At 45.2% G+C, this 72,089-nt stretch overlaps 2 long non-coding RNA genes across 2 annotated transcripts; both read left to right on the forward strand.

Annotated features, from left to right (window-relative positions):
• Positions 1 to 9,083: 9,083 nt before the first annotated feature.
• LOC130282386 (uncharacterized) lies at positions 9,084 to 18,025 on the forward strand. Its single transcript, XR_008846371.1, has 3 exons — positions 9,084 to 9,362; positions 10,955 to 11,044; positions 17,290 to 18,025. It is a non-coding gene; the product is annotated as an uncharacterized LOC130282386 (long non-coding RNA).
• Positions 18,026 to 33,799: 15,774 nt separating this feature from the next.
• On the forward strand, positions 33,800 to 39,126 carry LOC130282385 (uncharacterized). Its single transcript, XR_008846370.1, has 3 exons — positions 33,800 to 33,831; positions 33,936 to 34,136; positions 38,817 to 39,126. It is a non-coding gene; the product is annotated as an uncharacterized LOC130282385 (long non-coding RNA).
• Positions 39,127 to 72,089: the final 32,963 nt, after the last annotated feature.

The raw sequence follows: 72,089 nt of genomic DNA on the forward strand, positions 1-72,089 counted from the left end.
GTGTGGGAGGGAGGAAAATGGAATTATGGGACTTGTAGACAAAAGAAGAAAACTCAAACAGCAAATACCAGTTCACAAAAAGCTAGCCACAATGTTATGGTAATCTCACAACATAGCCATTTAGCCCCAAGACAAGCGCAGATCCTTCCTAAGCATGTCCATTACTGTCCGCCACCTTATGGTGGATAACCCCATTAAGCCCATTAGGCTGAATTTGTGCGAAGGGGTATATTACACCCCTGCACCTACTAGTGGGGTGTACGTGATGTTTTGTGGATGTGAGGGTGGCCCAGAAGGCGAATTTCTCGCCACTCGGACGTACCTGGGGTTTCGCTCGCTCGTCTGATTAGAGCACCCATGGAATTTCGTTGCAGGATGAAAATTGGTGCGGTAGCTAGCATATAGCTGCGGCCGGAATGTAGTGAAGGACGCAGGCGTGAGTGCTCCGATCGGCAGCATATGATCTCTCTAGTTAGGAGAAGTGGTTGCTGCACCAGGGTGATCCACTGGCAGCTTACCTGGTTTTCATTGCTGGGTTTACCCTGCCCTGTTCCCTTGCCTCTCTTGGTGGTATCACGTGGCCACAGTCACGTCACATGTTTCTGGGTGCCGGCACTTACGTTTGCCTTGCGGCACATAGTGTATGGTCCGGCGGCTCTGTACGTTCAAAGGACGAGGGGGGGGGGGGGGGGGTGGGATGTTGGAAAATTTGTCCGGCATGTTACTGCCTGTCCCAGTCTGGGAGAGTACAGCAAAGTGGACATAGCACAAAACGGATGTCTTCTTTGGCATTGCTTGTCTGTAGTAACTAAGAGGGAGACTTCTTAAGGTGTTGTTCCTTATGGCAACTGCTTTGTTTAGCCAAAACCATTACAGATTTTGAATTGTGCTGGTTCCATTTTACCTGGCCACTTACCAGGTGGAATACTCTCAGTACTTGCTTGCATATGAGGATACAGTACATATTATTCCCAAACCTTTCATACTTTAGAGTGTCACCTCCGACATGCATATGTCGCTACTTTGTATGTCACATCAGTCTCATGTAGGGAGCTCTGACATACACTATATAACTACATAGTTGCACCTTTCATAAGCTTTACTCAGTTGTGTCAATCACACGCCATGTTATGACAGTGCCATGCATGCGCTTCATCTTAGCTGTATGTGCACGCTAGTATATCTCATGAAAAAAAAAACACGCATTCATAGTATTTTCACAGTACAGACGCTAGTTGCATTCATACTTTGAATGTGCTCATAGTTTTAATGTACATATGCTGGTAGCTTCATACTGTACTTACACCAGTAGTTATTCTGTACATGCGCCGGTACCAGTCATACTGTACATACACTTGCACCATTTATACTGTACATACATCAGTAGTTGTCATACTGAATATACGCTTTACCATTTATACTGTACATACATCAGTAGTTATACTGTATATACTCTTGTAATATTTATACTGTACATGCATCAGTTATACGGTTTTATGCACATGACATCCATGCTATCATACGCTCATGGCATTACACTGTTCATACGCTCATGGCATTTACACTATTCATACAGTGTGGTTGTTATATTATGCATACACTAATGGCAGTTATTCTGTTCATACGCTCATAGTAGTCATGTTGTTTCGTACGGTCATGGTATCTATACTGTTCTTGCACTCATGGTAGTTATATGATTCATACACTCACTGCTTTAATTCTGAACATAATTGTGGCATGTATACTATTTATATGCTCAGGGCGTGTATACTGTTGAAACGCTTATAGTATTTATACTGTTCACATGCTCATGCCTTTTTTACAGTTCATATGCTCATGACTTATATTGACCATACGTTCGTGGCACATACAACTTAACATGCTCATGGCTTTTATAGCATATACACGCTTATGACCTTTATTCTTGTCCTACACTCATGGCATTCATACGGTTCATACGCCCATCATATTCATATGCCCATGGCATTCATACTGTTGAGATGCTCACTACATTCATACTGTTCTTATGTTAATGGCATTCACTAGGGTTACACACAAATGGCATGCACACTGTCCATATGCTCATTCTATTTACACTGTTCTCACGTTAATGGGCTTTTATACTATTTCATACACTTAGGCATTTTTATGGGTCATACGCTCATGGCATTTATACTGCTCATACCCTCTTAGTGTCTATACTGTTCATACTTTCTTGGCTTATTACTGTTTTCATATGCTCTTAGCAGTTCATACTGTTCATACGCTCATGGTATTTATTCTGTTCATACGTTCATGGTATTACATGGCTTATAAGCTAATCGCCTTTATACTGTTTATACGCTAAGGCTATTATACTATTCACATGCTCCCAATTGTTCATATGTCCATAGTATTTATGCTGCACATTTATGCTACTCGTGGTGTTTGTGCGGCACATGCGCTCATGGCGTTGTGTGCATGAGCACATGACGTTTGTGTTGGGCATGTGCTTGTGTCATTCATTTTCATGTGCCCATGGCGTTTGTACTGCGCAGGTGCTCGAGGCATTCGTTTTTCAGATGCCAGGGGCGGACAAATCACATGTGCAGCATGTTCAGCTGCACAGGGGCCCGCCACTACACATGGGCCCTCAGGCACTGGCCAAGGGCCCCCTTGAGAGAGAGGTACAGTTGTCCCGATCCCCACTCAGACAAGCGCTATTTTATTTTATTTTTGGAGGAACCTGATTCATGGCTCCGCCCCCAGCACAGGAAGAGGACGGATGCCGAGAGCTGACAGGCCTCCCAGGAGCACAGCGGCTGTGAGGGTAAGTTATGTCCCCTGTCCTGCCTCTCTTCTCACTGGCAGTATACCTGGGGCTGGGGGGTAGCAGCCCAGTGGGGTAACTTTCCCTGCTCCGGTGTCCACAGGTCACCTGCAGGTCACATTACAACAACAATTTTTGGGAAACTGCGCCATTTATGCCGCGATTTTTCAAAAAAAATTCTTGTAATGTGACCTGTAGGTGACCTGTGGACCCCGGAAGAGGGAAAGTGACCCCACTGGGGCCACAACATGTGGACACACTGCTTGTATATTTATCATTAATCCATTAAGGCAGTGTTTCCCAACCAGGGAGCCTCCAGCTGTTGCAAAACTACAACTTCCGGACAGCTAAAGACTGTCCGGGCATGCTGGGAGTTGTAGTTTTGCAACAGCTGGAGGCACACTGGTTGGTAAACACTGAGATAGATAGATTAACTGGGCATAGATCAGTGTTTTCCTACCATGGTGCCTCCAGCTGTTGCAAAACTACAGTCCAGGCATGCTGGGAGTTGTAGTTTTGCAACAGCTGGAGACACCCTGGTTGGAAAACACTATCTATCTACCTATCCATCCCACAGGGTGCCTCCAGCTGTTGCAAAACTACAACTCCCAGCATACCTCAACAGCCAAAGGCCCAGGAGTTGTAGTTTTTTTTTTTTAATTTTGCAACATCTGGAGGCACCCTGGTTGGTAAAAAGATATCCATGTCCTATCTATCTATCTACTGTATCTATCTTATATCTATCTATCTATCTCTATCTATCATCTATTTATCCATCTAATATCTTTCTATCTATCTCATATCCATCTCATATCTATCTGTCTATCTATCTAATATCTATCTATTTCATATCTTTCTATCTCATATCTATCTATCTCATATCTATCTCCTATCTATCTATCTCATATCTATCTATCTATCTATCTTATATCTATCTATCTCATATCTATCTATCTTATATCTATCTATCTCATATCTATCTATCTTATATCTATCTATCTCATATCTATCTATCTATCCCATATCTATCTATCTCATATCTATCTATCTATCTATCTATCTATCTCATATCTATCTATCTATCTATCTCATATCTATCTATCTATCTCATATCTATCTATCTCATATCTATCTATCTATCTCATCGTTCTTTGCACAGGGGCCCTATGCTGTCTGTGTCCGCCCCTGTCAGACGCCCATAGCATTGGTGCTTTCAGACGCTCGTGGTGTTGGTGCGGTACAAAGGTTCATGACCTTTGTGCTATACGTGAGCTCGTGGCATGGTGCGCTGCATACGCTCATATATTTACTGCACATAGAGATTGCATCTATGCTATTCATGCTTTCATATCATTTATACTGTACATGCTCATAGCATTTATGGTTCACATTCTGCAGACACTTTCAGCATTTATACTGCTCGTATTGTTTTATATGGTATATTCGGTCATATCATTTACGGTACTTCACACATATATCAGCACATATGCCCATGACTTTATACAGTACATACGCTATAGCATTCATACTGTTATCATCCGGTACACAGCTGCATTGCATTTATTCCAGGCATGCATTCAATTTATACTATACTGTGAGTTTTGATAGCATGTGTTTATTTCACACTGTGTAGTCAGACACAGCATTTATATGGTACATAGGTTCTTAGCTTACATATCACTCATACGTCCATGACTATTTACTGTGCATAGACAGTTAACACACCAACGTCGATACTAGTATACTTTTGACAGTTTCATAACATCGATACATTAAATAGCATCCTTACACTATAGTCATCACCTCACGCATGTGTCAGACACTTTGAAATCATGTATGTTTACAGTTGTGTTATCGTGTCTGTTAGTTTCAGCAGAAGTTCCGGCTATTTATTACGATTACAGTGGAGTCTTTAATTTGCTAGCAATACCAATTGTATCATGCACGCTACCAAGTCAGTCTCATTGATTGATAGGATTGGGGCAGCACACTACGCAAACATTAGTTTACCTTGCAGGTTACAGTTCATATCATGTGCATACGCTACTATGCTGTTATACCAGCATTCGTTCCTGCAGCTGATAGGTCACTCAAGTTACTTTAGTAGTTGTACCACATTTAGTCACTAAGTCAGTATTACGGTCACATATTAGCACTTGTATCTTGGCATCTTATATTTAGCCTCAACCTTTTAATCCTTTTGTCCAAGGGTACGCATTATGTTATCGTTGCAGACACATTTTCAGCAAAATAACATCATGACACATAAGTGGTTACTTTCCCAACATATCTGCCACATTTGCAGGGGGCTGCACTGCGCAGGTGTTGTTACTAACACATCTTCAAAGCAACACCATCATGACCCATAGGCGGTTGTATACCCTTCATACTTGCCATGTCTGCAGGGGGATGCACTGTGTAGTTGTTTGTTACAGGCACGTTTTCAAAGCAACAACATCATGACACTTAGGTGGTTGTATACTCTTTATACCTGCCATGTCTGCAGGGGGATACACTGCATATTTGTTGTTACTGACACGTCTTCAGAGCAACAACATCATGACTCATAGGTGGATGTATACCCGTTATACCTGCCACATCTGCAGGGGGATACACTGTGTTGTTGCCACTGACACGTCTTCAGAGCAATAAAATCACAACACATAGGTGGTTGTATACCCGTTATACCTGCCACATCTGCAGGGGATGCACTGTGCAGTTTGTTGTTACTGATACGTCTTCAGAGCAACAACATCATGACACATAAGTGGTTGTATACACGTTATACCTGCCTCGTCTTCAGGGGCACACACTGCATAGTTATTGTTACTGACATGCTTCAGAGCAATTACTTCATGACACACAGGTGGTTGCAAAAAGAATGATGGTTACGCAAAGACCTGGCACATTTATAGGCACGATGGTACGCAAGACCTGTCTAGTCTACAGGCACTATGGTTCATGTAAAGAACTGTCATGTCTACAGGTATGATGGTTACAGTTTTGAGTGGGAAGCTTGGCAGTTTAAGGTATGGATTAGCGTTCAGGTAAGGTGCTTATTTGACTGTAGTTTGATTTGCAGCCGATATGGCGCCACAAGATTATTATCACCATGAACTGCCATGTAGTTCTTGTTGTATTTTCCTAACAGTTTATTTTTGCTGCTTAATAGCTGGGACCTGGATAGTTTCATATTATGCCTGACAGGTATCTATTATTTTCTCTCTTGCCATGATGTCATAGGCAAGTATGTTAAATAGGCATACATATGCTAGTATGTCAGCTGGATCATGTTTCAGTGCCAGCTCGTTTATTACAGAGTAGGCATGACTACCACAGCTCTCCGGTACTGGGCATCGATTACTAGGCCAGCTAGTTCGCAGATTCTTTATTTCTATCTCAACTTAGAGTCTAAATTGGGTTTTGTGTTAGGGTTGTGGTATTGGTTCACGATTATACGTTCTGTTATTTTCCTACCAGGTTCATTTTTTGCCCATTAAAGGCATGCCCTACGTTGCAGTTATGGGCACAAATCTGACCGCTTTTTTAAGTTTAATGTCTTCCATACAGGTAAGTATGTATCGTTGTAATCACGAGCACGAGTATGAAGCCACGAGCACAAGTATTAAGCCTATTAGGCAGTGTTTGTGCGAGTGGCATAAGTATTTCCACCCCCTGCACTTCTAGGTGGGCGTAAGGAGATGAAAGACATATAACACAAAAGCAAGTACAATGAACATGAAACAGTAAATGACAGACTGGTGAGGGTTTTTTGGGGGGGCGCTTTTGCCTCCAAAAATGCCAAGTGGTAGCATCTAGGGAGATAAGCAGTGATGCATGTACCTCCACAGTAACTCCACAAGTAATAAAAAAAAAAATTAAGTGTTTTTTGTTATAAAATAAAATTTGCTACATAAAACACTCCCCCACAGACCCTGTTAACTATTTTATAAAATAAAAATACTGGTTATTGTTGTAGCCCACTGAATCTTTTTAACATGACTTTTAGGCATGTTAAAAAAGCACACAGGACTACATAGGACCACGTTGGCGTAAGAATTGGGGGGGGGGGTGCACATTCCTGCTTACTATATATACAGTATACATTCATCTATATAGATATATTTTCTTGGACCACTTTATGGGGCTGCATAGTCTAAAATCCCATTGCAAATTGCAAATCCCAACTCCCATCTTGCTTGGAGAGCCTCAGGCCCTATGGGAGTTGTAGTTTTGTAACAGCTGGAGAGCCACAGATTGGGGTACAGTTTTACCCATCACTACTGCATAACTTCCAAGTGACTACAGCTCTGGTGGGACAGTCAAAGGAAAACACAATAATATCAGTGACCTGAGTGATGTCTTCTCTGTTGTCTTTCCTTTTCTTCTTCATCTGGTCCAGTTGCCATGTCTTCCTGCTACATCTTCTCTGCAGAGTTTGATGCCAGACATCATTGGTTCCTCACTATGTCAGTAGATCATCAGCCTCTGTATGAAGAGAGTAATCATTATAATGCTGCCACACACTGCTCCCCCTGAAAATAACCCTGACAGGCACTGTTTTGTCTTTTTTGCAGAGTCCCACCCCTTAGTCCCCCAGACCCCTAAGGGTTAGTCCAAACTGCAAACATTCCACTGGGGGAATGTCCCCTTGCAGGCACCACCAAATAGGACCACGCAGACATGCACCACCTCTTAGAATGCAGATGTCCATTCAACCGGCAGAATTCACTGCCGTGATTCCGCAGTATGAACAGACTAGCAGAATCCCATTGAAAGCAATGGGACAATGGGTCTCTGCTGCAAGTGAAATTCTACAGCGTAATTTCACAAGTGGAATCTCTGCAGTATGGACAAGCACTAATTCCCCCAGACATCTTAGTCCTGCTTCTTCAGACCCCTAAGTCCTCCTCCAGACCCCTCTGCCAAGTCAAACCCACAAGTCCTCCTTTAGACCCCTCTTCTCCAAATTCCTCTGCCTCCACAGACCCCTTCTCCTTCACTTTTCTGACCCCCACCCACCCCCTCTCTCTGAGCCCCTTTCATTCTCCACACTCCTCAGCCCCCAATACTCCACACTCCTCAGCCCCCGATCCTCAACACTCCTTGGACCCCCCTGTCATCCTCCACAATCCTCAGCCCCCCATCCTTCACACTTCTCAGCCTCCTGTCATACTCGGTGCCTTCGCCCTCTTTCTTCCACCACACTCCTCAGTCCCCCATCCTCCACACTCTTCAGCCACCCATCCTCCACACTCCTCAGCCAACATCCTCCACACTCCTCAGCCTCCCCTGTCATCCACCACACTCCTCAGCCCCCCATTTCCACACTCCTCAGCCCCCATCCTTCACACTCCTCAGCCTCCCCCATCATTAGCCACACTCCTCAGCCCCCCATCCCCCTCACTCCTCAGCCCCAATCCTCCACACTCCTCAGCCTCCCCCCTGTCATTCTCCACATATACGCTGTAGGGGTGTGAACACACCCTAAGGGTAAAAACACACGGGCTGTTGGTGGCCTGCAGCTGGAATTCGGCAGCCAAGCAGCGCACAAGTCTGCCAGCAAACTTGTGTCCTGCCGTCATTCAGCCACCATCATGAGTGTTTGCACCCTTAAAGCATACCTGTTAGATCCTACAAAAAAAAGAATTAGTATGTTACTCAGTACCTAATCTTGATCATGTACATCTAACTTGTTTGCCTCTTTCACCAATATTTATTATAAAAAAAATACCTCTTTTCATTAGCTTACAGTGTTAGAAATCCTCCCAGGGGAAGGAGGTGTCCCTCCCTTGTGGTGGTGGGAGGGGATTGTTCTTGTCCATGACTCTTGGACAAACCTGGCGCTGCTGCAGGACTGGTTAGTGTCTTAGTAGGTATGGGGATACCCTAGTGGTGGGATTTTCAGGGGTAGCTTTCTTTATTACATATTCAAAAATTTTAACAACCATATTACAAAAGGTCTTTAATTTTCATCAGTAACAACATATAAAACGTTTTTGTATCTGACAGTGCCCACTCAACAAAAAAACCTATTTATTGTATTTACTTTTAATAGTAGAATAAACACTGCATGGTAGGGTTTGTATTGTAGAAACATTATTTGTACACATTCACAGCTAAACCCAAGCCATACTGTTGATTGTAGTACCCCAACAACTTGACAGCAGCATGTTGCATAATCTCACTATAGCCAGTATTATTCGAATTGTAATATCTCTGCTGACTTTCTTCCTTCATAAATACTTGAAGTTATTCACTAAGCAGCAGACGGCCTTGGCATTGGCATGGTGTTAGCACAGATATTGTTATTTGCTGTACTCTGTTATTTTCCAGTCCAGCTGGCTGATTATCTTCCTCTCCCACTTACACTGCAGCAGTGGTTCCTGGTTCATGTTTTTTACATGAGTCTTCGAACCTCTTGAAAAACAATGAGATTTGCAATATTAGAGATTGAGCTATGTTAATGCTGCATTTTCAGGCGTGGGCACGCACCTATAAATCAACAATTACAAGCCTTTTACCAAATCTCCCAACAGCAAAAAAGGACTGGGTGAGTAAGACTAAAGAATAAGACAGGGATCTGAGTCCTCGGAGCATTAACAGCTCCCTTCTCCTATTTTCAAGTATTGATTTTCTTCAGCCCATTAACCAAACTGAAATGCATCATGTTTTCCCCAATGTCAAAACCTGTACACTAGGGAGCCTCTGCTTCTGCATTCCCCATCCAAAGATTCTCAGAGAGATAGTGTCTGCTATCTGCTGAAATATGTATGTTAATTCTGCAATTACCCTGATGTTCTCTTGTTACTTTTTGTACGCTGGTATAATCAGACAAGAAAAAGTTTTCAGTCATGGAATAAATGGGATCTGCTCTGTGAAGAATTAATTTTACGCATCTATCTCTATTGCATCGGGAACAGAGATACCTATAGGGATTAGGAGCAATTGTTTCTTATGTTTCTTTTAAACAATCAAATAGATCTTTTGGACCTGCCTGCACAGAAAAACAGGTTACTGTGTATTCTCTAATGGCTATATAGCTATCAATTGTGTGAAACAAAAACACAGAGACTTGAAAAAGGAAAATATCATTTTATAAAATCAAGTAAAAGTAAACAAAGACAAAATTAATTTACATTGAGTGAATAGACATGGATGCCCCTATATACTTAAGGATGCCTCAGTATATCATTCACAGGACACAATTGCATCCCAATCAGGGCCAGCCAAGGAATTGTGCTGCCTGGGTCCAAGAATGAAATGATGCCCCCCTATACAATAAAATTACATCATCCAAAATGCCTATTATTTTATATTATGAAGTGGACTGATGACACACAATGGCCCCTAGAACAATTTATTTATTTGTGGTCATGGCTACAGAGAAAAACTTAACTTGCTGTACCTAAGCTAAAATATGCATATATGACTTAGGTGTACCTTGGCTGCCGTAGCCCCAAACCATGACAATTCCACCACCATTCTTGACTGACAGGCTGACACCACCCCCCCTTCAACCTCAACAGCAATGCTGACAGCACTCATATGTCTATTTCCCAAAGACAACTTTTAGATATGACACTGAGCACTTATTTCTTTAACCATGGCCTGTTATGAGTGGAACCTGTCCTTTGAAACTGCTGTACGGCCTTGCCCTCCATGTTGAAGCTCAGTTTCAGGGTCTTGGCGATATTCTTATAGCTTAGGCCAACAACTTCTTTTTTTAAGATCCTCAGAGAGTTCTTTGCCATGAGGTGCCATGTTAAACTTCCAGTGACCAGTATTAGAGAATGTGAGAGCGATAACACCAAATTTAAGGCACCGTCTCCCCATTCACACTTATGTGTCCCATGACACAGGGGAGGGAAAATGGCTAATTTGGACATTTCCACTTGGGGTGTACTCAGTTTTGTTGCCAAGGATTATACATTAATGGTTGTGTGTTGAGTTATTGTAAGGGGGCACAACATTAAACACTGTTATACAGGCTGTGTACTCACTACTTTACATTGTAGCAGAGTGCCATTTCTTTAGTGTTGCAGGTTTATATGGAAAGAAAAAAACAGACAGTGGTGGCGTTAGCCTTGTGCCGTTACCAAGGGCAACACAATAACAGTTTCCACTTTTTTTGCACATAAACAGGAGTAGGTGCGTGGCAGCCAGGACTCGGTTCCGTATTTGCATGGAGTTTGCAGAGAAGACTTGGTTCCATTGAAAGGCTCGAACGGAGAGGTAAAAACGGGTTTTCTTAAGGGCGCACACCCCTACGGGAGGTTAAAACCGTGACCATCAATAGTAAAATAATAAAACGGCTTTAATGACATAGATGACGCATTTCGAGAGTGCAGCTCTCTTTATCAAGTCATGTAACAATATACAGGTATCCATGCTTTATATATGCTTGATACAATTTGAAGAAAAAACAGGGAGTTGCATGATGTTGTGATGCAATATCCTGTTCACATTGATTGAGAAGCAGGTGATCAGATAGAGTTCTGGGTTCATTTCATAAAATTATTTATATGAGAATTATCGCTGGAAATATTGATTGTGCAGCATATTAAAACCTGGAGCATAGATATAATTTATATTTGACATAAAACACTTTTGTGTTTTTTTTTTTATTTTTTTTTTAAAGAAGTAGCTATAGGTATGAGCTAAATGGAGAACAAGAAGTGCTGGGGGTGCAGTAAGTAAAGTGCTTGACTTATGCTACTACATACCTGAAGGTTGGGAGTTTGAGTCTGACCAGGGCCTTTCTAAGTGTTTGTTTTTTATTTTTCTTGTCATTTTTACTATGCTGGAATAAAGGGACCCTTTAAAAAAAAAAAAACTCAGATATGGTTTCAATTTGCGTATTCCATTATTTGATTACCGTATATACTCGAGTATAGGCCGAGTTTTTCAGCACGATTTTTCGTGCTGAAAACACCCCCCTCGGCTTATACTCGAGTGAACTCCCCCACCCGCAGTGGTCTTCAACCTGCGGACCTCCAGAGGTTTCAAAACTACAACTCCCAGCAAGCCCGGGCAGCCATCGGCTGTCCGGGCTTGCTGGGAGTTGTAGTTTTGAAACCTCCGGAGGTCCGCAGGTTGAAGACCACTGCGGCCTTCAACATCATCCAGCCCCCTCCCACCCCCTTTAGTTCTGAGTACTCACCTCCGCTCGGCGCTGGTCCGGTCCTGCAGGACTGTCCGGTGAGGAGGTGGTCCGGTGGGATACTGGTTCCGGGCTGCTATCTTCACCGGGGAGGCCTCTTCTAAGCGCTTCGGGCCCGGCCTCAGAATAGTCACGTTGCCGTGACAACGACGCAGGGGTGCGTTCATTGCCAACGTAATTCTGCGTCATTGTCAAGGCAACGGCTCTATTCCGGGCCGGAAGAGCGGAGAAGAGGCGCCCCCGGTGAAGATAGCAGCCCGGACCACCTCCCCACCGGACCACCTCCCCACCGGACCACCTCCTCTCCGGACAGCCCTGCAGGACCGGACCAGCGCCGAGCGGAGGTGAGTACTCAGAACTAAAGGGGGTGAGAGGGGGGCTGGATGATGTTGAAGGCCGCAGTGGTCTTCAACCTGCGGACCTCCGGAGGTTTCAAAACTACAACTCCCAGCAAGCCCGAACAGCCGATGGCTGCCCGGGCTTGCTGGGAGTTGTAGTTTTGAAACCTCTGGAGGTCCGCAGGTTGAAGACCACTGAGGGCGAATGATGAGAAGAGGATGATGAAGGGGGGGGTGTGGGGATGATGAAGGGGGGGGGGTGTGGGATGATAAGGGGATGATGAAGGGGGGATGTGTGGGATGATAAGGGGATGATGAAGGGGGGATGTGCGGGATGATAAGGGGATGATGAAGGAGGGATGTGTGGGATGATGACAAGGGGATGATGAAGGGGGGATGTGTGGGATGATAAGGGGATGATGAAGGGGGGATGTGTGGGATGATAAGGGGATGATGAAGGGGGGATGTGTGGGATGATGACAAGGGGATGATGATGAGGATGTTAATGACGGGTCTGGATGATGACAGGGGGGGGATGAGGTATTTCCCACCCTAGGCTTATACTCGAGTCAATAACTTTTCCTGGGATTTTGGGTTGAAATTAGGGGGTCTCGGCTTATACTCGGGTCGGCTTATACTCGAGTATATACGGTAATATTGGATTAAATTAGACTTGTGTTGGTTGATACGTTTATGGAATAATTGATACAATGTGAACCATTAATGTTTTGGTCACTAGGTGTGCTATTGTAAAGCACATTTGTCCATCTAGCTAAGGGTAATCTGGAAATTGGAATCAAGAGAAGGGTTGTGGTAAGGTGGAATAAATTGATTTGGTTTTCTTTTACTTTTTTTTAATTTTATTTCAGATTCCAGGGGGATTGTGTATCCCTTACTGGGGATTAATAGGAATAACAGGTCTCAGTGGGATGCAAATGTTGGTCGGTTATGTGTGTATGAGAGATATAGATAAGGGAAAGGGGAGGGGCCTAAATAGGGCAGAATTGTTGGAAAGGGGGAGGGGGAAGGGGGATAGGGGAGGGGACTTGGAGGGAACATGATTGGAACAGGCGGACCTCTTGAGGAGGTTCATTCAGGGGATATTGGACATGTTATGGTATATTATCATAGATTGGTAGATTAAGGATTTTGGATACATACTGTTGAATCATCTAATAACTTTAAGCATTTCGTTGAGACCTCTGGGTTGTAGCAAGCATAATTTACATATTCAATACATCTCTTTGTTATTTAGAGTTTGTATCCTGTTTGGTAGGTCTTCTGGAATTTGCTCTATAGGGTAGATGTGAATGAGCATGGGTGAATTAGGCTGTTCAGCTTGACAATGTCTGGAGAGGCAATGCAGTTGGTACCCCTTGCGGATTTTAGCTCAATGTTGATTTATTCTCAAATGGAGTGGTTGGGTGGTTCGACCCATGTATTGTTTGGGGCATACACATTCTATAACATAGACTACAAACATAGTTACAGTTGAGATGTGACTTTATGGTGAACGTCTCTCCTGCTTGATTGCTTTTAAATGTGTTGGTTTTTTTTTTTTTGTCAATACACGCACAGCATAAACATCTGGATTTGCCACATTTGTACACTCCATTTTTCAGTGGATGAGACTTTAGTACACTCGAATTGTTCTTCTTTTTATTCTTAGTGTGTCTTTTTAATTGACTTGGGGACAGAATATTTTTCAGAGTGGGTGCCCTTCGGAAGATAACGCCTGGATTATTTTTCAAATGGGGGTATAGTATCGGGTCTTCTTGAAGGATGTGCTATTGTTTTCTGAGAATTTGTTTTATGCTGCTGTGGACTGTATTATAGGTAGTAATGAAGTTTGGGGTGGATGTGTATTGTGTTATTTCTCCTTTGGTTTCCGAGTCTATAGATGTGTATGGTAGGCTATCCACTTGGATGAGGTCTTTGGTCTTCTTATATGCCTCCTTTAATAGGCATGCTGGGTACCCTTTGTCAATAAACCTTTTCTGTAGAGTTTTTGTCTGCTGTTTAAAAATGTGATCCCAGGTGAAGTTTTTCTGGACCCGATTATACTGACCAAAAGATACATTGGTCCGCCACTTCTTTAAGTGGCCACTAGAAAAAGACAAGTAGCTAATCGAATCAACAATTTTAAAATAGGTAGATGTAATAATTTCATCTTGCTCATGAGTAATTTCAAGATCCAGGAATTCGATCCGATCTTTAGACCAGTTGGCTGTAAGGGATAGTCCCCAATTGTTGTCATTGATGTTCTTGACAAATTCCTCAATCAGTGCTGTTGGTCCATCCCATAGAATAAAGAGGTCGTCTATATACCTCACATGTGCGGAAAAAAAATCTTGGGACTGGATAAATTTGTCCTTGAATTCTCCCATTACTATATTCGCATACGATGGGGCCACTCGCCCCATTGCGGTTCCTGATATTTGATGGTATGTCTGCCCATTGTACTGAAGGAAGTTATTTTCCAAGATGAGTGACAGGCAGACTAGTAAAATTATTTTTGTGTACTCGCAATATTAGGGACTTTTTCTAGGGTGTTTTGAATACAGTCTAGGCCTATTGCATGTTTTAGATTAGTATATAAGGCTGCAACGTCCAATGTTAGCAGGATGAAATTAGATTCCCATGGGATGGGTCTCAGTATTCTAATTAATTCATCTGAATTCTTCAGGTAGCTTTCCAGGTCCTGTACATAATCCTGTAGGAGCAAGTCTAATCCCCGCGTGCAGTGGGGTTCTTATGCAGTTTTGGAAGGTAATAGTAATATGGAGTGGATGGGTTAGTTGTGGTTAGGAATTTCTTTTCCTTCTTGGTTAATATGTTGTCTTGTAAAGCTTGATCCAAAAGATTTTGTAATTTGGTGTGTAATTTTTCAAAAGGGTCCCCCTTTATTGTTCTATAATAGTTGGTATCCCCCAGGATGTTGGTTGCTTCATTGTTATAATCCTGGAAATCTTGCAAGACTATCCCGCCGCCTTTGTCGGCTGGATGGATAACCAATTCCGAATTATTCCTCAGTGTTTTCAATGCCCTTCTTTCTTTTTGGGTAAGTCATCTTTGTTGTCATCACAATTTGGACTTCCCTTCAATTGGTCCAGATCTTTTGCCACCGGGTCATGGAAGGTCTTGATGAAGTGACCCTGGCTGGCTGGAGGATAAAATTTGGAGGGGCATTTTATGTTGGGATGTTTTCCTATTATAGATGGTATATCTTCTCTTGGTTCTACTCCTTGGTTCTACTCCAACCCTTTTCTTGGTTCTAATTTCCAGATTACCCTTAGCTAGATGGACAAATGTGCTTTACAATAGCACACCTAGTGACCAAAACATAGATGGTTCACATTGTATCAATTATTCCATCAGCCAACACGAATCTAATTTATTCCAATTTTAATCAAATAATGGAATAAGCAAATTTAAACCATATCTGAGTTTTAGAAAAAAGGGTCCCTTTATTCCACCATAGTAAAAACGACAATAAAAATGAAAACCAAACACTTAGTAAGGCCCTGGTCAGACTCAAACTCCCAACCTTCAGGTATGTAGTGGCATAAAGTCAAGCACTTTACTTACTGCACCACCAGCACTTCAATTCAGTGCTGGAACATATACTTATAGCTATTTCTGGTAGTAGTTTTTAAAAATAAAGTGTTTTATGTCATATATAAATTATAGCTATGCCCCAGGTTTTAATGTGTTGCACAATAATTATTTCCAGCGATAATTCTAATATATATATAATTTTAAGAAATGTACCCAGAACTCTATCTGATCCCCTGCTTCTCAATCAATGTGAACAGGATATTGTCTCACTACATCAGGTAACTCCCTGTTGTTGTTTTTTTCAAACTGTAGCAAGCATATATAAAGCATGGATACCTGTATACTGCTACATGACTCGAAACGTGTCGTCTATATGTCATTAAAGCGTACCCGTCAGATCCAACAAATTTTTTTTTAAATATATCACTCAGTACCTAATCCTAACCATGTACATCAAATTTTTATGTGTCTAGCACATTTTATTTTATTACACTTTTAATTTAGCTCACTAGTCTGAATTCCTCTCAAAGGGAGGGGGCGTGGCCTCACTGTGCAGGTCTCCGCCCCCTCCCTCAGTATGCTGTCTGCTCACATCTCCCTTAGCATTAGCAAAACTACAACTCCCAGCTTGTCCTCACTGACAGTAGCGGGACACAAGCTTACAGTGGGAGTATTTTTCCTCCAGCTGTGAGCCCTGCGCTAACAGCTGTCAATCAAGGAAGTGGGTCCATGACGCATGGACACAGCAGGATTAATATGTGTCCAATATGTGTCCTGGCTTTTCCAGTATGAAATACTGAAAATTTTCTAATGAAAGCAATTACAAAACCTTATGTTATTTACAACATATCAAAAGTTTTTGTATCTGACAGTACCCATTTAAAGCCGTTTTATTATTTTACTATTGATGTCCGCGGTTTTAACCTACCATAGCGGTGTGCCCTTAGGAAAGCCCGCTTTTATCTCTCAGTTAATTTCTTTAATGTTGTCACTTGAAAATATATAAAATGCATACAAAAATGTTAGGGGTGTACTCAATATGTGATATACTATATATATATCATAACTTTGCATGACCAATAATAACAGTATACAAGGAGGAATATTATTACCATCATACTGTTACTGACCAAATCCTGTATACTGAGACTAATATTACTGGTATATACCAGCTGTACACAGGATCTGTATACCACATAATATATTATATACAGGACCATATAGAGGTAGATACCAGCTGTACACGTAATCTGTATCCCACATAAGTGATTATTTCCAGACCATATAGTGGTATATACCAGCTGTACACCAGATTTATACACTATATAAGTGATTACAGTTATATATAGTGACTCAAATGTGATGTCTTTACTGATGGCATTTGTCCTCTTTCCTTTCCTCTTTCTGTCCATCCAACACAGACCACCATGATGACTGCTTCCAGCCAAAACTCATCTCTTCAGCATTTGCAGGATAATCATCTTAGACTTCGCATATTGCCAGTACCATCCCCACCTCTACCATCCCCATCTCCCTACCTTTAGGCCTCTAAACTATAATAATGCCCCTCTTGGTGTCCTGCACAGTAAAAGTGGGTAGGTTAGTAGGTCCCTCATTAAGTAGGTATATTCCCCTACAGTAGGCAGGTAGTACTTCCATTAGGGTAATTATGTCCCAGAGTATATAGTAGTTGTCTTATTAGGTTGTTCCTCCATAGGCAGGTATGTCATCGGGTAGGTAGCCCCCCTCAACAGGTAAATACATCCTCAGGTAAGTAGGTAAGTAGGTTGGTAGATCAATTCCTCCAACTGTAGATAAATATGTTGGTAGGTATGCTGCTAGCTAGGTAGATAGCCAGATAGATAGGTAGGTAGCCAGGTAGGTAGATAGCCAATAAGGTAATTAGTTAGGTAGGTAGCCAGGTACTAGGTAACAAGGTAGGTATCCCAGTGGTAGGTAGACAGGTAGCCAGGTAGGTAATAAGTTAGCTAGGTAGCCAAGATGGTAGGTAGTCCAGTGGGTAGGTAGATAGGTAGCCAGGTGAGTAGGTAGGTAGCCAGGTAGGTAGGTAGCTAGTCAGGTAGCCCAGTGGGTAAGTGGCTAGGTAGCCAAATAAAAAGTTGGTCTGCCTGGATGCAATATGTGCTTTCTGATACCTAGTGTCTACATATGACAGTTACCTTTGGGAATATATATATATATATATATATATATATATATATATATTGTGATGAGGTGGCAAGGAAAGGGTGTATTTCCTTGGCTAACCCTGGAGAATCTCACCTGCTTCTTAATGAGGCAGCAGGGAAGGGAGGTATGTATATAAGATGGAGAGTCAGTCTAATCTGTGCTCTTCCTAGTAGACAGCAAGTGGGCTGTACGGGAGAGACAGAGCCTGTTGAGGAGTACACAGCCCGAGCTATGAGTGGCTCAAAGAGTGATATGAATTGTGAGTAGAAGGTTGCAGGGGACACATGTTTAACCGGCTGAGGGAAGCTCAGCGATGGTTAGTCAGGACAAGCTGATCTGTTTAGTCAGTGACCAGACGGTCTGGGATTTTGTTTGTTCCTGCTTTTTGTTTATTTTTTTCCCTGCAACCTGTCTAATAAAACTGGCAAGGTGCCAGATTTGCATTCTAAACGTTTGTTTGCTGGTTTATTGAGAAGAAACGCATCCTGTGGCGTAGTCCAGGACGATCCCTGAGTGAATCCCCGAGGACGGTTCCTTACAATATATATGTATATATATATATATATATATATATATTCTGCCATTCTTCTTAGTAGATGCCCTCAAACTCTGCCAGTGTTGATGGGTGTCACGATTCGGCTGGCAGGAGGTGGATCCTCTGTGCCAGAGAGGGATTGGCGTGGACCGTGCTAGTGGACCGGTTCTAAGTTACTACTGGTTTTCACCAGAGCCCGCCGCAAAGCGGGATGGTCTTGCAGCGGCGGTAGTAACCAGGTCGTATCCACTAGCAACGGCTCAACCTCTCTGACTGCTGAAGATAGGCGCGGTACAAGGGAGTAGACAAGAGCAAGGTCGGACGTAGCAGAAGGTCGGGGCAGGCAGCAAGGATCGTAGTCAGGGGCAACGGCAGGAGGTCTGGAACACAGGCTAGGAACACACAAGGGAACGCTTTCACTGGCACGATGGCAACAAGATCCGGCGAGGGAGTGCAGGGGAAGTGAGGTATACATAGGGAGTGCACAGGTGAACACACTAATTAGACCAACTGCGCCAATCAGCGGCGCAGTGGCCCTTTAAATCGCAGAGACCCGGCGCGCGCGCGCCCCAGGGAGCGGGGCCGCGCGCGCCGGGACAGGACCGACGGAGAGCGAGTCAGGTACGGGAGCCGGGGTGCGCATCGCGAGCGGGCGCCACCCGCATCGCGAATCGCATCCCGGCTGGGGGCGGTATCGCAGCGCACCCGGTCAGTAGATCTGACCGGGGCGCTGCAGTAGCGAGGATGTTGCGAGCGCTCCGGGGAGGAGCGGGGACCCGGAGCGCTCGGCGTAACAGTACCCCCCCCCTTGGGTCTCCCCCTCTTCTTGGAGCCTGAGAACCTGAGGACCAGACTTTTGTCTAGGATGTTGTCCTCAGGTTCCCAGGATCTCTCTTCAGGTCCACAGCCCTCCCAATCAACCAAAAAGAATTTTTTTCCTCTGACCATCTTGGAGGCCAGTATCTCCTTCACTGAGAAGATGTCAGAAGAACCGGAAGCAGGAGTGGGAGAAACAAGTTTGGGAGAGAAACGGTTGATGATGAGTGGTTTAAGGAGAGAGACATGAAAGGCATTGGGAATACGAAGAGAAGGAGGAAGAAGAAGTTTGTAAGAGACAGGATTAATTTGGCACAAGACTTTGAAAGGACCAAGATAGCGTGGTCCCAGTTTGTAACTGGGGACACGAAAGCGGACATATTTAGCGGAGAGCCATACCTTGTCTCCGGGAGCAAAAATGGGGGGAGCTCTTCTTTTCTTATCGGCAAACTTTTTCATGCGAGATGAAGCCTGTAAAAGAGAATTTTGGGTCTCTTTCCATATGGTGGAAAGATCACGAGTCACTTCATCTACAGCGGGCAAACCAGAGGACAAGGGAATAGGGAGGGGGGGAAGAGGGTGACGGCCGTACACCACGAAAAATGGGGATTTAGCAGAAGATTCAGAGACTCTAAAGTTGTACGAGAATTCGGCCCAAGGTAGAAGATCTGCCCAGTCATCCTGGCGGGAGGAAACAAAATGCCGTAAATAGTCACCCAGGACCTGGTTAATTCTTTCTACTTGCCCATTGGATTGAGGATGATAAGCAGAAGAGAAGTTTAATTTAATCTTGAGTTGTTTACAGAGAGCCCTCCAGAATTTAGACACGAATTGGACGCCTCTATCCGAGACGATCTGCGTGGGCAAACCGTGAAGACGAAAAATGTGTACAAAAAATTGTTTTGCCAACTGAGGCGCTGAAGGAAGACCAGGAAGAGGAATAAAATGTGCCATCTTGGAAAATCGATCAACGACCACCCAAACAACAGTGTTACCACGGGATGGGGGTAAGTCTGTAATAAAGTCCATACCAATCAGAGACCAAGGCTGTTCGGGGACAGGCAGAGGATGAAGGAGACCAGCAGGCTTCTGGCGAGGAGTCTTATCCCGGGCACAGACAGTACAGGCCCGCACAAAATCAACAACATCCGTCTCCAGAGTCGGCCACCAATAGAAACGAGAGATGAGTTGCAAGGACTTTTTGATGCCCGCATGGCCTGCGAGGTGGGAGGAGTGACCCCATTTGAGAATCCCGAGACGTTGGCGTGGAGAAACGAAGGTCTTCCCTGGAGGAGTTTGCCTGATGGAGACTGGAGAAGTGGAGATCAGACAGTCAGGAGGAATGATGTGTTGCGGAGAGACCTCTACTTCCGAGGCATCCGAGGAACGAGAGAGAGCATCGGCCCTAATGTTCTTGTCGGCAGGGCGAAAATGAATTTCAAAGTTAAAACGGGCAAAAAACAACGACCACCTGGCCTGGCGAGGATTCAGCCGTTGGGCAGACTGGAGATAGGAGAGATTCTTGTGATCGGTGTAAATGATAACTGGAAATTTTGATCCCTCCAGCAGATGCCTCCATTCCTCAAGTGCCAATTTAATGGCCAGTAGTTCTCGATCCCCGATGGAGTAGTTCCTCTCCGCCGGAGAGAAGGTCCTAGAAAAAAAACCACAAGTAACAGCATGCCCGGAAGAATTTTTTTGTAGAAGGACCGCTCCAGCTCCCACTGAGGAGGCATCAACCTCCAATAGGAAGGGTTTAGATGGGTCAGGTCTGGAGAGCACGGGAGCAGAAGAAAAGGCAGACTTGAGATGTTTAAATGCGTCTTCCGCTTGAGGAGGCCAAGACTTAGGATTGGCATTCTTCTTGGTTAAAGCCACGATAGGAGCCACAATAGTGGAAAAATGTGGAATAAATTGTCTGTAATAATTGGCGAACCCCAAAAAACGTTGGATAGCACGGAGTCCGGAGGGGCGTGGCCAATCTAAGACGGCAGAGAGTTTATCTGGGTCCATTTGTAGTCCCTGGCCAGAGACCAAGTATCCTAGGAAAGGAAGAGATTGACATTCAAACAGACATTTCTCCATTTTGGCATAAAGTTGATTGTCTCGAAGTCTCTGAAGAACCATGCGGACATGCTGGCGATGTTCTTCTAAGTTGGCAGAAAAAATCTGAATATCGTCCAGATACACAACAACACAGGAATATAAGAGATCACGAAAAATTTCATTAACAAAGTCTTGGAAGACGGCAGGGGCGTTGCACAGGCCAAAGGGCATGACCAGATACTCAAAGTGTCCATCTCTGGTGTTAAATGCAGTTTTCCATTCGTCCCCCTCCCTGATGCGGATGAGATTATAAGCACCTCTTAAGTCCAGTTTGGTAAAGATGTGGGCACCTTGAAGGCGATCAAAGAGTTCTGAGATAAGAGGTAGGGGGTAGCGGTTCTTTACCGTGATTTTATTAAGTCCGCGGTAATCAATGCAAGGACGTAGGGAGCCATCTTTTTTGGACACAAAGAAAAATCCAGCTCCGGCAGGAGAGGAGGATTTGCGGATAAACCCCTTTTTTAAATTTTCCTGGATGTATTCAGACATAGCAAGAGTCTCTGGGGCGGACAGAGGATAAATTCTGCCCCGGGGTGGAGTAGTGCCCGGGAGGAGGTCAATAGGACAGTCAAAAGGCCTGTGAGGGGGTAAAGTCTCAGCTTGCTTTTTGCAAAATACGTCAGCATAGTCCATATAAGCCTTAGGGAGACCGGTTACAGGAGGAACCACAGGGTCACGGCAGGGAGTACTGGGAACCGGTTTAAGACAGTCCTTGAAACAAGAAGTACCCCAGCTCTTGATCTCTCCTGTTGACCAATCAAGGGTTGGGGAATGGCGTTGAAGACACGGTAGTCCAAGGAGAATTTTGGAAGTGCAATTGGAGAGGACCAAAAACTCAATTTTTTCGTGATGAGGTCCGATGCACATTAGGAGGGGTTCCGTGCGGTAACGCACGGCACAGTCCAATCTTTCATTGTTAACACAATTGATGTAGAGGGGTCTGGCGAGACTGGTCACAGGGATGTTGAACCTGTTGATGAGAGAGGCCAAAATAAAATTTCCTGCAGATCCGGAATCCAAGAAGGCCTTAGTAGAGAAGGAGAAGGTAGAGGCAGATATCCGCACAGGCACAGTAAGGCGTGGAGAAGCAGAGTTGACATCAAGAACTGTGTCACCTTTGTGCGGAGTCAGCGTACGTCTTTCCAGGCGGGGAGGACGGATAGGACAATCCTTCAGGAAGTGTTCGGTACCGGCACAGTACAGGCAAAGATTCTCCATGCGGCGTCGTGTCCTCTCTTGAGGTGTCAAGCGAGACCGGTCAACTTGCATAGCCTCCACGGCGGGAGGCACAGGAACGGATTGCAGAGGACCAGAGGAGAGAGGAGCCGGGGAGAAAAAACGCCTCGTGCGAACAAAGTCCATATCCTGGCGGAGCTCCTGACGCCTTTCGGAAAAACGCATGTCAATGCGAGTGGCAAGATGAATGAGTTCATGTAGGTTAGCAGGAATTTCTCGTGCGGCCAGAACATCTTTAATGTTGCTGGATAGGCCTTTTTTAAAGGTCACGCAGAGGGTCTCATTATTCCAGGATAATTCGGAAGCAAGAGTACGGAATTGGATGGCGTACTCGCCAACGGAAGAATTACCCTGGACCAGGTTCAGCAGGGCAGTCTCAGCAGAAGAGGCTCGGGCAGGTTCCTCAAAGACACTTCGAATTTCCGAGAAGAAGGAGTGTACAGAGGCAGTGACGGGGTCATTGCGGTCCCAGAGCGGTGTGGCCCATGACAGAGCTTTCCCAGACAGAAGGCTGACTACGAAAGCCACCTTAGACCTTTCAGTAGGAAACTGGTCCGACATCATCTCCAAGTGCAGGGAACATTGTGAAAGAAAGCCACGGCAAAACTTAGAGTCCCCATCAAATTTATCCGGCAAGGAAAGTCGTAGGCCGGAAGCGGCCACTCGCTGCGGAGGAGGTGCAGGAGCTGGCGGAGGAGATGATTGCTGAAGCTGTGGTAGTAGCTGCTGTAGCATCACGGTCAGTTGAGACAGCTGGTGGCCTTGTTGCGCTATCTGTTGCGACTGCTGGGCGACCACCGTGGTGAGGTCGGCGACAACTGGCAGTGGAACTTCAGCGGGATCCATGGCCGGATCTACTGTCACGATTCGGATGGCAGGAGGTGGATCCTCTGTGCCAGAGAGGGATTGGCGTGGACCGTGCTAGTGGACCGGTTCTAAGTTACTACTGGTTTTCACCAGAGCCCGCCGCAAAGCGGGATGGTCTTGCAGCGGCGGTAGTAACCAGGTCGTATCCACTAGCAACGGCTCAACCTCTCTGACTGCTGAAGATAGGCGCGGTACAAGGGAGTAGACAAGAGCAAGGTCGGACGTAGCAGAAGGTCGGGGCAGGCAGCAAGGATCGTAGTCAGGGGCAACGGCAGGAGGTCTGGAACACAGGCTAGGAACACACAAGGGAACGCTTTCACTGGCACGATGGCAACAAGATCCGGCGAGGGAGTGCAGGGGAAGTGAGGTATACATAGGGAGTGCACAGGTGAACACACTAATTAGACCAACTGCGCCAATCAGCGGCGCAGTGGCCCTTTAAATCGCAGAGACCCGGCGCGCGCGCGCGCCCCAGGGAGCGGGGCCGCGCGCGCCGGGACAGGACCGACGGAGAGCGAGTCAGGTACGGGAGCCGGGGTGCGCATCGCGAGCGGGCGCCACCCGCATCGCGAATCGCATCCCGGCTGGGGGCGGTATCGCAGCGCACCCGGTCAGTAGATCTGACCGGGGCGCTGCAGTAGCGAGGATGTTGCGAGCGCTCCGGGGAGGAGCGGGGACCCGGAGCGCTCGGTGTAACAATGGGGACCATCAGTGAACCGCCATTTTAAGGTCTTTTCAGAAATTTTTTATTGAAATCAAGTTGGGGCTCTGGCTGGGCCACTTAAGCCACTCCTGTGTTGTTTTGGCTGTGTGCTTTGGGTCATTCTCTTGTTGAAAGGTGAACTTTTAGCCCAGTCTGAGGTCCTAAGCATTCTGGATCAGGTTTACATTATGAATATCTTTGCTCCATTCAGGTTTCCTTCAACACTGACAAATCTTTCTGTTTTAGCTTATTTAAAAAAAAATTAAAAAAAACACCCCCACAGCATGACGCAGCCACCACCATGCTTCACTGTAGAGATGGTGTTGGGCAGGTGATGAGCAGTGACTGGTTTCCTCTAGACAAGACATTTAAAATTGAGTTTCATAAAGTTCAATCTTTGTTTTATTAGACCAGAGAATATTGTTTCTCACAGCATTCAGTCTTTTGATTTTTTGGAAACTCCAGATGGGGTTTCCTGTGTCTACTGATTACTGAGGAGAAGCTTCTTTCTGGTCGCTATGCCATGCAGCCAGATTGGCAAAGTGCTACAGTGATGGTTGACCTTCTGGAAGTTTCTCTCATCTGCAGACAGATCTTTGGAACTCAGCCAGAATGTCCATTGGGTTGTTAATCATTTCCCTTACCGAGGCCTCTCTCCCCCAATTAATTAGTTTGGTGGGACAGCAGCTCTTGGAAGAGTTCTGTTGTTTCAAACTTCATCCTCTTAGGAATTATGGAAGCCACTGTGCACTTCGAAAATTTCAGTGCACAATAATTTTTGTACCTTTCTCTAGTTTTGTAGGCTCCATACTGTAACGCCGAGCGCTCCGGGTCCCGCATCCATCCCGGAGCGCTCACGGCGTCTGCCCTCCTGCAGCGCCCCGGTTTCTCACTCTGACCGGGAGCGCTGCTACAGTGCTGCCGGCGGGGATGCGATTCGCATGGCGGCACCAGTCTGCTTACGGGTTGCATCCCGTTCTGATTACCTGCCCCGTCCTCTGTCTCAGCCCCGGCGTGCACGGTCCCGCTCTCTAGGGCGCGCGCGCGCTGGGTCTCTCAGATTTAAAGGGCCAGTGCACCATTAATTGGTGCCTGGCCCAATCTGTTCCTTACACTCCCTCCACTATAAAAACCCACTTCCCCTTCCTGTCCTTGCCGGATCTTGTTTCCCTAGTGCCCTGAGACAGCGTTTTGTGTATCCCAAGCCTGTGTATCCAGACCCTTGCCGTTGCCCCTGACTACGAACCATTGCTGCCTGCCCAGACCTTGTTACGTCCGACCTTGCTCTTGCCTTGTCCCTGTGTGCCGCGCCTGTCTCAGCTGTCAGTGGGGTTGAGTCGCTATCGGGTGGAACGACCTGGGGGTTACCTGCCGCTGCAAGTCCATCCCACTTTGCGGCGGGCTCTGATGAAAACCAGTAACCCCTTAGATTCCATTCCCCTGGTACGGCCCACGCCATCACCTCACTGACACAGAGGATCCACCTCCAGTGTCCTCTCTGCATACCAGTCCGGATCCTGACACATACAATTTTGTCTCATCGATAAATTCTGTATACCTGTTACCTGTCTCGTCAAACCTCTCGTCATTTCATCTGTCAATGGAGAAAGGCTGGTCTGCACTGTGCGTTACCGCACTCAACCTCTGCTCATGACTGTGGGAATTCACCATCATGAACATATTGAATTTTTTGTGCTGCCCAACTATACTTCGGACAATTTTTCTGGGCTTGCCTTGGCTCCAACGTCACTCGCCTAGTCTCGACTGGGCCACTGGGAACATTAAAAGTTGGGGATCTTCTTGCCACAAGCGTTGTCTTCACTCAGTTCCTTCTTGCCAAGTCTCCATTACAACTCCATTGCCAGGTCTTTCTAAGGCCTATCAGGACTATGCTGATGTCTTCTGTAAAAAGCAAGCAGAGATCTTACCTCCACACAGACCTTATGACTGTCCTATCGATTTGCTCCCAGGTACCACACCATTGCCAGGTCTTCATGAGGACTGTCAGGACAGAAGCTCTTCCTCAGCACATCATACCTCCAGAGTCTCTGATCTCCCCTGCTCCTGTCCCTACCTTCGGCATGCCAGCCACTAGTGTCCCTGATTACCAACTCGTCCACAGGTTTCTAGGATTCAAAGAGAGGGGGAGACCTAAGGGGGGGGGGGGGGGTACTGTAATGCCGAGCGCTCCGGGTCCCGCATCCATCCCGGAGCGCTCACGGCGTCTGCCCTCCTGCAGCGCCCTGGTCTCTCACTCTGACCGGGAGCGCTGCTACAGTGCTGCCGGCAAGGATGCAATTTGCATGGCGGCACTAGTCCGCTTGCGGGTCGCATCCCGTTCTGATTACCTGCCCCGTCCTCTGTCTCAGCCCCGGCGCGCACGGTCCCGCTCTCTAGGGCGAGTGCGCGCCGGGTCTTTTCGATTTAAAGGGCCAGTGCACCATTAATTGGTGCCTGGCCCAATCTGTTCCTTACACTCCCTCCACTATAAAAACCCACTTCCCCTTCCTGTCCTTGCTGGATCTTGTTTCCCTAGTGCCCTGAGAAAGCGTTCTGTGTATCCCAAGCCTGTGTATCCAGACCCTTGCCGTTGCCCCTGACTACGAACCATTGCTGCCTGTCCAGACCTTCTGCTACGTCCGACCTTGCTCTTGCCTTGTCCCTGTGTACCGGCCTGTCTCAGCTGTCAGTGGGGTTGAGTCGCTATCGGGTGGAACAACCTGGGGGTTACCTGCCGCTGCAAGTCCATCCCGCTTTGCGGCGGGCTCTGGTGAAAACCAGTAACCCCTTAGATTCCGTTCCCCTGGTACGGCCCACGCCATCACCTCACTGACACAGAGGATCCACCTCCAGTGTCCTCTCTGCATACCAGTCCGGATCCTGACACATACAATTTTGTCTCTGAGCTCCACAATCTAAAAGAGAAAAGAGGAGCGCTCCATAGTGTAAAACAATACCGGAGGGTGGGTAAGGCTATAGGGGATCACAGCCGCTTACCCTGGGTGGTTGTGTAAATCATACACAACAATGATGAGCATATATCAAAATAGCCAATGAAAGACTATATGCAGCCCTCCTGTTTTCAATTCGGCAATTGAGTAGTGTGGGCTTCTATGTAGTTAGCAGCAAGACTCATGTGATGCTGACAGGCCCAGATGAGACACAGCAGGAACCATAAAAAATGTGTAAGAACCCAAATGGTTAATCTGCACTGAGGTCTTTTGTTATTCTGGTTACTGTGGAAACGCACTGTTCTCTGGATGGTCAGCTGACCTCGTTGGCTTTTCACCTGCTGAGCTCCCTATTTAAACCCTCAGTATTCATCCAGCTCTTGCCTGCGAAAGAGCTCATACTCCTAGCTAGTGTTTGTACTGTATCTTGTATTTCTGACATATTTCACCCATTGGCTCCGTTCTCTGACTCCTCTCCCGTTTCTGAGATTTGGCTTGTAGGTTTCTTTCTGGGTTTTATTTCCCTACAATTTTTTCCCATGGTATTTACTAATGTTTCCCTACATTTTGCACTTTTTCCCTACATTTTGCTTCTTTTTTACACATTCTCTGATCTGTAGGGTTTTCTTCAGCTCAAATTCACCACATTTTCTGTGGAAACCTTAGTAAATATGTTTTTTTTTTTTTTTTGCGAAAATGTTGGGGGCACGGCCCTTTTCTTGACAGTCGTTTTTTTCCAATTCTGTTGCAAATTCTGGCGTACATTCTGGCCCACAACCAGACAAAACATGTTGAGTATGCAATAGTAAATCAGGGCCATTGTGTGTGTATGTTTACTTATTATTTCTATTAGTGTGTGTGATTCCATAGAGTGTCCCGACCTCCATCTGTATTGTAAGTTTATTTTGTTGAGGTTTTACTCCCTGCACTTATTCAGGGAGGGACTGTCACTGTGATTGTGTACCCGTCGCCTAGGGTGGGTACGCAAGTAGGCAGGGCAAGTGGAAGCGGGTGAGTTCAGGGCTTCACTCTTCTCTGCCTATATGTGACATTTTCACAGGCCCACACACCTGCATTTGCCGTGCTCCTGCTATGGAAGCTATGTCTGCGTTGGTAGAGCAAATGCAGGGTTTAACTCAGCTGAGTCAGGATTTAGCTGAAAGACTTCAGCAGTGTGAGTCTTCTCTGTCTCAGTCAGCATCAGTTCAGACCTTGATTCAGAAACTGCAAGATCAGGAGCAGTTATTCCAGAATTTGCTAGTTAGAATCCAGGAGTTGGAGTCTGCCCATACCCATGTGTCATCTGGTTCTGTCCCAGCTCCTGTGGAGCCGCAAGTGCGTCTCCCAGATCGGTTTTCAAGTAACTGAAAAATGTTTAAGGCCTTCTGTGAAAGTTGCAAGTTATGTTTTTGTCTGAGGCCTTCCTCTTCTGGCACCGAGGCCCAGAGAGTGAGAATAATTATGTCCCTTTTGCAAGGAGGTCCCAAGGAATGGGTATTTTCCCTTGGTCCCAATGACCTTGAGTTGACCTCTGTGGATTAACTATTTGCGGGATTGGTAGCTCTTGTATGCAGAACCAGACTGTGCTGCATATGCTTAATCTCAGCTGCGTACATTAAAGCAGGGTCGCAGACCCGTTAAGGAGTATTGTGCAGACTTTAGAAAGTGGTGTGTGGCTTCTCGGTGGAATACCCCAGCTTTGGTTTGCCAGTTTAGACTGGGATTATCCGACAGCTTAAAAGACATGCTGGTGACTTACCCCTCTACTGACACCCTTGACCAAGACATGACATTAGCTGCCCGAGACATCTACGTGAGTGTTCATCTTCCTCTAATCCTCCTCTTTTGCGTGACTCTTTTCCTGACTGTAATAACCAACTTATGCCTGAGGTGGAACCCATGCAGATAGGGTCAATTCGAACCCCGGAGAAGTGCAGAAGATTTCACAGACTAAACGGCCTGTGTTCTTACTGTGGGGAGAATACACACTTTATCGCCTCCTGTGTCAAGACTCCATGCCCAAGTGGTAATCGTGGAGGCCACTTGGGCGCACAGGTATGTCATGCCTCTCTTCTTCTGGGGGGCATTGTTTCATCTAGTATGCAACCTGATATAACATCTAAAAGTGTTGTAAAGCCTGTTTTGCAGTAACCTCTGGCTGAATCCGCTTGTTGTGGCACCATGGGCAATAAAATTGTCGAGAGCACTCATGCAGACTTGCGGTCAGAGGGAAGTAGTGAGATTCTGGAGGATGGCTGTGAGGACACCAATGAGTGGTGTGATTTGGAGGATGAGGATACAGATGAGGACCTTGATGGTCCATCTGTATCCAAGTCAAGACCTTTGTACTCTCAGGTGGTTACGGGTCCAGTGGCCCTTTTAAAAGTGTGTGTGTGTGTGGGGGGGGGGGAGTACTGTAGAGAACCCAAAGGGTTAATCTGCACTGAGGTCTTTTGTTATTCTGGTTACTGTGGAAACACCCTTTTCTATGGATGGTCAGCTGACGTTGTTGGCTTTTCACCTGCTTAGCTCCCTATTTAAACCCTCAGTATTCATCCAGCTCTTGCCTGCGAAAGAGCTCATACTCCTAGCCAGCATTTGTACTGCATCTTGTATTTCTGGCCTATTTGACCCGCTCTCTGACTCTTCTTCCGTTTCTGCGATTTGGTTTTTCTGTTATCTCTTGGTACTGACTAGGCTTGTGGACTGTGATATATTGTGTGTGTGTGATTCCATACAGTGTCCCGACCTCCGTCTGTATTGTATTTTATTGTATTTTACTCCCTGCATTTATTCAGGCAGGGATTGTCACCGTGGTTGTGGACCCATCACCTAGTGTGGGTACAAAAATAGGCAGGGCAAATGGGAGCGGGTGAGTTCAGGGCTTCACTCTTCCCTGCCCATACGTGACACAAGGATTTATTCACCAATATGTAACTCATTTTCCTGCGCATGTGCAGTGAAACGCGTTGCATCTGGGTGAGTAAATCCTTTTTTATGGTTCCCACTGTATCTCATCTGGGCCTGTCAGCGCCACATGAATCTTGCTGCTAATTACATAGAAGCCTACACTTCTGAGCTCCACAGACAGTTCTTTCCACTTCATGGCTTGATTTTTGTTCTTATATGCATTCTCAGCTGCGTGAACTTATATTTGAAGAGATGTGTCTTTCAAAAAATAATGAATTATGGGGTATTAAGGCATACCTGTCATATCACAGAAAAAATAATGCTTACATATGTTACTCACTAGGTTGTGCAGATTCTTTACATGTCTTTTTTACTTGTCTAGGTTCTGTATTTGGCACACAAATTCGTATGTTCTGCTGCTCACTTATTCTGACATCCACTGCTCAGGAAGGGGTGTGTCACAGCCAAGCACTAAGCTTATTCCTCCCTTATTCACCCTGCATTCACTTCCTCCCTGGTTTGCTGTGCTGTGCTTGCTCTCCTTATCCAATCACTGCAGGCTGCTCTTTATCCCCTTTTTTTTCTGTTTTCATGCTGTAGTCTGATAGACAAGACAGGAGTGAGCACAGAGGAGTGCTGGTCTCACCCTCACTTTCTGGACTTTGCCCCAGCCTGTGTTTCAGCTGGGACAAAGATGATGCTGCAGTTGGACAGGATTATGTTCTGGATAGTATGAGGACCCCCCCTAGTGGTCTTTTTTTTTTTTTATAAGACACAACTTCTTTAAAAGGAGATAGATGGCTATGGACAAAAACGATAAGCAGAGCTTCCCATAGAGAAGTATTGTATTGGAAGGTGGTGCAAGTGTTATTACCGTATTTATCGGGGTATACCACGCACCGGCCTATAACACGCACCCTCATTTTACCAAGGATATTTGGGTAAAAAAAGTTTTTTACCCAAATATCCATGATAAAATGAGGGTGCGTGTGTGCGCGTGTATACCCCGATATACCCCCAGGAAAGGCAGGGGGAGAGAGGCCGTCGCTGCCCGCTTCTCTCCCCCTGCCTTTCCTGGGGTCTATAGCGCTGCTGTCGGCCCTTTTCACCCCCTGCCGACAGCCGACAGCCAGGGGGAGAGAAGGGGCAGCGGCACCCATTGCCGGCGCCACTGCCCCGTTGCCTCCCCCCATCCCCGGTGGCATAATTACCTGAGTCAGGTCCGCGCTGCTCCAGGCCTCCGTCGTGCGTCCCCAGCGTCGTTGCTATGCACAGCGCGGCGCTCTGACGTCATGCGCCGCGCCGTTCAGCGCATAGCAACGACGGAGGCCTGGAGCAGCGGAGCAGCGCGGACCCGACTCAGGTAATTATGCCACCGGGGATGGGGGGAGGCAACGGGGCAGCGGCGCCGGCAATGGGTGCCGCTGCCCCTTCTCTCCCCCTTTTAACCAGGGGGTGAAAAGGGCCGACAGCAGCGCTCTAGACCCCAGGAAAGGCAGGGGGAGAGAAGCGGGCAGCGACGGCCTCTCTCCCCCTGCCTTTCCTGGGGGGTATCGGCGTATAACACGCACACAGACTTTAGGCTAAAAATTTTAGCCTAAAAAGTGCGTGTTATACGCCGATAAATACGGTACATTGAATAAACTGCTCACCTTTGGCTGTTGTGTTTTCCAAGACACAACAACTTATAGCGTATTGGAGTGTATGGATATTAGTGGTGCTGCCTCCCAGGAGTTGGTTCCTCGGGGCCAAATGTAGACTATAGGTAGAGGAGTGTAAGAGAAAAAATCCAGGGTACCTGGCGCGATCCACGGTAAAAGGACTTAATCCAAGCAGGTGGCACAGCACAGACGCGTTTCGAGGTGGCATTACCATTAAAAAGGAGATTACATTTTTTCATTTAAAAAGTCTTGATTCTGACAGTGCCTGTTTAAAGGTGGAAAAAATGGTTTCAAATCAACTGATGCCAGAAAGTTAAACAGATTTGTAAATTACTTCTATTAACCTGTTCAGGACGCAGGGCGTATGCATACGCCCTGCATCCCGAGTCCTTAAGGACGTAGGGCTTATGATTACGCCCGTGGGAATTCCGGTCCCCGCCGCTAGCCGGTCAGGGACCGGGATGCCTGCTGAAATCATTCCTGAGTCCCCCCATGTTGGTGATCGCAGGAAATCGCATGTCAATTCAGACATGAAATTTTCTGCTATTCCGGGCTGGGAGGGGCAGGGGATAGGAGGGGGTGGCACCTCGCTCCTATCCCTTAGGATGATCGGGGCTGTCACTGACAGCTCCGATCATCCCTATTTTCCGGGCAATCGGGTCACCAGAGACCCGATTGCCCGGAAAATAGGGATGATCGGAGCTGTCAGTGACAGCCCCGATCATCCTAAGGGATAGGAGCGAGGTGCCACCCCCTCCAATCCCCTGCCATTAGTCAGCAATGAGTACTGACCAATGGCAGTTGAAGACGGAGGGTTGCCATGGAAACCCCCACTCTGCCCACCCCTGGATGTCGGGCAGAATCGGGGGAGAAGATGGCGGCCGGGAACTTTGAAGAAGATGCGGTTGGGACCGGCGATCATCGGTGGCATCAGTAGAGATCAGCGGCGTAGGTAGGGAGGCAACAGCGTGGAGCATCAAGGAAGGTGGCAGTAAAGCAATATTACTGCTGTCTTCCTAGTGGTTGCCAAACTGCAACTTCCAGAATGCCCAGACAGCCAAAGGCTGTCAGGGCATGCTGGGAGTTGTAGTTTTGCAACATCTGGAGGGTCACAGTTTGGAGACCACTATTACAGTGGTGCCCAAACGGTAGCCCTCCAGATATTGCAAAACTACAACTCACAGCATGCCTAGATGGCCCAGGTATGCTGGGAGTTGTAGTTCTGTAACATCTGTCCCTTCAGATTTTGCAATTTTCATGAAAATTTTGAAAATTGCTGCTACACTTTGAAGCCTTCTAATGTTTTCAAAAAGTAAAAATATGTCCATTTTATGATGCCAACATAAAGAAGACATTGTATTTGAGAATCAATATAAAATTTATTTGGAATATCCATTTTCCTTACAAGCAGTGAGTTTAAAAGTTAAAAAATTGCTACATTTTCAACATTTTAATGAAATTTTGGGATTTTTCACCAAGAAAGGATGCAAGTAACGACGAAAATTTAGCACTTAAATAAAGTAGAATATGTCACGAAAAAAAATCTCAGAATCAGAATAATCGGTAAAAGCATCTTAGAGTTATTAATGCATAAAGTGAAAGTGGTCAGAATTGCAAAAAAGGGCTGCGTCCTTAAGGTTAAAATGAGCTGCGTCCTTAAGGGGTTAAAAAATTTTAATCCTTCCAGTACTTATCAGCTGCTGTATGCTCTACAGAAAATGTTGTATATCTTTCTGGCACCAGTTAATTTGAAAACATTTGTTTTTCACCGCAGTACCCCTTTAATAGAGATTGATGTGGATAGACTTTATTTTTTTATTTTAGCACGTAGCCTCAACATAACAAAATGTGAAAAAAGTGAAAGGGTCTTATGGTTTGCCAAATGCATTATACATATATACCACCTAGTCTTCTTTTGCTATGTACAGGAAGTGACGCCAGCAGCCCGGCCATCTGCTTCAACAGTGAAGTGGTGCTAGGTAACCTAGGTAACTAGCTGTAATAATGAATGCTGAAGGTATCCTTAGGATAGGGAATAAGTTATGGTATCCCAGAGTACCAACATTGTGACTTTTTGCTTGTCATGAATTAGTGCTTACACAGTGCAACTAAGACCATGCCCAAACCATGACCACAAAAGGCTCCCTGGATTATCCCGGGCTTGAGAAAGGACGTAGCAGTGTACTAAACAGCTGTCACACTGATTGCAGCTCCCCTGCCCGCATGCTGTACATCCCCGCTGCTATCATTTGTACCCACCAAAGAAAATTAAGTTACAGTTGTACTACAATGGGTGAGTAGCCCTCTTCTGTATTCTGGATTTGAATGATATATAATGATATGCTGACGAAAATTGCATCATAAAGGCAGCAATATCAGTGGGCAATTAGAATTCCAGCAGCAATGGCAATGGCAGTATTTATTACAGTATGTACATATCAAACATGTGCACTATGTCTTCTATAACAGTTTTGGATACCACATTACCCTTCTGCCCTCACTATTTGTACCTGTCAGCTGAAGCTGTAAACAGTGCTCGATATCCTTCTATCCCGCCTGCTATGTGACCCAAATAAACAGTGTCTTTTAGCTGCTCCATAAGAAGTGCCTGAAAAAAACTATAAACATTAGGTATTAGTCAATATTTTGGCCCAATTTGCAAGCTCAAGAGTGAAGGGTCCTCTTTGTTTTTCAAGTCCCTATGCTAACACATGCGTTTAAACAAATCACAGTTCTTTGACCATACTTACTGATACCAGGAAATGTTAAAAACAATGCCCAGGAGGATGTAGATGAACCACATGGTAGCATTCCCATCCAGTGTTCTATGATCCATCCCTGCAACAAACACTAAAAAAAACAACAAGGGGAATAGATGCAGCAACTTCATGCAGGTCCAGGTGGTAGTAGGGTCCAATAAACATGAGTAAAAGCTAATGATTTGTCAGGTTTCCTTTAAAGGGTACCTCTCATCAAAAAAACTTTTGATATATTATAGATTAATGTATGCAGAATAACTTCACAATTGCATGTTATTAAAAAATATGCTTCTTTCTATTTAATTTTCCACTTTGAAGAAATGACCACTAGGGGTCTCCCTACCAGTCCTGGCAGCAAGCATTTCAGACTCATGCTGGAGTCCTAAACACTACGAGCTGCCAGTCTGCTTTGTTCACAAAGGATAACACTCAGAGCTGCCAGCCTGCTTTGTTCACAGCCTGTTTGGCTGTGAACAAAGCAGGCTGGCAGCTCTGAGTGTTTAGGACTCCAGCATGAGTCAGAAATGCTTGCTGACAGGACTGATCGGGAAAAATACAATAGAAAGAAGCATATTTTTCATTAACATGCTATTGGAAAGTTATTCAACATTCATTAATCTAAAATATATCAAAAGTTTATTTGATGAGAGGTACCCTTTAAGGTTATGTTCACAGTTTGTTGCCCTCTTTTTGGGCTGTAAAATGACTGTAAAACTGACATTTTGCAGCTCAAACAAAGGGCAAAAAAACATAGTTTTTCTTTTTATTTTGCCCAATCAATAGCAAAACAGCCCCTCCCGCATGTATTTATTTTTGAGATGCCATTTTTACAGCTGTAAAATTAAGTCACCTGCCATTTATAGTCAAGTCATTTTTGTGGCTTTTTTGGTCCACATTTTGGCCCAAGGACAGCTACAAATAAGGCCAAAAAATATTCAGTACAATAAAAGAGCCAAAATAAACAGAAGGCTTAAAAGTCGGCAGAAAATGTAAGCTATTTTGGAGTCTCAAAAACTGCTGTTTTGCAAAGCTCAAAATGAGGCATAAAACAGTATGTCAACAAAACCTAAGTCTGCTGCTTAAAAGTGGGTTTGTAGTTGAAGTGCACCATTCCCCCTAAACAAGTCACTTATTTATAAAAGCAAATAGAGCAAGCGATGAAAATGATAATTGTACAAGTCATCAATTAATGTAATGTATCTAAAGAGATGTCATGTATCTAAAGTGAAAAGTTACAACTTGAAAGTCACTCCTCCTTTTCTGCCACATCGTGTTCTCTTTCTTATTAGAGATCAAACTATAAGGAAATGTATGACCTACAAAGCCCACTTTAGCACATGACCTGTTAGCTGAACACATTACCTAGTATTAAACCAATGACTTCCATGAAAGACTCTTTTCTCATAGTTCCAATTTGCAGACTTATCTAATGGCTTGAGGAATCCTTGTTAAAAAGAAGCCCAAAACAGCCACCCCAGTGTCTTATCTGGGAACAGAGTCATGTTCCTAATACATTACTTTTGGAAAAGAGAACAGCTGTATGCGCCATAAGATAGACAGGGTTGTGGGAGGACAATACGGAGGATTACAATGTCACATTAGACACTGAACTTCAACTTATCTTTAACTTAACTTTCTACTCTGCTTTTCAATTAAAAAGTTAATGGGACCAGTTTACAGGATTGAAGTTACTATTTGGATGAGGTCAGATAGACAGGTGCCTCCTTATGACATAATGCATACTGAAACACTACAAGACTAACAAGATGCCCTTCTGATAACGGTCATTCCTATAAGAGTCTTGGCTTCCGATCCAGATTTGTAACTAGAATTCATTATTTAATTACAAGCATACTGCGGTTTGTGTAACCCAATCTGCCATTTTACAGGCTGTTAAAGAGGTTATCAAGAAAATATTTTACCATTTAAAACTGCTCAGGGGGGCAGGAGTAAATAAAAAAACTGTACTCGCGTGCACTTTGTTCTGACAGTGCTGGTCCCGCTGCTCAGAGCTTTCTGTCCTCCATCTTAACATACAGGAAATGTCCACTAAGCCAATTACCAACTGAGGTGGGTCTCCACTGTAGTCAAATGTAATTGGGTCATTCTGTAACCCCTGTTGTGGGCACCAAGAGATTTTGTATCATGCCTGCACCAAGAACAACCAAAGTTGTAATTGTACAACATACATTTTTACAGGTGCCACTTACAGGGTGCCTATCTTTGTGTGTGCCATATATTCTGTTTGCCCAAGGATAAATACATTTATTTCAGTGGTTTCATTGGTGACTCTGCGCTATGGACACAACTTCATGATGCCTTTCAGTCGGTCAGGGCAGAAAATGCTGTTATTAGCATATTGTGTATGATAACCGTATATACTCGAGTATAAGCCGAGTTTTTCAGCACGATTTTTCGTGCTGAAAACTCCCCCCTCGGCTTATACTCGAGTGAACTCTCCGCCCTCAGTGGTCTTCAACCTGCGGACCTCCAGATGTTTCAAAACTACAACTCCCAGCAAACCCGGGCAGCCATCGGCTGTCCGGGCTTGCTGGGAGTTGTAGTTTTGAAACCTCTGGAGGTCCGCAGGTTGAAGATCACTGCGGCATTCGACATCATCCAGCCCCTCTCACCCCCTTTAGTTCTGTACTCACCTCCACTCGGCGGGACGTTAGGGTGCGCTGGTCCGGTGCTGCAGGACTGTCCGGTGGGGAGGTCGTCCGGTGGGATAGTGGTCCCGGGCTGCCATCTTCACCGGGGGGCCTCTTCTCCTCGCTTCGGGCCCAGAATAGAGGCGTTGCCTTGACAACGATGCAGAGGGACGTTGGTAATGAAGCTGGATGAGCTGGATGATGTCGAAGGCCGCAGTGGTCTTCAACCTGCGGACCTCCAGAGGTTTCAAAACTACAACTCCCAGCAAGCCCGGACAGCCGATGGCTGCCCGGGCTTGCTGGGAGTTGTAGTTTTGAAACTTCTGGAGGTCCGCAGGTTGAAGACCACTGTATCAGACATTGACAAGCGGTGATGATGAAAGTGGGGGGGGGGGGGCTGATGACGTGGTGATGATGACAAGGGGATGATGAAGGGGGGGTGTGGGATGATGACAAGGGGATGATGAAGGGGGTGTGGAATTATGACAAGGGGATGATGACAGGGGGATGATGAAGGGGGTGTGTGGGATGATAACAAGGGGATGATGAAGGGGGGGTGTGGGATGATGACAAGGGGATGATGAAGGGGGTGTGTGGGATGATGACAAGGGGATGATGAAGGGGGGGAGGGGATGATGAAGGGGGGGTGGGATGATGACAAGGGGATGATGAAGATGGGGGCTGGGATGATGACAAGGGGATGATGAAGGGGGGGGTGGGATGATGACAAGGGGATGATGAAGGGGGGATGATGAAAGGCGTTGATGATGACAGGGTGATGATGATGAGGGTGTTAAAGACGGGGCCTGGATGATGACAGGGGGGATGATGTATTTCCCACCCTAGGCTTATACTCGAGTCAATAACTTTTCCTGGGATTTTGGGGTGAAATTAGGGGCCTCGGCTTATATTTGGGTCGGCTTATACTCGAGTATATACGGTAAGCACAATATTAAAAGTATCGTATAGATTCTCATTAAAGGGGAACTCCAGGGAATGGACACATCCCTTTTACACAGGATGGCGGCTACATTTCTAAATACAGTATGGGGAGTGGTTCAAACTACAAAGATAGGATATAAGTTTTAGTTCCCCAGAGTACCCCTTTAAATGATAATAACTGATTCACTTTAAGGTTCTACCAATTAAAGACCCTCTATCTCTATAAATTATTTGCGCCAGGTGAGTAAGTTGCACCTTTGAATGATCTTTCAGATGACAAAATGAATGATTCCTTCAATAATACAATTTTGCTTTTGTTTATAGGGGTTATCCAAAAATAGATAAACAGAACTAAATTCCAACAAAAACAGTACCACACCTCAGGTTGTGTGCAATATTACAGTTTGGCTCCATTCACTTTAATGGAACTGAGCCGCAATACCACACACAGCCTGAGGACAGGGGTGGTGCTATTATTGGAAGAGATCAGCTCTGTTTTTCTAATCCTGGACAACCACTTTAATTGTTACAAATATTTTACTGATCAATTCTGAAACTTTTTTTAGACAAATTCCCATTTTATATTGAAGAACTATTCCTTTCATCAATGTTTTCTCCCAGGACTCTGAAATACCTCATGGATTTATGGGATGGACTTACCAGAATGTGACCTTGAGCTGTATAAATATTTGGAAAGGATGAATATGAACCTTTGAGTATACAGAACTTTGCCAAATGAAACTGAAAACAACTCAGACAGAGCCCTTATTGTCCTTGTCACTTTACAATAGATTCTGCTGCACTAATAAACTCTTCTTTCCTGATGCCTACCTAATACACAATTATATAACAGCTTACATCTGAAACCTAACCAGGGGTAGAGACATAGGCGTTGTGTTGTAGAAACTGTGATATTAAAGAATCAGGTGGATGAAGGTCCATCCAAGATGCAAATGTTTCCTTTTACAATCTCACATGTAGAACCAGACAGGATTCATCAATCGCAATGACTGTAGTAACCTGTCAGCTAGAGTCTCTAACCCAACTCCAGACCAAGTCCAATGTATGAAAGTAGACACGTGTAAAAAAGTCTTATGCAATTTCTTCTTTATGTAGATACTTATATATTGTAGATACATATTCCTATCAATACAGTGTACATAGTAAACAATCACCCAAATGCAGGTCAGCAGCAGATCATATGCGGCACATAAGGGATTATTTCCTTCACTCCATACGAAGCTTCTTGTTCCTAGCCATCCAGTTTGCATTCATCATCCGAGATTTGTATGTCACATCCACAAGATGTCTGATGATCCTCCTCTGGGACCTGTACTTTGTTATATACCCTTTGTTGGCAATAACAGCGGTCAAATGTTTTCTGTAAGTCTTCACAAGGTTTTCACACACTGTTGCTGGTATTTTGACCCATTCCTCCATGCAGATCTCCTCTAGAGCAGTGATGTTTTGGGGCTGTTCATGCGCAAAACAGACTTTCAAATCCCTCCAAAGGTTTTCTATGGGTTGAGATCTGGAGACTGGCTAGGCCACTCCAGGACCTTGAAATGCTTCTTACAAAGCTACTCCTTCGTTGCCCGAGCGGTGTGTTTGGGATCATTGTCATGCTGAAAGACCCAACCATGTTTCATCTTCAATGCCCTTGTTGATGGAAGGAGGCTTTCACTCAAAATGTCACAATACATGGCCCCATTCATTCTTTCTTTTTCACAGATCAGTTGTCCTGGTCCCGTAGCAGAGAAAAAGCCCCAAAGCATGATGTTGCCACCCCCATGCTTCACAGTAGGTGTGGTGTTCTTTGGATGCAACTCAGCATTCTTTCTCCTCCAAACAGGACGAGTTGAGTTTTTACCAAAAAGTTCTACTTTGGTTTCATCTGACCATATGACATTCTCCCAATACTCTTCTGGATCATCCCAATTCCCCCCCCCCCCCCCCCAACAAACTTCAGACTCGGACATGTACTTGCTTAAGCAGGAGGACACGTCTGGCACTGCATGATTTGAGCCTCTTTCGGCCTAGTGTGTTACTGATAGTGGCCTTTGTTAATTTGGTCCCAGCTCTCTGAAGGTCATTCATTAGGTCCGCTTGTATGGCTCTGGGATATTTGCTCACTATTCTTGTGATCATTTTGACACCGCGGGGTAAGATCTTGCATGGAGCCCCAGATCGAGGGAGATTATCAGTGGCCTTGTATGTCTTCCACTTTCTAATAATTGCTCCCACAGTTGATTTCTTCACACCAAGCTGCTTGCCTATTGCAGATACAGTCTTTCCAGCTTTGTGCAGGTCAACAATTTGGTTTCTTGTGTCCTTCGACAGCTCTTTGGTCTTGACCATAGTGGAGTTTGGAGTGTGACTGTTTGAGGTTGTGGACAGGTGTCTTTTATACTGATAACAGGTTCAAACAGATGCCATTAATACAGGTAACGAGTGGAGGACAGAGGAGACTCTTAAAGAAGAAGTTACACATCTGTGAGAGCCAGAAATCTTGCTTGTTTATAGGTGACCAAATACTTATTTTCCACCATAATTTGCAAATAAATCAGACAATGTGATTTTATGGATTTTTTTCTCATTGTGTCTCTCATAGTTGAGGTATACCTATGAAGAAAATTACATCTTTTTAAGTGGGAGAACTTGCACAATTGGTGATTGACTAAATACCTTTTTGCCCCACTGTATATTTTAGAAACATTTTTTTATTTTAAACTTTTTAAGTACCCATAGACTTTTACATACAATCATTATACTGCATTCACTGCTTACTGTTAGCATTGAACATTACATAGCATAGCATTGAACAATGAAATCAGCGCTTCACTGATACAGCCTAGCGCTCCACTGACACAGCCTAGCTCTTCCAGACTGCATCAGTGCAGTGTCCTACCGGTGGCTGGAGGCAGGTAAGGGGACCTTCCACCCCCATCTTAGCTCATGGGACCCCCACAATCACGTCGCTGGGGTCCGATGAGCTCTACTGAGCTGCTGGCATCTTTCACTTTAGACGCAGTGAATGACATTGATCACGGCGTATAAAGAGTTAATGATGGCAGTGGTGGGATTGCGACTGCCCCCATTACCAGTGAGGCTATGGCTTCCTTAATGCCTATAAAGCGAGTGCAGTTTGAAAAAAATGAGGAAACAAAAACACGAAAAAGGAAATTGTCTGTATCCTAGGGGCAAAAATGGGCTAAGGGGTTAAGGACATAGCAGGTTTTGATTTTGTGGACAAAGCCAAATTTAATTTTGGTGTTTCTATTTTTTCCTCCTTGCCTTTTATTTTTCCATCTACAAGCCATCTGAGGGCTTTGTAATTAAATTTTTTTTATTTTGCCATAAAATGTATGGTGCAACAAGACAAATATTATTTGTGGCGTGAAATGTAATTATTTGGGAGGCTCCATTTTTTTTGCAGTGCACTTTATGGTAAAACTGACACAGTGGGCCTCATTTACTAACATTTCCCCGAAATTGACCGGACTGAAAACCGTGGTATACTAAGGTTTTCAGACTGGTCACAAAACCGGATATGGGGCAAAAATGAGCCGACCAGAGTCACTATCTGACTCCGGTCGGCTTATTCAAATGAAAGAGATTTTCACATCCCCCAGCCGGATCCGGTAACCCTATTAACAAATCGTGGTGTGAATGCACCCTTAGTCTAGGTTTTGTTTTCTATCTTGGATGTGAAGCAGGCACCTATATGACATTTATGGACATGTCATGATTTACCCCTTACCATGGCAGCTGGCACAAAAGCCTCAAGGATTGTCATAGGTAAGAGCCTATAAGGCCATGGCAAAGGTACTGCCTAATATGACTACTAAAAAAAAAATTATGGAGTCACCACAAGTAGAGGATATTCACCCAGCTTTTTTACACAAATACTTCAAACAAATGAAAGTGAATTATTTTGATTCATGGCATCTGTTTTTCCAGCTCAAGGAGAGGAAACAATTATGGAAACATTAACAACAAAAAATCCCAGTTTGTATTTTGTTGCTACTCTTTGGAATTTGTAGGTGTGAATTCTTTGAAGCATGGATTTCACTAATGATAAATAATATTCTACATCCAACTGGTTCCAGCTTTCTTAAAGAGTAACTGACAGATCAACTTTGCAAGATAAAGCTAACTTACATAACTTAAACATATACATTAATGTTACTTGAGGCAGGAATATATGAGAGAGAACAACAAATAGTTTAATAGTTTTTTTTTTACCCATGGGGTACTGAATGTTTGGGATGGAATACAAATATGAATTTGGGGTAAAATAGTTTTTCAGCTTAATCAGTATTTGGAATAGTAATCATAAAGTAAGCATAGTAGAAAGTGGCAGCTTTTGGGGAAGGTTAGGAATTTTTTTTTGCATCAATTATTTAAACAAACAAGAATAAATCATTATTTTAAAGTTCTATTTGAGAGATTGAGAGATGTTTTTTTTTAGTTTTTTTTTACTTAAATAAAGTGAAACAAATTATTTGGATGTTTGCAACATAAATAGTCTGAATTTAAACTACACCTTACCACTATTCTCTCTGTATTTCTTTCTTTTTCTCTCTACCTATGCTGTCCCTTTCACTCATCTTTCTTAAAGGAGTACTCCGGGTTAGAAAAACCTATCCCCTATCCTGAGTCTTCCAACCGCTGGGACTCAAAAAATCTCCTGCCCAGCTCCCCAACTCTCCTCCTAAAGGGACGCATCGAACAATGCATGAAGCGATGGCCAACACGTGCCCTCAATGCATCTCTATTGGAGACGCACTCGGGAATCTCTGGCTTTCCAATAGAGCTGCCTGGAGGGAGCATCATTTAGAAGGAGAGCCAGGGCGCCGTGCAGGAGAGCGCTCTGGGAAGGGGGGCCCAGTGGTCTTACACTTATCCTCTGGATAAGGGATACATTTTTCTATCCTGGAGTACCCCTTTACTTGTTTTGAAGTTGCCTGTGCATTGGTACATACTAGGTCTTTTTACATTTGCAGTGGTTATTTTGATGTTTACTGATGTGATATTATGTGAACATATGTTGCTATGATAGATATAGCAATGCTCTTATTCAGAATTGTACCACATGTTTTATTTTACCCTTTCTCCCTTTTTTGGGGGGTAGTCTGTTGTATCTGTGAATAAGCTAATAAAATATGAAAAATGAAGAAAAAAAAACTAATGTACAAATCACTCCTCCAAAACAAAATCCCAAAAATCTAAGCCACATACAGCTTTGCTGATGGAAAACAAAAAAAGGTTATGGCTCTTGAAGCCTGTGAATTCCAGGCAAACATGTATTGACTCATGAATGCCTGTAGAAACAAAGTTCTGCTAAAAAGGATTCCTCCTATAGGCACCCTTCCTACAAAGCTAACAGTAACTTTATAAAGTGTTTGCCTGGCATTTCTTACTAAACAGGTTGTTGGCAGTGTGTTTCATGCAAAATAAAGAAGGAAACAAAACACCATGTGAAGGATGTTCTGCTACCATTGCACTGTGACTTATCAATGCAATATGTTTTGCAAGTAAAAAATTGTTCCAGAATTTAGCATACACATTAGACATGCAAAGCATCCTACTATTGTTTCTTGTTACAGTTATATTTTGTGCTGCTGGTCAGTAAGCATCAATGTGTTTTAACTCCATGTTCTCAGATTATACAAAAAAAAAAACTATGACTATACAGTGATAAACGTAGGTGTATGATTTCTCTTGTCCTTCATGCTCTAGGTCAAAATAAGTCAGACGTGTTGTTATATACATGCTAAAAATAACATGTTCTCTCTATAGAAATAGATACCGTATTTTTGCCCTATAAGACGCACCGGCATATTAGACGCACCCAATTTTAAAGGTGCAGAATCTAGAAAAAAAAGATTCTGAACTCAACAGTGATCTTCAACCTGCGGACCTCCAGATGTTGCAAAACTACAACTTCCAGCATGCCCGGACAGCCAACGGCTGTCCGGGCATGCTGGGAGTTGTAGTTTTGCAACATCTGGAGGTTCGCAGGTTGAAGACCACTGGTATAGGAGGTAATACTCACGTGTCCCCGCCGTTCCGGACCCGTCACCGCTGCCCTGGATGCCGCTCCATCGCTGTCACCGCGTCCCCGTGGTGTCCCCAACGTTCCAGACGTCTTCTTCACCGGGACTCTCCATCGCCGTCATCACGTCACTACGCACGCTGCTCCTATTGGATGACGGGACGGCGTGCGAGACGACGTGATGACGTTGAAGGAGAGCGCCGGCCATGCAGGGGATCCTGGCATGGAGCAGACACCGAGGAGGCAGGTACGGTCCCTCCCGGTGTCCTGTAAGCTGTTCGGGACGCCGCGATTTCACCGCGGCGGTCCCGAACAACGCGACTGAGCAGCCGGGTTAGTGTCCCTTTCCCTTCAGACGCAGCGGTCAGCTTTGATCGCCGTGTCTGAAGGGTTAATACAGGGCAACACCGCGATCGGTGATGTCCTGTATTAGCCGCGGGTCCCGGCCGTTGATGGCCGCAGGGACCGCCGCGATAGGTGTGTATTCGCCGTATAAGACGCACCAACTTTTCCCCCCCAGTTTTGGGGAAGAAAAAGTGCGTCTTATACGGCAAAAAATACGGTATGTAAGTCCTGTTTTTCTGGACATTTACACCAGGTAGTGGCTTTTCCTGGTTTTTTACTTTGTACTTTATACTAGTTCTTCATCAACATTGATGACTTAATTTGTCTGTATAGAATCATTTAGGCTGGGTTTACATATGTCCGGCATGTTCAATCATCCGGCGTTAAAATTGAGATACTGGATGATTGCGAACGGTCCCATTCAAATAATTAAGATCAGTAATAGCATCAGTTTCCCTCCGGTGCACACCGGAGGGAAACAGTCCCGGATGCTGGAAATATGTGAACCAGCCTAAGTGAATGTAAGCTGAGGTACCTTGAATATTGTACATTGTATTTTGGTTATAATAATAGTATTTGCCTATTTGACATACATAGCTGTGTTTGAATTGTTTTGTTTATATTATGAAGTATTATGCAGGTAGTTACTATTTATCAGCAAGACATTGTGAACACTGGTATGAAGGACACCAGGAGCAGGACTTTTTATTGGAGCTATTGTTAACTGGGCATTCTGTGGGCACTGTATACTGGCACTGATGAATTTGGGGTTTCCCATTAAAGAAGAAAACTCAGGGACTAAGCTGATAAAAAAAAAAGCAAATCCCATTTTTGTTTCAAGAATAGCATATTGATCTGTGTTAGTCTTTGAGGGCTTGACCAGATTTTGTCAATTGGCTACAAACCACTCTGCGCTCCCTTATACTTTTGTGATACACTTGTGGTATATGTGGAAGGTTAACTAAACACTGTCTAGTATTCCTGTCTATATTTTTTCCAGAGATTGTGCTGATCTGACTACCCCACATATGAAGATGAATACATCAGCCCTTTTGTAAAAAAAAAACTTTGTGAACCCCCACCCATAAGTTCATGGGAAAAAAACTTATCTGCGTGAAGTTCTGCGTCATGGCATTTTTCAGAGCTGTGGTTAGCATGGAGAAAGCAGTCCTGAAGCTCTCATTAATTTCAATGGGACCTTTAGAGTGGGAATATGTAGAATAAAGTGATGTGTCATACTTTATTTGCAAGTTTGACTGTCTCCCATTGAAGTCAATAGGAGATGTTTTGGTTTTTTAAGTGATGCAGTGAGATTTTTTCCGTGTCAAAAACAGTGCGGATAAGGTCCATGTGAACATGCCCTTAAAGGGGTACTCAGGCCCTAGACATCTTATCCGCTATCCAAAGGATAGGGGATAAGATGGCTGACCGCAGGGGTCCTGCTGCTGGGAACCCCCCAATCTCGGCTGTCACCCCAGACATCTGGAGAATGGAGCAAACTTTGCTCCGTACCAGATGACTGGCGATGCAGGGTGGAAGCTGGTGATGTCACGGTCATGCCTTGCTCGTGACCTTTACGACAATGCCCCCTCAATGCAAGTCTATGGGAGAGGGCATGACGGCCGTCACACCCCCTCCCATAGACTTACATTGAAGGGGGTGTGGCCATGTTGTCATAAGCGGGCGTGACCGTGACATCACCAGCCTCTGGCGCTACACCTGATGCTCTAAACGAACACCGGGTACAGCAGGGAGATCGCAGGAGATTCTTTGGATGGGGGATAAGATGCCTAGTGATGGAGTACCCCTTTAAGAAATAGATTGGAAAACTAGAGATATAGGCAGGAGGCACAGAAGGGTTAATTAAGGCTATAGAAAATTGCCCCATTGGACTATACTATAAATACTAATTTATCCTGACAAACATAACATAGGATGGATGGCAAAGGCCCTTCCCCTCAGGGCCCCATTGTAGCTGTGTATTTACCTGTGAATTCAGGAAGTAAAAAAAAAAAAGCTCAGTGACTAGCCAAACATGTTAGGCAACACTAGTGTCTATTTTTCTAAATAACATGTTCTATTAGTAAACAGAATATATTGCTGTTTATTTAAAAAAAAATGCTGATGTTTACACAGGAACACCAATTTTAATGAAAAATATAAGCGTAACAGGCAGATTTAACAAAGCAAGATTTCTCAAGATTGAGGAGATATTTTTATGCTAAAGGCTTAAGGGCACTAAGTGACCCCCAGGATATTGTGGGGATTAATTTGCTAGAGGATTATTGAGTCCAACAATACAAGAGTCCAGCCGAATCAATGATAGACATCAAAGTAGAAAGTAATTAGGCAGTGGTATGTCAATAATGATATCAATGGTCAGAGAAGATTGCTGGTTTCAGTGACCAAGTCATGTAAAGGTCAGCAACCATAGAAAAAATACACCTTATTACAAAAATATAATAAGAACAGAGTATACAGTGGCTTAGATCAGAAAAAGTCTGAAAACTATATTACCATATTCTTGCATATCATAGAAGCAAAATGGTAAAGTAATAGTTTTAAGATTGTTCTGCATGAAAAGGATATTTTGTGTAATTTTGTGAGAGAGAACACTAAATCTTAGGAAACCCAAAGTCATAGCAGTTGCCGCTTTGGTTTTTATATTTCTTACTGATTTTTATTTTTTATTTCACTTTGTTAGTGGCAATCTCCAAAATTGTCAAGAATTGTTACCATATTGGTTGTCACCTCTGAAACTTAACTGGTGAGACTGTAATTTTGTTATTGACATAATATACTAGCAAGATGTCCATCAATTTCTGGGAGTTGAAGTTGCTGACAATGAATCCTATTATTTGTTAAACTGAAATAACAGCAAAATGCTGTAGTATCTATAGTCTTTGCTTATTATTCCCGTCAACATCAAATTTACAGTTGTAGGCTATGTTCACACGCCAGAACTTCTGAATGTAATTCTGCATACATTTATAGCCAATACATTTCAATGGGATTCTGCTGTCCTATTCACATAGCACAATTTCAGCTGCAGGAATTCCATTGAAGTTAACGGGCAATTCATTTCTGCGGAATTTACTGCATAATTTTTATGCAGAATTCCGTGCAGAAATTATGCCGTGGGAACAAAGCCAGCGTCCCCAGATTTTTTTCTTGCAGTCCCTCCAGTTGTACTGCACGGTTAAACAGGAGGAAAGAGAGTGCTGGTATCCTGAAAAGTGGGTGTTCTGCTGGGAAGTCCACCACCTATGGATAGCTATAAATATCTTTAGCTTACCGTATATGCCGGCGTATAAGACGACTGGGAGCATAAGATGACCCCCAACTTTTACAGTTAAAATATAGAGTTTGGGGTAGACTCGCCGTATAAGACTACCCCTTCTACCGCGATGTACAGTACCTTGTAGTTCCCCCCACATCAGGTAGGCAGTATAGTTCCCCCACATTACATTGCAGTTCCCCCATATTAGGTTGGCAGTTCCCCCACACTAGGTAGTCAGTTCCCCCACATTAGGTTGCAAACTCCCTCACATTAGTAGGCAGTTCCCCCACATTAGGTTGCAGTTCCCCCACATTAGGTTGTTGTTCCCCCACATTAGGTCGGCAGTTCCCCCACAATAGTAGGCAGCTTCCCCCACATTAGGTCGGGAGTTACCCCACATTAGGTCGGGAGTTACCCCACATTAGTAGACTGCCCCCCCCCCCCTCACAGACATACAGCCTCCAGCCATATACAATGTATGGCTGGAGGCTGTATGTCTGTACTGCCCCCACAGTGTTCTGATTACCGCTCCTCTGGCCCGGGGTCACCATCTACTGCTATGGACCATAGCAGCAGTCCCGAGCCTGTAGGAGCGGTGACCGGAACACTGAAGAAGATGACGCACCGCCGGTCACTCACCAGGCCCCGGCCGGCGTGCGTCCTCCTGCGATGGTCCTGCGGTCCTCCTGCGTCTCTATGGTCGCAGGAGGACGTCACTGACGTCCCGTGCGTACAACCATAGACGTGGAGAAGCGGAGGAGGACCGCAGGAGGACGCGCACCGGTCGGGGAAAGATCTTTCGGGACACAGGGATGTCCGGCATAGGAAAAGCTATGATTATCTGCTCCCATGATACTAAAAACCAGGGTGCCTCCAGCTGTTGTGTAACTACAACTACCAGCATGCCCGGACCGGCAAAGGCTGTCCGGGCATGCTGGGAGTTGTAGTTTCACAACAGCTGGAGACACCCTGGTTTTTAGTATCAGTAATTCGTTTTTATCTGCTCTGGCCGGCCCCCGCACACCGGAGCCGGCCCAAGCAGATAGTCATAAGTTTTCCTATCCCGGATCCCAATACCCGGCGTATAAGACGACCCCCGACTTTTCCGAAAAAAAGGGGTTAAAAAGTCGTCTTATACGCCGGAATATACGGTAAATACCTCTTTAGGGTCTATTTACACGTACAGTATCCTGTGCCTATTTGATGCATTGGATTTGAAGCTGCATATTTGAAGCCGTGTTTAGTAATTTAGTTAACATTGAACTCTGCAGCATAAAATCTGCAGCTTCAAATCCTGCACATCAAATATGTGCAGGTTACTGTCCTTGTGAATAGATCGTTATAGGGGTTATATCATTGAGACAACTCCTTATGGGCCACTTTAATTTGTCACTTTTTAAATCGATATATTGCATTCGTATTTGTAGCTAAAATCAGGAGTGGGTCCAAACAGAAACAAAAATGTAGGTTCCACATTTTTTTTAGTTTAGTTTACAAATACTGATACAAAAAAACCTGATCAAAATACTGCTGTGTGAAAGTGGCCTTAGAATGAAGCCAGGTTGATACTGCAGGTTTGTCGTCTAAACTTCAGAGCTTCTCTGCACTAAGCCGCAGACAGGCCACTGTACAAAGAAGCTAAAGCCTTATGGGGTATATGGACATGGTTTGACCCCACACAGTAAAGGAGCACCTATCTTGAAGATCAGCACTTGTATACAGGGTCTTTACTACACGGTTCGTGCAATCAGCTGTCAGCCACACATCTCTTTTTACACAGGCGGAATGCAGACTTTTTTTGATGTGTCAAAATGACTCATTTGCCAACGAACAAGTGTTTGCTGGCTCATCGGCTGATATTTGCCCCTTGTATTAGGGTCCTTAAAAATATAGTCTATACCATCTAATAAATATTAATTAACATCAATTAAGATATTAATTACCATATTTTTCGCCGTATAAGATGCACTTTTTCTTCCCCTGGGGGGAAAAGTTGGTGCGTCTTATATGGCGAATACACCCCTATCGCGGCGGTCCCTGCGGCCATCAATGGCCGGGACCCGCGGCTAATACAGGACATCACCGATCGTGGTGATGCCCTGTATTAACCCTTCAGACGCGGCGATCAAAGCTGACCGCCGTGTCTGAAGCGAAAGTGACACTAACCCGGCTCAGTCGGGCTGTTCGGGACCGCCGAGGTGAAATCGTGGCGTCCCGAACAGCTTACAGGACATCGGGAGGGACCTTACCTGCCTCCTCGGTGTCTGCTCCATGCCGGGATCCCCTGCATGGCCGGCGCTCTCCTTCATCATCATCAGGTCGTCGCGCACGCCGTCCCGTCATCCAATAGGAGCGGCGTGGGTAGCGACATGATGACGGCGACGGAGAGCATGTATCCCGGGGAAGAAGACGTCCGCAGCATCGGGGACACCACAGGGACGCGGCGACAGCGATGGAGCGACATCCAGGGCAGCGGTGATGGGTCCGGAACTGCGGGGACACGTGAGTATTACCTCCTATACCAGTGGTCTTCAACCTGCGGACCTCCAGATGTTGCAAAACTACAACTCCCAGCATGCCCGGACAGCCAACGGCTGTCCGGGCATGCTGGGAGTTGTAGTTTTGCAACATCTGGAGGTCCGCAGGTTGAAGATCACTGTTGGGTTCAGAATCTTTTTTTTCTACATTTTGCACCTTTAAAATTGGGTGCGTCTTATATGCCGGTGCGTCCTATAGGGCGAAAAATACGGTGACTTAAATTATAGTATGTATTTTAATGTGAAGTGCTCTGAATTCTTTTCTGCCTATGTCCTCACACAATTGTCTTCGTTTAAAACAAGAAAGATTTAATTAAATGTAGAACCAAGAGAACCAGGCACAATCCAGTTTGAACTTGCTCATCTTATATTTATACCATCACACATTGTATGCCTTAAGATGACTTTATCCAGTTTAATTTGGCAACAAGAACTCTGGGATAAAGACCAAGTATATTTTACCTTTATTAATTGTGAAATAACAAATGTCCTTACTTCATATGATGCGAATGTGAGACAGGCACAGAATGAGAAACCAAAAATATGAACACGTTTTTTTGAAAGAAAGAATGTGTTGTTTTGGAAGAATTGACCCAACCCAGATGAAACGTAACAAGGAGTATAATTTGATTTTGTTATTACTATGAATCCGACACCAAAGCTCCTATAAAAGTATAATGAACACAGGACATTCTCTTCACTTATATGGCTTTTGATATGACATTGTCTGATGTACCAATAGACTTTGAGCAGAGGATATACTAAATATGACTTCCTATACTATGTCTTAATGTGTATGCCAAGTTCCCCTTCATTTAGGGTGCTGCTTTTTATTCTATTTATTTTATTTTACTTTATTTTGAGTATAATTGCCTTTTTACTTGCCATTTGTAAGCATGAAGTGGTGCACGGTAAAGGGTTATGGATAGCTGTACAGTAATCTTGCAGGTGCAATGATATTGTGGCAAATCTATATTAACCCCTTAAGGACCGTTTTTGCACTTTCATTTTTTCCTCCTTACCTTTAAAAAATCATAACAATTTTGCATCTAAAAATCCATATGATGGCTTATTTTTTGTGCCACCAATTCTACTCTACAAAACAGAGAAAAAAATTATTGTAATAATTTTGTAAATTTGGTGGCTTCCGTTTCTACGCAGTACATTTTTCTTTATTCTGTAGGTCCATAGGATTAAAATGATACCCTACTTATATAGGTTTGATTTTGTCGTACTTCTTGAAAAAATCATTTCTTCATGCAGGGACATTTATACGTTTAAAAATGTCATCTTGTGACCCCTATAACTTTTAACTTTTCTGCGTACGGGGCGGTATGAGGGCTCATTTTTAGCGCCGTGATCTGAAGTTTTTAGCAGTACCATTTTTGTATTGATCAGATTTATTGATCGCATTTTATTCATGATATAAAAAGTGACAAAAAATACGCTAACTTGGACTTTGGAATTTTTTTTGCATGTACGCCATTGACCGTGCGGTTTATTTAATTAGATATTTTTATAATTCGGACATTTCTGCACGTGGTGATACCACATATGTTTTTAATTTTTATTTACACTGTTTGTTTTTTTAAATGGGAAAAGGGGGGGGGGATTCTTACTTTTATTAGAGAAGGGGGTTAAATGATCTTTATTAACTTTTTTTTTCCACTTTTTTTTTTGCAATGTTATAGCCCCCATAGGGGGCACACACTGTTCTTTTACATTGATCATTGTTATCCCATAGGATAACATTGATAAATGATTCTGCCACTTGACTGCTCATGCTTGGATCTCAGGCACTGAGCAGTCATATGGCGATCGGACACACAGGAGGAAGGTAGGCACCCTCCTGCTGTTCTCCAGCTGTTTGGGATGCCGCGGCGGTCAAAAGGGTTAATAGCGCGCAGCACCGCGATCAGTGCCACAAGCTACTAGCCACGGATACCGGCCGTTGTTAGAGGCCAGGCCCGATCCGCTTTATAGAAAGGGAGCGGACTCGGCGTACAGGTACGCCCTGTGTCCTTAATGGGTTAATTTTTTATTTACCTTTTTTTATTCTATGTGATCCGTGTTGCATTGCATAGTAATTAGCTTTAAGGTTGGTAGAAGTGCTATTCTTCCCCATAAACATTTAGTTTGCATTTACACACCCACCCTATTCATGTGCTATTATTGTTAGTAGAGGTGCCTCCCCTGGGAGTGTGATCGTAATGATGTCTGTGAGAGCTGAATGGCAGTATTGGCCTCTCTGCCTGGAGACTTAAAGGGGATTCTCCTCTCTCTCCAGATAGAATGCATCCATAGGTTCAAGAGTGACAACGACTCAAGCGTGTCCCTCTGCATAAAACAGAGGCTGAACCAGGATTTCATTGCCAATGCCAAAACGCACTGTGCATCCACCACATCTGAGAATTCCTTGATGATCTGTGAGAGGGTGAAACACTGCATAGGAGATATGGGTTTTTATGTTTGATATTGCATTTGTTTAACTCATCATTTTTTGGGCACTATTTTACCCGATTGCCTAGGGCCTGAATACAGTAGGGGACAGCTTCCAGAGGTGCAGAGGTCATACTTATTATGGAGAGTGCCCCAGCTACATGCCACACAGCTAGGGATTTTTTGAGCTATAACGTGTATGTGTATGTGGGGGGTTAGTCTTAAAACATTGTTCTTTCCCCCCAAAGGGCAAGTGTAGATAGCTTTGGGATATAGATATAGACTACATACTCTTAATCTACTACTGTTAAGTAGCTATGATACACTCCCCACATTTTATGACTACACCTACAGATAATTTTAAGATTTTGTTACTAATTTGTTTTATCACTATTTACCATCTATTTTACTCATTTCAGATGATCTGAGATGGCAAATTTGAGTGTGAGAGAATGTATAAAAGACAGATACTATTAATGTCCTTTCTTGAATTCATTCCATGTTTTAGCTTTAAAGGGGTACTCCAAACCTGGACATCTTATCCCCTATTTAAATGGTCACTGTCATGAAAAATTATTTTTGATATGTTGTAGTACTTAAGTACTACAACATATCTCTAATATACTTTTATTTAAAAAAAATGCTTTTAAAACATTTTAAAAGCAATTTAAAATTTAGCCACTAGGGGGCGCCCTCCTAGTGGCCGAATGCAGTGCGGAGTGACGTCACTGCAAAATTCCGACTGATTCCGGCATGGCATCAGTCGAAATTTTGCGCAGGCGCAGTAGCAGCCAGGGCTGCGCATCTGCTTCCCGCAGTCGCCGACAGCCCTGCTGCAAGGTGCGGGCGGCGCGGGGAGTGCTGCTGCAAGGTACAGGGGGGGCGGGGGGGATGGGGGGTGCTGCTGCAAGGTGCGGGGGGGATGGGGGGCGCTGCTGCAAGATGCGGGGGGATGGGGGCGCTGCTGCAAGGTGCGGGGGGATGGGGGGCGCTGCTGCAAGGTACGGGGGGATGGGGGGCGCGGGGGGGGGGGGGGGGGGGGGGTTGGGGGATGGTGGTTTGTTTGGGTTTACTTACCGAGCGGCAGGAAGAGTCTCCCCCGCACCTGTCCCTCCCGCATCGGCTCCTGGCTCACTCCTTCCCCCATGAAGCTCCTGTCATGGGTGCCTCCAGTTGTTTTACCACTACAACTCCCAGCATGCCCTGACAGGCAATAGATGTCAGGGCATGCTGGGAGTTGTAGTGGTGAAACAGCTGGAGGCACCCTGTTAGGAGAACCAAATGCGGAAGTGCCGGCCCCAGCAGGCATCCGTGACGTGGTGCCTGCTGGGGAAGTCTGCCTGGTAGTGAGCACACTACCAGGCAGACTAAATGCCATTTTAAAAATAGTAAAAAAATAAAAATAAAGGCAGGGAGGGTGTTAGGGATAGAAGGGCAATAGGCAGGGACAGAAAAAAAAATCATGATGGTGGGAGCTACCCTTTAAAGCATAGGGGATAAGATGTCTGATCGTTGGGACCCCCTGCGATCTAATGGCAGAACATTTTTGTTCACAACCCAGGGTTCTGGCGGCCATGGTTGTGACGTCACGCTGTCTTCTCCATTCATGTCTATGGGAGGGAACGTGATGCCTCCACCCAGGCCGCCACGCTTCCACCCATAGACATGAACCCAGTGTTCTAAAGAAAAATGTTCAGAACGCTGTGGTGCCGCCCAAAGATCTCAGGGGGCCCCAGCGAGTGATCAGACATCTTATCCGATATCCTTTGCATAGGGATAAGATGTCCAGGGGTGGAGTACCTCTTTAAAACGGCAACAACAACTGCAAAACTGTACATGTATGAGCACCTTCACACTTTACAATTATTTTTACAATTAACCAGACACATTCAAATTATAAGTATAAGTATCTCTTAAAATAGAACAAACTGTATCAACTCTCCTAAGATTTCTGTCTGAGAGAATACCTTTTCTAAAAACTCTGCATTATGACGTTCCTCTGTTACTCCTCTTGGAAATATTTGTCTGCCCTAACAATACTGATTGATGTAAGGACACAAACTACTATTTTCTATACGTTATGGAACATTATTGTAGTGTCTGATTATATCTTCTCCAGCTTCGATAACACTTAAATTAATGTATAAATCCTTTACATTGTGCTCGGTCAAGTTTATAATTTATATATTTTTTCTCTATTAACTATATGTTCTGGATGTTGCCTAGCAACATGTGTAGCAGGAATTGGGTGACAGTGTCAGAATACTTTAGTATAAGTCAGCAGTAGTACTGAGGTTCTCTCCATGTACGACAGTAGAGGTTATCAAGCTCCAGTGCTATACTACAGTGATGTATTCAATAATAAGCACTTTTGCAAATATTGAATATTATTACAAGTAATCTTCCATAAAAACATAAACCTAGCAAAGAACTTTGATTAAAGATATCCTATTGTTTGATGTATATAGCTTCCAGGCAGACATTTCCACCTGCCCCCTTCTTGACAACCTATATGCTTTCAGGGTATTTCCTTTTCTACCATATTAGCAAATAAGGAACCAATAAATAAAGAACTTTATTATGCATAGTAACTAAATGTTAATTACATTATTACTATTAGCCAGGGGAAATATTACAATTCATATATTGTTAGAAAATGACCTATTGTTTACTTTTCTATTCTTAAACCATTTTTGTAAACAATATTAGCTGGGTTTCTGTTTATGTATTTACATATTAAAAGAAGCAAATCTTGAAATATTTCAGTTTTTATACTAGTTCACAATAAGCTGACATTACCTGTTTTCTGTAGAACACAAATTTATAGACAAATAGAAAATTCAAAAGAATGTCCCTGAGGTTACAGGGAAAATCAGTAATTGACAACCTCTAAGGGGGTTGCCCCCTCGCGGGGAAAACCCCTTACTAGAACCCCCCCCCCCCCCCCCCCCTAAAATAGTAACTTTATTGGTTAATGATTAAAATATACGTTACACAATGTTTAAAATTCCAGCAGCTTTAAGGTGGTGTTGATCTGGAGAGTCAATACCACTCTCTCTATAATGGGATACTTATTTGGCCCAGGACAATGCCTAAAATCTGTGTGCTTCTACTACAACACACGATTGCACCTGGTGCCTGGTCCCTATTCTTATTAATAAGTCACCTTTATGCACACTGTATTACAACATCTAACTACTAGCCTCTCCAACCTGGCACCAGGTGCAATCGTGTGTTGTAGTAGAAGCACATTATAGAGAGTGGGGTATTGACTCTCCAGATAAACACCACCTTAGAGCTGCTGGAATTTTAAACATTTTGTGAGGTATATTTAAATCATTAACCAATAAAGTTACTATTTTAGGGGGGTTTTTAGTAAAGGGTTTTCCTCCCGAGGAGGCAACCCCTTAAAGGTTGTCAATGAGCTTTGTTGTATAGACTGCAACAGAAAGAGCAGAGTCATCTAATTATCATTACAAAATAGTTAAAGGGGTACTTCAGTGGAAAAAAATAATTTTTTTCAAATCAACTGGTACAGTAAAATTAAATAGGTTTGTAAATTACTTCTATTTAAAAATATTAAGACTTCTAGTTTTTATCAGCTGATGCATGCACCAGAGGGAGTTGTGTAGTTCTTATAGGTCTGACCAAAGTGCTCTCTGCTGACACTATTGTCCGTGCTAGGAACTGTACAAAGCAGGAGAGGTTTGCTATGGGGGTTTGCTTTTACTCTATACAGTTCCTGACATGGGCAGAGGTGGCAGCAGAGAACACTGTGGTCAAACCGGAAAGAACTATACAACTTCTGGAGCATACAGCAGCTGATAAGTACTGGAAGGATTAAGATTTTTAAAAAGAAGTCATTTACAAATCTGTTTAACTTTTTTGAACCAGTTGATTTGAAAACATTTGTTTTCCATGGGAGTACCCCCTTAAGTTAGGCCCCTTTCACACTACCGTTATGTTCTTGTAAAACTCCCCTCCCCTCAGAAAGTCCATAAAACAGCCGTGGAAAAAATCTCATTCATATCAATGGGATTTTTTGACCATCCTTTAGCATCAGTTATATCCTGTTATGACTAACGTCCATTATCTTTGACGGTGCAAATAACAGTGCATGCACTAATTTTTATCCCATCGAAAATAATGGTGGAATAACGGTGTTAAAATTTTTACATTGAAGTCTATGGGTGATGGATGTTTACAAATGACATCTGTTATTGGCCGTTATTTTTATGTTCTGTTATGATCCGTTATTGCTACTGAGCATGCTCAGTACAGCATCACAACCAGGAAGACACATGGAAATAAAATAACGGACTATAACGGTTCATGACGGATGGCACATGTCTGTTATTTTGACAGAATGTCCGTCAAAATTGGTCATCAGTTATCATCCGTTGTATTCAGTTATTTTATAGGGAAAGGGGTATTTATGGCTGTTCCCTCCTACTAGAGTTCTAGGTGTTCTAGCTAAGACAGAATAGTAAAGTTATACATGTTATCTCTTCCACATACATAAAAATAATGCATGAGACTAAAATAAAAGAATGAAATACAATGAAATATTCCCTTAAAAGTTTAAAGGGCACCAATCATCAGATTTTACCCTATTTAACGCTTGGCAAAGCATTATATAGGGTAAAATCTTTATTCTTACCATCCCCTGGGGGGCGCTCCTGCCCCCAGGGATGGTGAAGATATGAAGTTATAAACTAGTCCCCGCCATGCATGTAAGTAGTCCTCTGGGCGGGGAGCTCCACTTACCTACTCCCTTTCTGCGGCCGGCAGCGACGCCCCTTCCGCTTGATTGACGGGCTGCGTCATTGCTCTGCTCCGTCTGTTCAGTGAGCAGAGCGATGACGCAGTCCGTCAATCAAGCCGAGGGGGGTCGCTGCTGGCCGAAGTAACGGACTACGTAAGAGAAGCTCCCCGCCCAGGGGGCTACTTGCGGGGCTGGCAGGGAATAGTTTATAACTTCATATCTTTACAATCCCTGGGGCAGGAATGTCCCCCGGGGATGGTGAGGATAAATATTTTACCCTATATAACGCTTTGCCAAGCGTTAAATAGGGTAAAATCTGATTATTGGTTCCCTTTAAATGTTAAAAGAGCTTGTCTGCAAACTGGATTGTTAGGTTTATTAAAAAATAAATAAATAAAAATAACCCTCAATTCTATTGTTCAATGGCTCTTGTGAACATAGAGACAATATTTAATCTTGGAGTTGACAGAATAACCATAAACAGTCCTGCCAGGTGCCTCTTTACAAATATTGACTGTCATTGTCTCTAGACATAACTATGGAGTTGATAAAAGAAAGCACAATACAGAAAAGCTACTGAAATTAAAAGGCAGCTGTGCATTAAAGGGCTAAAATCTACTAAATCTAGTTACTTATCTAGTTATTAACAATGTTCTTAACAAATTGAACATTCAAAAATGTAATATTTTCTATATTTTCTATTGCTAACAAAAATAATATTCAGATAATCTACAGGCATTTACTTGGGATCCCTGTGGGGCCTTTGGTTGAGTGTCATCCAGTATGTGATTTCCTGAATATATATGTTTATGATATTTATACTGTTTTCTTATTATTTATAATTATTTATATTTATAATGTTATATTATTTATATTTATAATGTTTTCTTATTATTTCATAGTGAAACTGCATTGTAACAGGTATAGCTGAAAACAAATTGTTAATATACAAATAGCTAGGAACTTTCAAGAGGAAAGGGAGGAGCTTTCTGTAGTTAAGCCTCTCCATTAATGAAAAGGAAGTCAGTCAATTCAGAGTAGCCTCTTTAATTAGAGAGTGTTCTGCTTTAGCCTCTCTAGTGAGAGGAGGTGGTTAGGCAAACTCTCTGCTAAGAGACCTGCAGGTCAGCCTCTCCATGGGAGAGGATTTGGTAAGAGAATCATAGCTGAGTTCAGCCTTCCTTAAAAATTAAGCAAAGTCTGGAAGTTGTGTACCTTTCCTCTTCTCTCCTGAACCAACGTCTTAGCTGGTTCATGATCATATTAAAGGTGTCAGGTTGAAAGACGTGGCGATCAGGTGTGACACTACCACTCCATTTAACTCAATAGCCCTAGCAAATAGAGGTTTTGTACCATAATAAGCACCAAGCATGGATTAAAAAATGCTCTATAAATGTATCTGTAGCCTTTATGTTAATTATTCATTTTAAGTGCAACATCTGACTTTCTCAGCTAAAAAGAAGGCCAATTCAGTCAATTTACCTCTTATTGTGGCTATATGGGTTTCCCAGCTGCCCGCAAAAGAGGTTGCCCCCAACTTACAAAAGAATGCTTTAAATCTGAATGCTGAATGCTAAATGCTTTAAAATGTAGCGTGAAAATAGATTCAATAGATTAATTAAAGGGGTACTCCATTGCTAGACATCTTATCCCCTATCCAAAGGATAGCGGATGTCTGATCAAAGGGGTCCGACCGCTGGGCCCCCTGCGAACTCCGTGCAAGCATCCGGCGTTCTGAACATTATGTTCTGGGTTCTGATGGCTGTGGTCGTGACGTCACACCGCCTCCATTCAGGTCTATGGGAGGGGGCATGATGGCGTAGACATGAATGGAAGGGGAGTGGTGTGATGTCGCAAGGGGGCGTGGCGTGATATCACGACCACAATTGCTGAACCCAGCGTTCTGAACATAATGTTCAGAATGCCGGATGCTTGCACAGAGATCGTGGGGGCCCCAGCAGCCAGACCCTTTGGATAGGGAATAACATGTCTAGCAACAGAGTACCCATTTAAATCTCTAAGGAAACACTGCTGGATGAAGCAAAAAAATTATTGAAATGTCACAACCCCAGAATTAGAGATGAGCTAAATTTAGAAGGATTTTCGAAAAAATTTGGTCCGGTCCTAATTTATTTGCAGAAAATCTCTATTAAAAATGGCTATTTCTGGCCTACAGAGAGCCTCAATAGGGGTGTAGAACACTTTGCCTTGCTACAACACACATAGGGTGAAATAGTGAAATAATACTGTTATTCAGCATGACATGCAGATTAGAGGCATCAATATTAGAATCACTGTCACAGAGCGGTACAATGACAGAGCCTGGAGGTGGCAACAGTATGTTGAGACCATATAGAGGCTGAATGACACAGCGCGGAGGTGGCGGCAGCATGAGGAGACCATATAAGGCCTGAATGACACAGTGTGTAGGTGGCGGTAGCATGAGGAGACCATATAGTGGCTTAACACAGCGTGGAGGTGGTGGCAGCATGAAAAGGCCATATAGTAGCTGAATGACACAGCGTGGAGGTGGCAGCAGCTTGAGGAGACCATATAGTGGCTGAATGACACAGACTGGAGGTGGCGGAAGCATGAGAACACCATATAGTGACTGAATGACACAGCGTGGAGATGGCAGCAGCATAAGGAGAACATATGATGGCAGAATGAGACAGCCTGGAGCTGGCATCAGCATAAGGAGAACACATAGTGGCAGTATGAGACAGCCTGGAGCTGGCATCAGCATGAGGAGAACATATGGTGGCAGAATGAGACAGCCTGGAGGTGGCATCAGCAGCATCAGGAGTCCTGAAAGTGACCCGGTGACATAGTGTGGAGGTGCGTGTCAATACCAGTACCCGGTGACGAAGGTGGGTGAAAAAAGGAGAACTCGGCATCAGATGTGTGGCATCAGGTGCAGGAGGCAGGATCAAAATAGTAGCAGAGACAGGTAGACAGAAGAAAATGGTCTGTTTTGTAAAAACGTATTGAGGATATGCATTACGTAAAACTTACCTTTTCATAAAATATATGTACCCACATTTTTTTTTTAAATCAAACAAAAGGAAAGGTGTCCAAAAAACACCATGTGCCACCTACACCACTAAGTATTGATGTGATGCAAAGACCTTGTAACAAGCGGCAGTCCGGCCGGACATACCGGACGTGAGCGCATCTTCTCCTGTCTCTCAGCTCCCGGCATGGCTGGGATTCGCATCGTGGGACGCGCCCGCATGCGAGTCCCAGCCCGTCACTCACCTCTGTCCCCGGCCTCTGCTCCGATGTGCACGCCCCCGCCTTCTAGCGCGAGCCGGAGCTTTGAAATTTAAAGGGCCAGTGTGCCCGTAACTAGTATTTGCATCTGCACCTTTTTTATAAGTTTTCCCTCCTCCCTAGCACCCCTGCCAGATCTTTGTTTTCTTTGCGCCTTCGAGAAAGCAGTTCCCGTTATTCCATGCCGTGTACCAGACCTTTTGCATTCCGTGACTCGACCGTGTTTCTACCCGCCAGCCTATTGACCTTCTGCTAACCTTCTGACTACGCTCCTGTGCCGCCTGCCCTGACCTCTAGCCTGCCTGACTACGTCCTACCTTTTCCTTTGGTACCACGCTTCACCTCAGCCACCTGTGTGGTCGAGTCGTGCCAGGGGTAGCGACCTGGGTGTCACCTGCCGCAGCAAGCCCAACGCGGGCTCAGGTGAAAACCAGCGGCACCTTAGACCCCGCTCCCTGACATGGCCCGCGTCATCTGCCACACAGGTCCAGCGGATCTACTACATCACCTGTTCCAGACTACCGTGGTATTACGGATCTACTACTCCCTGGGTACCTGCCGTCTGCGGTGAGTCTTACAGCAAGATCAGGCCATGGATCCCGCTGAGGTACCTCTGCCTGAGAATTCCCATCTCTCCTCCAAAGTAGTCCGTCAGTCTCAGCAGTTGGCCCATCAGGCGCAGCAATTAAATCAACTGTCCGCCATGGCGCAGCTACTTCTATCTATGCAGCAGCAGTCTCCTCCAGTCCCTACAGTTCCTTCAGCTACAAAGCTTCGTCTTCCCCTTTACAGGAAGTTTGACAGAGATTCTAAGCAATGTAGAGGCTTTGTGATGCAGTGCTCCTTGCACCAGGAGCTCATGGCGGATCAGTTTCCTACGGAGCGTGCTATGGTGGCCTTTGTGATCAGTCTCTTGTCTGGGAAGGCCCTGGCCTGGGTTACTCCGCTCTGGGATTGTGGCGATCCAATTACATCCAACCTCACTGCTTTCCTGGCTGAATTCCACAGCGTTTTTGAAGAACCCGCACGTGTCTCCTCTGCCGAGTCAGCTCTTCATAACCTAAGTCAAGGGACTTTCTCCGTGGGAGACTATGCAGTCCAGTTTCGTTTCCTTGCTTCAGAATTGGCATGGAACGAAGAGGCCTTGTGTGCTATATTTAAAAAAGGACTTTCTAGTATTATAAAGGGAGATTTTGCTGCACAAGATTCTCCATCTAACCTGTGTGAAAAGGCTGTATTGAAAAGGCTATGCGAAAGCTTCATGCTCGTCTCACACTGGACGAAAGATCCCAACGTCTCAGCAAGAGTTTGTGTCTGTACTGTGCCAGTCCAGAGCATTTCCTCAAAGATTGTCCTTCCTGTTCTCAGAATCCAGTATATGTAGGAGGGACTTCTCTGAGTGTGTGTACCGTCTCTTCTCGTTTGAATATCTCCGTCCAAGTCCACGTTTCAGCCCAAACTTCTTTCTTCGCTACGGCAATTTTATTGATGCATCTCTCGTACATGAATATCGCCTTCCAGTGAGTCGCCTTGCCAAGCCACTGTTCATCTCTTCCGTCACTGGACAAAATCTGGACTGTAAAGTACTATATCGCACGGAGTCTCTTCTTCTGCAGGTGGGAGTCTCACATAAGGAGAGGATTGAATTCTTTGTGCTATCACATTGTACTTCCCAGATACTTCTCGGTCTTCCTTGGCTCCAACTCCATTCCCCGCAACTTGACTGGAAATCCGGAGAGGTCACTCGCTGGGGACAATGCTGCCATAATCGTTGTCTAGAGTCGGTCCAGCCTAAAATTCTTTCTGCCATTTCTCCCATACCTGGTCTGCCTACCCCTTATCAAGATTTTTCTGATGTCTTTTTCGAAAGACAGGCCAAGACTTTGCCTCTACATCGTCCTTACGATTGCCCAATTGATTTACTTCCTGGGATTATTCCACCTCGGGGTAGAATCTATCCTTTGTCTGTCCCAGAGACTCAAGCCATGCAAGAATATATCCAAGAGAACCTCCAAAAAGGATTTATCAGGAAGTCTTCATCATCGGCCGGAGCCAGGTTCTTGTTTGTCAGCAAGAAGGATGGTTCTCTCCGTCCTTGTATTGATTACAGAGGTCTCAACAAGATCACGGTCAAGAATCGTTATCCTCTTCCTCTGATCTCAGAACTTTTTGATCGTCTTCAGGGGGCCAAAGTCTTCTCCAAACTGGATTTACGTGGTGGCTACAATCTGATTCCTATTCGAGAGGGAGACGAATGGAAAACGGCTTTCAACACCCGCGATGGACATTTTGAGTATCTTGTGATGCCTTTTGGCCTTTGCAATGCTCCAGCTGTTTTCCAGGAATTCGTCAATGATCTCTTCCGCGACCTTCTCTACACCTGTGTAGTTGTTTATCTGGATGACATACTGATTTATTCTTACAACTTGGAGGATCATCGTACTCATGTCCGTCTGGTCCTACGACGCCTTTGGAGGAATCATCTCTATTCCAAACTGGAGAAATGCCTTTTTGGGAAATCCAGTCTTCCTTTTCTAGGATACATTGTCTCTCATCAAGGACTGCAAATGGATCCAATAAAATTGTGTGCGGTTTTGGATTGGCCTCACCCTACTGGTTTGCGGGCTATTCAACGTTTCCTGATATTTGCAAACTACTATCGTCAGTTCATCCCACATTTTTTCTTCTGTGGTTTCTCCCATTGTAGCTCTCACCAAGAAGGGCGCTAACCCGAAGTTGTGGCCTCCTGAGGTCGAGGAAGCTTTCTCTAGCTTAAAGCCTGCTTTTGCTTCCTCTCCTGTGCTATCAAGACCGGATCTGGAACCTTTTGCCTTGGAAGTTGATGCTTCCTCCATTGGAGCAGGCGCCATTCTTACCCAGAAAAGTGTCAAGGGTAAAACTGTGACCTGTGGGTTCTTTTCTAAAACCTTCTCGCCAGCGGAGAGAAACTACTCCATCGGAGATCGTGAACTGCTTGCTATAGAGTGGCGACATCTGTTGGAAGGATCTCCTCATCCGATCAGTATTTATTCTGATCACAAGAATCTTCTGTACCTCCAGTCAGCCCAACGTTTGAACCCTCGTCAGGCAAAGTGGTCTTTGTTCTTCTCCCGATTAAATTTTTTATTCATTTCCGTCCAGCTAAGAAGAATATCAGAGCTGATGCCCTCTCCAGATATTCTGACGTTGTGGGTTTGGATCCTACACCAAGACATATTATCCCACCTGATCGTCTAATTTCTGCAGCTCCTGACGATCTTCTACAGCAGCATCCTGGTAAGACTTTTGTACCACTCAGATTGAGACGCAAAGTACGCAAGACACTTCTTATTATCTCCCGACACTATTGGTGGCCACGTCTGGAACACGATGTCTCTGAATTTGTGCGTTCCTGTACTACTTGTGCTCAAGACAAGACCTCTTGCCTGAGACCCGCAGGACTTCTGCAGCCATTGCCCATTCCTGAGATTCCATGGACTCACATCGCTATGGATTTTATTACCGACCTTTCACCATCACATAATAAGAACAGTCATCTGGGTTGTGGTAGACCGGTTTTCTAAAATGGCTCATTTCATTCCTCTCTCCGGGCTCCCATCAGCTCCACAACTGGCTAAGCATTTCTTACTTCATATCTCCCGTCTTCATGGTCTTCCAGAAAACATTGTCTCGGATCACGAAGTACAGTTTTTATGCAAATTCTGGCGAGCTCTCTGTTCTTGCCTTGGCATCAGTTTGGATTTCTCCTCTGCCTACCACCCCCAGTCCAATGGTCAGGTGGAAAGGGTAAATCAAATTTTGGAGACTTATTTACGCCATTTTGTCTTTGCTCGTCAGTGACGACTGGGTAGATCTTCTTCCCTGGGCCGAATTTTCCTATAATCAGAAGGACTCTGAGTCCACAAAGACATCTCCGTTTTTTATTGTTTTTGGTCATCATCCCAGGTCTCTTCTTCCGGTCCCAGTCTGTTCCAGTCTTCCAGCTGTTGATGAACTTGTCAGAAATTTCTCCTCCATTTGGCGACAGACTCGGCAATCTTTATCTCTGGTCTCCTCCCGAATGAAGAATCAGGCAGACAAGAAAAGAAGATCTCCTCCATCCTTCTCTCCTGGTGATAAAGTTTGGTTATCTTCTAAATTCATCCGGTTTAAAATTCCAAGTTACAAACTTGGTCCTCGTTTCCTGGGTCCGTTCGAGGTATTACAAAAAATCAATCCAGTTTCATACAAACTCAGCTTGCCATCTTCTTTACGCATTCCTAACTCCTTTCAAGTTTCTCTCCTCAAACCTCTGGTTATCAACCGTTATTCTCAAAGAAAAAATTCCGCTCCAACTCCTGTCTCTGGTTCTGGGACCCCGAGGAAAACATCTTGGACCGTAATCTCCTCAAAAAATGTTTGTCCCACAAGAAGAGGGGGAGATCAAAGGGGGGGGGGTACTGTAACAAGCGGCGCTCCGGCCGGACATACCGGCCGTGAGCGCATCTTCTCCCGTCTCTCAGCTTCCGGCGGGGCTGGAATTCGCATTGCGGGACGTGCCCACATGGGAGTCCCAGCCCATCACTCACCTCCGTCCCCGGCCTCTGTCCCTCTGCTCCGACGCGCACACCCCAGCCTTCTAGCACGCGCGCCAGAGCTTTGAAATTTAGAGGGCCAGTGCACCCGTAATTAGTATTTGCACCTGCACCTTTTTTTATAAGTTTTCCCTCCTCCCTAGCACCCCTGCCAGATCTTTGTTTGCCTTGCACCTTAGAGAAAGCAGTTCCCGTTATTTCTTGCCATATACCAGACCTTTTGCATTCCGTGACCCGACCGTGTTTCTAGCTGCCAGCCTATTGACCTTCTGCTACCCTTCTGACTACTCTCCTGTGCCGCCTGCCCTGACCTCTAGCCTGCCTGACTACGTCCTGCTTGTTCCTTTGGTGCCACGCTTCACTTCAGCCGCCTGTGTGGTCGAGTTGTGCCAGGGGTGGCGACCTGGGTGTCGCCTGCTGCAGCAAGCCCAACCCGCCTTGCGGCTGGCTCTGGTGAAAACCAGCGGCACCTTAAACCCAGCTGCCTTGCACGGCCCGCGTCATCTGCCACACATGTCCACCGGATCTACTACATCACCTGTTCCAGACTACCGTGGTATTACAGATCTACTACTCCCTGGGTACCTGCCATCTGCGGTGAGTCTTACAGACCTCTAAAAGGGGGAAGGGAACAACGTATGGTTCATTGTAACCGGTGGGGGTAAAAACTTCCCCAATAAGGCCATACTCTCACACAAGAACCTCTCCCTATTTCCACCTGCAAACACTGCCATTTCCCAGGGTTTTTAGGTGGAAATAGGGATAGGTTCCTGCGTGGGGCTGCCCTTTTTAAGAAAGGTAACACTTTCCTCAAAAAGGTGGAAGGGAACAATGTATTGTCCATTATAGCAGGTGGGGTAAAAAATTCCCCAGTAAGGCCCTACTCTCGCCCTATTAATTCCCTTCTTGGCAAGTGTTACTCACCCTAAAAAGACTTGCCCCACACAGGAAACTCTCCCTATTTCCACCTAAAAACCATGTGAAATGGCTGTGTTTGTAGGTGGAAATAGGGAGAGGTTCCTGTGTGGAGCCGCCATTTTACGGCTAGTAACACTTGCCAAGAAGGGAATTAATAATGCGAGAGTAGGGCCTTACAGGGGAAGTTTTTACACCCACCGGTTACAATGGACCAAAAGTTGTTCCCTTACACCTTTTAGAGGTCTTTGCATCACATCAATACTTGGTGGTGTAGGTGGCACATGGTGTTTTTTGCACACCTTTCCTTTTGTTTGTTTTCAAAAAAGATTTGGGTACATATATTTTACCCTAAGAAAATTTAAGTTTTAGCTAATGCATATCCTCAATACTTACTTGTGGTCTGATGCTGAGGAATGTCTGTAACTGGGGAGCAGCACCTTTAATATGTTTTGCACTATCCATATTTGTGAAGTGTTGGTGCACCAGCATGGTCAATCTACTCTGATGCATCAGGCATTAGTGGGTGGAAATCCTGGCTGATCTATGCCTGATTCATCTTCACAAAGGTCAGTCTCTCCACATTTTTCATGGACAGACGAGTTCTCCTTGGGGTTACTATGGCCCCCACCGCACTAAACTCCTGCTCTGTTGGCACACTACTGGCCAGGCGGGACAGCTTTTCCAGGGTAAATAATTTCCAGATTATAATAATCTCACAACATAGCAATTTAGCCCCAAGACAACCGCAGATCCTTCCTAAATATGTCCATTAATGTCTCGCAGCTATGTACTAAAATCACCTTATGGTGGATAACCCCTTTTAAGGAGAATTGAAAACTATTTCTATCAGGAAAATGAAATGAAAATTCCATGTGATGTTTAATAGTATATTGTGATAAAGGGCCCTCTGTGGTATGAAAGCTTGCAGATGTAACCAGGGCTGTGGAGTCGGAGTCTCAGAGTCGTATGAAATTTTGGGTACCTGGAGTCGGAGTCGGCAAACAATGCATCAACTCTGACTCCTACTAAATTTAGATTGGAATAAAGAAAAAAGAAAGTTGAAATGTCCCAATTCACAAAAAGTTTATAATTAATGACTTCTCTACTGTAAGAATAAGTTGAAAGCCTAATTGGCTGCATTTGTGGGAGTGGCGTGGGGTATAAAACCACACCTCTCCCACAGGTAGGGGCGTGTGTATCATTGGCAGTAGTTCTCTTGTAGGCTACTGTATTAGGTCTCACGTTCCTGGAGAGTTAGTTGGTGGTTTCTGTGTCGGTCCTATCCCCCGTCCTCTACGAGGTTTTTCAGGTAAGTGCCGGTTCCCGGCCTCTATGTGTCCTGTTTATGCAACCCCACTGCTCCCTTTCTACGTTGTTCTGGGGCAGGGTACTGCTCTCCTCGCCAGGGCCGCCCTCCCCCCACGTTCCCGGGCCCTCCCGCCGGCTTTGCTGCCACTCCCGGTCAACAACAGGGCTCCGCCCCTACCTGGTTCTCCTTCGGCCTGGTGGCGCCGCTGGCCCGGGGCGGGGAGACGTCCTCGTGCTGGTCCCGCTGCTCCGTTCCCTTACGCTGCTCGCTGGCTCGTCGGCGGCATGGCTGGGGGCGGGGTTTCGCGGCGCCAGCGGATGGCGTCACTCCCCGGCGCCGCCTCGCGTCACTCACCGAGGGGAGACCGACACGGGCGCCGATTGGTGTATCTGTCCCGCCGGGCCTCGCGCTCCTTCCCCTCTCCGGTCTCCCGGCGTGTCTTAGACATGGCGGGGAGATGGGAGGGGCAAGGCTCCGGGGTCACGGTGGGCGGGGCATGCGCCCCGGGCCCAGAGAAAAATAGATATATACATGTATAATGTACATAAAGGGGAGGAGTTTTAGTTTTGTTTTGGGGTATTGCTGCATATGGGGGTCTCCCCTGGGAGACAGGGCATGTAAAAGACTATAAAACGAGGGAAAAGGCATGCATGCACTCTCCTGGGGCAGCACATAAAAAATCCAGGGTGACACTTCTCGCCTGGGCCACCTGCACAGGGCCTCAGTGAGTTCAGTGAGCGCAGGGCTTCACGCCCACTCAAAACACCGGTCTCCATGGTCTCCATAGCAACGGGCCCACGACTCATGCATGCTCCACGTTGTTGCTCAGTTCCCATGGCTACCAGACCTCACCAGTGGCTCCCTTCAGCTCAAGGCAGGGAGAGAATTGCGTACTCACACTGTACCACTCGTAATTTCCATTTTCACGGTCGCTACTGGAGACCGCACTATCTACTATGCTTCCAAAATGTCATTTCTGTGATTTCTTCCCCCCCCCTCAGGTTTGTCTAGTTGGTGGTCGGTGATTAGGTTCCCTTCTAAACGTTTTCCTCTCAGCTTGCAGCTCGAGGTACAAAAAAAATAAATAAAAAAAAAAAAAAAAAAAAAAAGGGGGGCGGGGGAGATACATATAATTACATACACACGTGCAAACCCACAAACTCACGTCCCGTGATCCACGGTTCTGACATCCACGGGTATACTCCCTGATGTCACGCATGACGCTGCTACTGACATTCCGTCACAGCCACGGGCGTCCTCACACATACCTGCCACTCGGCTCTCGATCTGACTCTGCTTCAGTCGGGGCATGGCACTCATGTTGTACCTGACTCATTCAGCGCAACATGTCATTAAACTAGGCGGAGGATCACCTTTTGTCTGACACGACTTCAGCAGGGTCCTCTGCGTGTGCCGTTTCTGACTCTTCTTCAGCGCAAACGGCATACACATAGTCACTACAGTAATTACTCTCTTCGCCACCCACACCCTCTAGTTGTTACACCACGCTAATTGTCTCATATAATATTAACAGCTGTATCAGGTCGTGCCGCCAAGGCTGTCGCGTTGTTCCTACAGCTCAGGACAGCAGCAGGTCAGTTCCCGTGTCTAGTAGCTAGGTGAAGTTGAGTTAGTTGCAAATTCATCAGTTATTTTTCTTTTCCCCACCGGCACCCTTCACTGGCCCAGATAGGTTCGGCTAGAGGTATGTCCCATCGCTCGGACATTGAGGATGCCCTCTCTGTTCCGGAGACCCCCACCAGGGCTTCGGACCGAGGCAGCATGCCGTCATACCGAGTATGGACCATTCCCAGGTTGATGGAGGAGTTAAGGCGAAGGGACATCCCCTTCCCAGCCTCTGCCAGGAAGGGCGAACTGTATAAACTGCTCACTGCCGACCAACCCCCAGGGGCAGTCAGGAAGCTGTCCAGGCTCAGGCGTAAAGCGCCTCGCTGTCCCAGCTTCATACTATAATGGCAGACGTCCTAGCGTCAGTCGCTGGCTTCCAGGCCAGACTGGACCTTATGGACTCCTCCAAGAGTAGCGAATCTGCTCTAACTACGGCAGCTCCCACGGCTTCTACCTCACAGGCTACACCTACAGGTACGCCACAACTCCCACCCAACATCACCCCAGCGCATCTCATCCCGGCGCCCATTAAAAAAAGAGATCTTAGAGGGCAAGGATGTCAACCTTGCGTCCCTCCTAATCGCTACGACAGACATCAAGGACACCAAGACTGTCGCCTGTGGTGAGCTGGCGGTGACATTCAAAAGCAAGGACGCCAGGCTCAACAGGTCCTTGAACGTCACTGAATTTGTCCTTGCATTCGGCCTCTTAAGGGACGTCATCTGCTCGGTCAGCCCTAGCCGCAGGGTCGAGTTAGACCTGTATCTGCACAGAGTTATCCAGATGGCTCATAAATCCGGGGGCACTACGTTTTATGATTACCACAAATCCTTCTCGGCCAAAGCAGCGGCAGCTTACGCCGAATTCAACTATATAACTAACTGGGGGGTTGTTGATACGGAGCTCTATTGCGATCACTTCACAGGCATGAAAGCTCCGTCCTGCGCTGTGTGCGGACTCACCTCCCACTCAGCCAACTGGTGTCCTAGGAGCAGCGACCCAGGGGAGCCTAGCTCCAGCAGGGGCCCCAGCTCCCACGCCTCTGCTCCTCAGAGGAACACAGGCTCTCTAGACAGGCTGGGCAGGCCGGTGAGGTTCCTGGGCAAATCCCCGATCTGCAACAACTTCAATCTCTCCTCCTGTCAATACAGCAACTGCAGACTCACACAAAACAGAGGGTCCCTCCACCCAGCTTGTCTTCTTGGGTATCATCCTGGATACCGGGAACATGCAAGCGAGACTACCACAGGACAAACTGGCCAGAATCCGGGAGCGACTACACAGCCTCTCCAGGTGTCGTACGGTCTCCAGGGTCGAGCTTTAAAGCCTCCTGGGAATGATGGCTTTCGCCATGAGGATTATCCCTCAGGGGAGAGCATTCATTTCCAGGCTCCTGGACCCTCTCACCTCAGTCTCTGGCCAGAGGCAGACTATTCACATTGACAATGAAGCCATGGCAGATCTACTTATGTGGGACCAGTTTTTAGACAAATGGAATGGGGTGTCTTTCTTTACTCTTGGAGCATAAGAACTGTCCCCCATTGTGCGGTCCGATGCTTCTGCACTCGGGTCCGCAGCTATACACAAGAATCAGTCGCTGGCAGGTCCTTGGCCTCCAGAGATCGGCAACATTCCCGGTTTCAAAGAAACCTCTGCACTGTTCGAGATATATCCCATTGTAGCGGCCGCTGCAGTGTGGGGACGGTCTTGGAGTAACACGACTGTTCGCTTCATATGCGACAACACGGCCACGGTCGATATACTAAACAAAGGGTGCTCTAAGTCCCCTCACATCATGCGCTTCGTCAGGAAGTTCATGTTGCTAGCACTCGAGCACAACTTCCACTTCTCAGTCGAACATATTGAGGGCAGGTTAAATGTTGCAGCTGACGCATTGTCCCGAGCTAACCTGAGGCTGTTCTTTCAGGTACTACCAGGAGCAGATCGAACTGGAACCACGGTCCCCCCGCTCCAGCAACTGACGGCCTAGCCACCTACTCAGGAGTGGCTATCGCTCTAATCCGAGGTTCCTTAGCACCCAGCACGATTCGGGCTTATGATTCTGCTCTGGCGTTTTTTACTACCTTCATGAACAACTTAGGTTTGCCTGCCACAATCTCGGTGCATTCTTCCCTAGCGTTCATTGGTTTTTGCCACTCCTCCTTACACTTGTCCCACAATACCATCAAGCTGCACCTCACGGGTCTTCAGCACCACAGGTCCTTGTTGCACCCTAATGCACCGTCACTGCTTTCCGCACGTCCCATCAAGGCTGCTCTCAGAGGTGTGTCACTTTCTTCACTTCACAGGTCACCTTCCCGCGCACCGGTCACCGGGGACCTCTTCAGGGCCATGTGCACCCTGCTAGACACTCACCTGTTCGGTTACCACCTAAGTACGGTCATCAAAGCGGCCATTCACCTCTCTTTCTATGGCTTTCTCAGGCCCGGTGAGTTCAGGCGTCTCGGGCACAGATCACTGGGCCTGACCCTGGGCCAGCTGTCGCCTAGTGGCTCAGGTTTCACCCTCTCTCTGCTGGCCACCAAAACCTGCAGGTGGGGAGCGTCCGTCCGCTACTTTCCCACGTCACATCATTGGTGCCCGGTAGCTGCCCTATCGGCCTTACTGGCCATGTTGTCGGGGCGAGCGGCGGACGGTCCTCTTCTACCTCTTGGTGGCCAGGCTTTAACGTCATCACAGTTCATCAAACACGTCCGGTCACTCATCACCATGTTGGGTAAAGACTCTGCAGGCATCACAGGGCACT

The sequence above is a fragment of the Hyla sarda genome, chromosome 7 (assembly GCF_029499605.1).
Source record: "Hyla sarda isolate aHylSar1 chromosome 7, aHylSar1.hap1, whole genome shotgun sequence".
In the NCBI taxonomy this organism is placed as follows: Eukaryota; Metazoa; Chordata; class Amphibia; order Anura; family Hylidae; genus Hyla; species Hyla sarda.